Genomic DNA, 61333 nt, shown 5'->3' with positions numbered 1-61333 from the left:
CCAACTTCGATCCAGATCACCAATATTTTAAACACTGATTTCTCAACTGTGATGATCGTCAATCTGAAATAGGATTTTTTAATCACCAACTTTTTAAATATAGTATTTTTTTTAACTGATTTTTTGTACTATTCGTTTTTGCCTTGAATCTATTAAAAACAAACTCATGATGGACTTTTCGTATTCAGAAAATGACACATGTAATTATGTGCGTATGTTCTTCTTAGGACAAGCGTTTTTCTTATAACTACCCCCAAAAAAAATAAAAATAAAATAAAATCGATAGATTTGTACTCCTGTTAAAAAAAAAAAAAAAAAGTAAATCCTCACCTCATAACTAATTGAAAATTGCAAGCCAAGCATTGGAAAACTTTTGCATTGACCATCTCAATTTGAACATTATGGTTGTGAAAAAATTTAGGATTTTAAGCTCTAAAAGAGGTTTATATTATAACAAATTATCTAGACCGCCTATATTACTTTAAAAATAAATGTTCACTGATCCGCAAGATCTGTACTATTTTTAAGTTTCAAATTTAATTATTATTATTAAAAATTAATTTTAGAACCACCATAAAAAAAACATTTTGTTGTCAAAAATACTTTCCAGACTAAGATTCATGTGAGGCTCTATTTTATTTTCATAAACCTAAGCCCTATGGAAACCTCATCCAAAAAAAGAAAAAAAAAGGAGGCATTTTTTCTCTTTCTCCCAACATTTGAATGTCGTCCCCCATTAATTTGTTTGAACTTTTTAGTATCGAACCTCCCCTAGAAAAAGACATGGAAGAGGTGGCGTACGTAGACGCTCATCCGCATTCACCTTCAAACCTCCAAATCCCAATGCAAAAAGGGCATCGGCTACTAGGTAAAAAGTCCCTCTCTTTTTACCTTATGTTCCCATTGCTTTCTTTTTAGAAAACGCAATTTCAACGAAGAATCGCATCATCTGGTTCGAAACTTGGTCGGTACAATAGCTCTAAATAAGCATTAGTCCCCCTCCCCACCCAAAATCCCCTTATCTTTTTTTAAATCATTTTGCGTTGTTTCCTTAAGAGTATTATAGTGTTTAAAACCACCTACTTCTTTTATATTATGTTAGATTATTATTATTTTAAATAAAATTTCAAATTGTTAATTTGGCCAATCTGGATTCGCGATCCAAGCAATCAGGACCTCATTAGTGGGTGGGCGATCCAGCCTGGTTTTGCCCACGAGTCTTGGTTTCTAAACATTTTTTTATCAACTTAAATATCACAACATCCCTCTCTAAGATCAACTTAAACTAGTGTTAGAAAGTGCGACTCGAGCTGAATAATCAGTCTTGGCCCGAGTTGATAACTCGAACCGAGTTCAAGTAACTCTACCAATTAGTTTTGAGTACCCTAGGAACAAAAAAAATGTATATTTGAAATAAGGTTTAGCAAAACACTTCAAAATTATGTTAAAAAGTAGTTAACAAAATATAATTTAAAAAAATCAATTTGTAACTAGGATATTTTTTTAAAAATCCAAAAATATGAAAAATGTAAGCACAAGTATTTATATCCAAAACACTTTCCAATCTTTGTCAAAATAACAAAAAATAAAAATAAAAGAATAATGATGATGTAAGACTCTCTCCTACCCATGCGTGTAGGACTCCAAATGATCACCATTAAAGTTGACGCAGATCTTTATAAAAGTTATCACATAGGTGTGGGACTTGACTTTTCTACAGATCCGTGCTAAATTTAATGATGATTCTTTGGAGTCATACACACATAGATGGGTGAGGGTTCTATAGAATTATTTCTCAAAAAAAAATAATCTCAAATAAATTTCTTTTTTTTTTTATTTTAATATCCTTGAGTTGGACACACAACTCAAGACAATTCAGGCTTGACAAGGCCCGGGCCCAAATAACTCACCAAGTAAAAACTACTTGACCGATCCCTCCCTAACAAGGATCCCTCATTTTTTTTTAAAAAAAAAAGGAGGCATAAAAAGTTACATCATTTCTCTCTATTACTAGTCGTTCCAACTTCCAATAAAGAGAAGGATAGGATGAAAGAAAAGATGGTAGGGACTTTGGCATCCCAAAGTCTCTTGTGAAATCACTTCCACCATTTTTTTTCACTAAAAAAAACCACAACACCCTCCACCAGTAACCACCCCTCTAAAATACCTCCCATAAATTACCTTTTAATCCTTTTTGTTGATTTATTCGAAATCATGAAACCTTCGCAGCACCTGTCATTTTTCCTTACCAACCCTAATCCTCACGGCAATTTCATGGGCCTCTTCAACCCCTTTCACAACATATAAAATAGGAAAATTCATTTCAAATTATTAAAGAAAAAAGAGCAGTTTTCGTATTTTAAATTTTGAAACGATAATGATAGTTTTTTTAAGCGTGTGGAGGCGGTGGCCTGGACGCGGTCGAGTGTCAAAAGGGATAGGCCTAACGATACGGTTACTCAGGCCACCCATGCTTTTAGTACTCCACCCGTGTTTCAATAACTTTATTGAACCCGGGTATTTTAAAAATAAAATTTTTTTATTTTTTAATTTTTTTTAGATATGTTACTCGTAAGAATAAAGTGTGATACGTTATGTTGAGATACCTACCCCCAAACCACCGGTGCCCCAACCCGATTCCCTCTAATGACATATTACATCTTGGTGGTGCCCTAGACTGAGAGATCTAACGGAATAGCCATTTGGAATATGCCGTGCAATGCCTAAGACACAAGAATAGTGAAAATTCGTTTGGTATGGTTATCGTATCGGATCGGTCATTCTGAATAGATGGTTACGATGGTCCCAATCACAATGCTACATCTCTATATGATTTTGTTTTAGTTTTTTTTTACAAACTATTTTGACACCAAAATTTGGACTTCCACTCCGCTCTTAAAGTCGTGCCTATAAAAAATATAAAAAAACTACTTTCAATAAAATAAATTGAAAAAATATCTTTAAAAGTTTTAAGGGGTATTTTAGTTGGTATATTTTATCGAAGAATTGCTTTCAATATTTTTTTAGTTGCGTCCATTAAGATGATGGTACATATCAAATTTCATATTTATATAATTTGTATAAAAACAAAAAATAAAATATTCAAAAGCATCGTATCTAAATCAAATGGTCAATAACTCACTTTATCTATATTGGAAGGAAGCATGCATCTTCTATGAGGGAAGTATAGAAACCTTTCATGCGACGCAAATGGGAAAAGATCTTCACTTTAACGATAACTACCTCATGTTTTTATAATAATGGTAAATAAAAAATTATGAATCCTTTTTTTTATAAAATTTATAATATTTTTGTAGGCTTTTCCACGATTCTTAGACTCAGAGAGCCCAGATTCAAGCATGGGCTATGATGGGCAAGGGTGCCACAATTGCTCTCCAACATTCTTAGTTCAAATCCTAAACTGAAGCGCTCAAGAAAAAAATCCTAAACTGAAGAGCTCAATAAAAGATACCAGCAAAATTGATAATGTGTTGGATGGCCTGGCCAAACAAAACTAAAATTTGAGCAACAAAATGTCGCCAGGGCTCAGGTTTAAAGACTACCTGTTTGGGGCCCTTATTTCATTTTCTTTTTTTTTTATTTTTGCAAGCAGGTGCTTGCACAAAAACATGGGTGCCCCAATTAACCTAAAAATAGGAAAATGGAGACAAGTTGCCACGTGGCATTACGGGCCGGTAGGGCGCTCACGGTCGCCCCGTTTAAGTGCGTGGGACCCACACGGAATGGCCTTTCATCGCCGTCAGATAAGCCTAACGGCGTTAGGTTTCCGCCGACCCGTGCTAATTTTCCATTATCTTATTCGCAGCACCAATTGTGGACTGTGGACCCTACCTAGCTTAGACCTCGGACAAGTTCCGGGTCTCTCATGCGGACGTGGCGCCAGCTCTCGACGCAACCGTCTGTCCGTACGCATCATGTGAGCACGCGATAACTGGGATTGACGTGTCAACGCCACGTGGCATAGTCCCCAAAATGGACGGATTTGAGGAAGTTATGAAATAAAGTTTCTGTAGCGTGTGGGTGTATTGTATTGCCTCCACAAAGCCCGCCTTCATTGAATCCTTGACAAATTTTACCGGAAATGCCCTTAGGGTTTGGCTGAAATATCAGAAATAGCGTTGATGTTTCCTATCTTGGTGGGCGGGCCGTCGAGTATCTCAAGGAGAAGACTGATGCATTGTCTTACGGGGGATTGTTTATATGGTGCGGTTTCTCTAAGGTTGCGATCTTATACAATCCATTTAAGACGCACTTTCAAATTTTATCGCATGTAATTTTGATGCAATTTTTTTTTGGATTATTTGAAAATCTATTGTTATATCTAATTATAAATTTTTAAACTTAAAAAATGGTTAAAATCATGTAAATCTATAAATATAAAAAAATCTTGAAAATAGATGGTCTAGATAATATGTTGCAAAATGCACTACTACCAAGAGTTAAAATCTTTTTTTTTTTTTCATATTCATACATCTCGATGTCCAAATGATCAATTAGAGAGTTTTTCAACATTAAAACGATATTTTTCAATAGATGTTGAAACACATCTTTAATTCGGTTGCAACCATGTATAAACTTTTTCCTTGTTTTTATATGATATAGGCTAAAACGATGAGTTTTTTTTACCTTTTTTTTAATAGCTAAAAGTGATTACGATCTCTATATTTTTTATTAGTGAGATTGGTGGTTCACCGCACAGATTCGTATCATATCAATGAATGATAATCTGAAGCATTCTAAATAGGTCATTTAAACATATTAAAAAATTAAAATAACATGTTATACATTGGAGATAAGGGAGACCTAATAAAATAAAAAAAAATTATACACATGCGTGGCTCTAAACAATCAAATTAGGGCGCATATCAAAATTTTCATTAGAAGAGGTTGTTTTGATGTCCAAATATCCTCAAATTGATCATCTCGACCTCAAGTTGCATGAACATGAGAAGAAAAAAATAGATTTCAAGTTTTGGAAATAGTTAGTAAGTTTTGGAAATAGTTAGTAAGTTGCAGATTTAATTGTGACTTTTTCAAAAAATATGCTTTTTTTCAAAAACGATTTAATCTACGACTTTTTCAATAAATCGGTAAAAATACGTGATCTTTTCAAGAATAAGTTTAAAACGCGACATTTTCAAAATTTGAACAAGTCATTTCAATAAAACTTTTCTATTAGTATAAAGGAAAAAATTTATATAAAGTTGCAACCTTAAAATGTAGAATCACATATCCACCTCAAAACTCCATCTGAAACGACTGTATTAATGTTAAAAACTCTTTAATTGACCATCTCGACATTGAGATCTATGAATATGAAAAAAGAAAGATTTTAAGTCCTAAAAATAGTCTATCTTTCAACACATTATCTAGACCATCCATTTTCAAGATTTTTATATATTTATAGATCTACTTGATTTTAACTATTTTTGGAGTTTAAAATTTTATAATTAGATATAAAAATAGGTTTTCAGATAATCCTAAGATTTTTTTACACCAAAATCGTACATTATGATAAAATTTGGAGGTGCGCCTTAATTGGATTGTTTAAGGTTGCAACCTTATAGAAACCGCACCAAGAAGTTAACACAGGGCAATTAAAGATGGAACCCCACCCACATATATAAGATATGTGACCCAAGGTCTCAGCTATCTTGAGTTACAATGTCACAAACTAGTTCTCAACCGTCAAATCTTGATCAATTGACTTATAGTTTTTTATTTTTTATTTTTGTTCTACAAATAATTTTCAAGTAAAATTTGGGGCATGTATAGATCTGACAAGGGCACACATGATAAAAAGAATAATTCTCGTGATAAAAAATTACCAAAATACCTTGAAAATTGAAGGGGCATTTTGGATATTTATTTATTATAAAAAACATTTATTTTTTATTTTTTCCAAGTTCGCCCTAATTTTATGATGGGATGTCCAAAATTTCATTAAAAAATGTTTTGTAGAAAAAGAAAAAAAAAAAGAGAAAATTTGGCGTGACATTGTGGTATGAACAGTCGTAGCCGATTGATTTAGATCAAACAACTAAGAAGTGGGGTCATATATAATTTATATGTTGTTGGGATGGTCACATTGAAACATTTCCCATTAAGGACCATATTGCTTGGGGTTATCATCGTTATTTCCAAAAGCCCATTAAAAATAGATGGTTATAGAGAGTACATGAGACTGTCTACCAACGTCCCCTCTGCAATCTGTTGAAATTGAGGGTGATAGATGATAAGCCCTACTATTATTTTATAGAGCATATTGTTCTATGAACCTAAGAAAATGTTTTGACAGGGCTGCAGCCCTAATAAAGCCTCACCTCAAAACTCAAAAAAAATTACAGTTTGGGTACCAAAAAACTTTTGTGTTGATTACCTCAACCTTGATAGTTTTGGCACCAGAAAACCTTTAAATTGTCATCTCGATCTTGATGATTATGGTTGTATTAAAAAAGGAAAAAAAAAAAAATTGAAGCCTTAAAAATAGTGTATATATAACACATTATCTAGACCGTCAATTTTTAAATATTTACAGATGGAAAATAATTAAAATAAGTAAAGCCTCATGTCATTACTCGTCGAAAATTGTAATTTTTTCATTTGGGTAATTTAGTGGGGGAAGACATGCCCCTACCTGTTTTTCAAGCAGATTAGGAGTTAGCTTTTTGAAGGTATTAGTCACCTGTAGGGTGCTACCACGACCCCAGCCTTTTCTCGAAAAAATCTTTACATCGATCATCTTAGCTTGAACATTATGGTTGTAAAAAAGAATTAGGATTTTTTTTTGCTTTTTTGGGTAATTCAGTGGGGAAGACGGGTCCTACCATATGTGTAGTTGCCATAGCAATATTAAGCATTAATGTATAGCATTATTAGGCATTAATGTATAGCCATAGTTGTAGTCGTCATATCAGGAATCCGTTCATAGCAATATTAGGCATTAATGTAGAGCCCAATTTGGCTGCAGTATTTTTTAGTATGTCTGTTGTATATATGTTGACCTTCTCTCAATGGAAAAGTAGAACCTTATCATCATTCCATTCCCAACTCTTCGACTTAATATGGTATCAGCCTAAACCCGTTTCTGGGCCTTACCATCAACAACAAATGACCATTGATCCACCTTCCATCCACCGTCGCTCCAAACTCAACACCACCTATTTTGGATCAATCATCTCCATATTTTCTACACTTCTGATCAACCTGGTAATTCCCTTGTCTCTCAACCTCTCAATGGCGACAACTATCCCACTTGGAGCCGTGCCTATACAATGGCCCTTGAAGCCAAAAACAAACTCGAGTTCATAGATGGTTCCATTCCAAAACCCGCATCCGATTCACCTCAACTAGATCTTTGGATTTGATGCAACAACATGGTCCAATCATGGTTGATTCATTCCATTTTTTAGTATGTATGTTGTATATATATTGACATTCTCACGTAGTACATGGATATTTTTAATGCGGCATAAATCTGAAGTTCTTAGACTTATTTCACATTTTTTTACTTTGGTTAAGACTCAGTTTAACACTCAAATTCGGTAAATTAGATTCGACAATGGCACTAAATTTTTTAATAAATCAAATCTTGATTTTTTTAGTTTATTGGGTGTTGTTCCACAATCAAGTTGTATTGATACTCCACAACAAAATGGTGTTGTGAAGCCTAAACACCGTCACCTCATTAATATTGCTCGCGTACTTTGTTTTCAAGCTCACTTACATTTAGATTTTTGGGGTGAATGTGTATTGACTGTCGTATACCTCATCAACCGCCTACCCACGCGGGTACTTCATGGTAAAACCCCGCATGAAATTCTTTTGAAAAAACCACATTGTTTTACTTTCATTTAAGGGTTTTTGGATGCTTATGTTTTGGTCGCAATACATCCATCCAACATAATTTTGACAAACGTGCTTCACCCGGCATATTTATTGGATACTCTCATGGCAAAAAACGTTACAAAATTTTTGACATTCCCACTAAGAAAATCTATGTCACTTGGGATATAATCTTTTATGAACACATCTTTCCCTATGTGTTTCTCGCTTCACCCGCCACTAATTCCCTCATTATTCCCCTACCACCCGTTGACCATGAGGACCCACACATCTCTTCCACACAACAACCACCGCACCAAGCGCCACCCAACCAGAATCAGACCCATGCTATCGCTAGATTATCACCCTCTTCCCAGAACCACCCTCCTCTTTGTCCTTCTACCCGTACTAGGAAGCATCCCACTTACCTTCAAGACTACCACTGCTCCATTGCCTAGTCTCAATCTCCCTCTTCGGCTGCTGGCTCAAGTACAACCAACCTCTTCAACATTTTTTATCTTACAGTAATTTCAATCCATCACACTTATCTTTCCTCACATCTTTAGCTATAACTACAAGAACCTGCCACTTTTGCGGAAGCCATGAAATTTCAGGAATGGTGCGATGCTATGCAAGCTGAAATTGTTGCTCTCTCCAACAAAAAAACTTGGTTCCTAGTTCTATTATTCCTTGACAAGAAACCCATTGGTTGCAAATGAGTCTATAAAATCAAAAGAAACTCTGATGGTACAATTGAGCGCTACAAGGCGCGTCTTGTTGCCAAAGGCTACACATAGGTTGAAGGCATTGATTACCATGACACCTTTGCACCTGTCGCAAAGTTTGTTACAGTTTGGGTTCTACTTGCTATAGCCACAGCCCATGGATGGCCTTTACATCAACTGGATGTTCACAATGCCTTTCTCCATGGCGACCTTGATGAAGAACTTTACATGTCCCCCCGTCCTGGATATCATCGAAAGGGGGAGAACCTGGTTTGCCAGCTACATAAATCTTTATACGGCCTCAAACATGCCTCACGAAATTGGTTTTCAAATGCTCTACTTGACTTCGGTTTCTCCCATTCTCATGCTGATCATTCATTATTTTTCCTCCAACGACATGTAGGTTTAGTCTTCATTCTTGTTTATGTGGATGATATTGTCATCACTAGTTCTAATGCCTCTGTGATTCAATATGTTCGACAACTTCTTCATCAACGGTTTCATATCAAGGATCTAGGTCCCTTGAAATACTTTCTTGGTATTGAGGTAGCTCGTTCGCAGCATGGTATTTATCTTTGTCAGTGCAAATATACTTTAGACATCGTCACCGACTCTGGCATGTCTGGTTGTAAACCCATGGACCTTCCAATGGAACAAAATTTGAAACTCTCTGAATCAACAGGTGATCTTCTTCTGGATCCTTCTTTATACCGGCGTCTGGTTGGGCACCTCATTTACCTCACTATTACTCTGTCAGACATTGTGCATTCTGTAAACATTCTCAGTCAATTTATGCACCAACCTCACCTTGATGCCGCTTACTGGTTTCTCTGCTATTTAAAGGCTACTCCGGGTCAAAGCTTTTTTTCTCCTCCCAAAACTCTCTTTGCCTCTGTGCTACTGTGACTCTGACTGGGCAAGCTGTCCTATGACACGTCGCTCCACCATGGGCTATTGTAATGCCGCTCCACCACGAGCTATTGCATACTCCTCGGGTCTAGTCCTATCTCTTGCAAGACAACAAAACAATCCACTATTTTTCGTTCTTTAGCTGAAGCTGAATATCGTGTCATGAATGTCACAACATGCAAGCTTACTTTGTTATCTTTGTTATCTTTGTTACTACAAGACCTTGGCATCCCTCTATCCACTCCCACACCACTTTACTGTGATAACGAGGCAGCTCTACACATTGCTACTAACCTTGTTTTCCATGAGCGCACCAAGCACATAGAAAGCGATTGGCATGTCGGCCCATGAAGATTTCGTCCGGCCAACAACTTGCAGACACATTTACAAAATCTCTTGGCTGTGATTCCTTTCAATTTCTAAAATCTAAGTTGGGCGTTTGCAACCTACATGCTCCAACTTGATGGGGAGTCGTACCATCTTTGTAGTCGCCATATCAGGAATTTGTTCATAAGAATATTAGGCATCAATGTATAGCTTTATTAGTCATTAATGTATAGCCATATTTGTAGTCGTCATGTCAGGAATCTATTCATAGTAATATTAGGCATTAATGTACAACCCAATTTGGCTGCATTATTTTTTAGTATGTATGTTGTATATATGTTGACCTTCTCTCAATGGAAAAGTAGAACATTGTTCTCACTCTATTCCCAACACTTCGACTTAATAACAGGCCCATACCCATTTCAATAGATTAGGGAGTTACATTTTGAAGGTATTAGTCACCTATAGGGTGATACCATAACCCCAACCCCTTTTCCAAAAAAAACCTTTACATCGATCATCTTGGCTTGAACATTATGGTTGTAAAAAAGAATTAGGATTTTTTATTTTTATTTTTTTGGGTAATTCAATGAAGAAGACATGCCCCTACTGGTTTCGATAGATTGGGGAGTTACATTTTGAAGGTGTTAATTGGGGATGTCAGTGGTACGAATGGATACTACGATGTGGTAACTGAGTGTGGGGATGTTACCATTATGATCCCAGCCCTTTTCCTAAAGAAGAATTAGGGTTTTAAGCTACAAATAGTGCATATTATAACAAATTATCTAGACCATCCATTTCACCATAAAAGTAAGTGTTTATAGATTCGTAAGATTTGTACTATTTTTTGAGTTTAAAATTTTATTATCAGTGTTAGAAATTGAGTAGATATATCAGGCGGATTTCCATTACCCAAAGTGTTTTTCGGATGAGAATTTGAGATGAGGATTTATTTTGTTTTATAAAAACCCATACAAACTTATCTTTTACAGATTCGCCAAAGCACCATTTTTGGAACTACAATTACAAAACAATTTTTTTAAGTGGTAGTGAAAATTGATTTTACAACCCATGCCCAATGTGTTATTCGATGAGGTTTCGAATTGAGGCCTTACTTTTTGTCCGCAAGGCCTACTTTTTTATCCTCGAGGAGCAGCGTTGGTTCCACCTCCAGTCTTACAGAAAGCGATAATAATGGACGGCCTAGATCCTCCGAACGAGACATGCAGAGGCTGACCAGGTAACACCGGCCCCTATTAGGGATAGATTCGTAATTTCCATATTTTGGGGGCAAAATATGACATTTTTGTCAAAATACGGGTCAGATACGACGCGAGAATTCGTCGTCCACTTTTATAGAACTTTATTGATATTTAAATAAGGATTTATCACGGTCTCGAGTTTTAACCGCGCGAGTTAAAATCTAACCGCGGTTAGGAGTCGTGGATGCGGGCTTTAAAAGGGAGGCCGTCCGTCTAGTTTTCGCATTGCTTTTCGCTTCCCTCTTTCTCTCTGAACTCCTATTTGGATGGTGGAGCTGCCCGTTTTTTTTCTTTCCCATTTTGCCCCTCTTCCTCTTCTCTGATCCATCGTCTTAGTGCTACTGGTGCGGCTCTTTCTTTCTCTCTCTAAACCTCTTCCATTTTGCGGCTCCTACCATTTTAAGAGGCATTCAGCAAGTTTTCAGTTTGATTTCTCTGCAAATCACTGTTTTTGTGTTGGATTTTACAGAAAGGGAAAGCACCTGAAATATTAGGCTTTGAGTCGATTAGATTGGTACTTCAGATAACTGGTGGTGTGGATGTTGATTTTTGTGGAATTTTGATGGAGAGAGAGAGATTGGTGCTTTATTTGTGTGCATTTGATAAGCGTAGAGAGAGAGGGCCTGGTGCTTTATTTGTATGCATTTGATAGGCGTAGAGTGAGAGAGGGGTGGGTTGGAGATTTTTTTCCTTATTTTCCTGGTTTCTGATGTGCATTTGAGGCCGAAAATCAACATGCGAATCGGACTGCATAAGAAAATGATTTGCAAATTGAATAGACCGATTTTTTTTATCCTACTTTTCATGGGAAAATTATGGCGACTAAAACGAGTATCGTTCAAATGGAACAAAATGACAGCATCGATATAAATACTTGTGATAAGAGCCGATCTCAGGAGAAAATAATAGTATCTACTTTTTATGGAAAAATTAGAACAGTCATGAAACTTATCTGATTTTTTAAGTTTCTAGATTGAGATAATTGTTTTAAATCTGAGTTGGCCAGATATAAGCTTCACCATTTTTTATTTTTATTTTTAAAATTTGCAAAGGCAACAGCTTTTTATGCTTGCATGCAACCCGGAATTCAATAATTAATAATTATAATTCGTAATCAGTAAGTAAATGACAAGGCGGCCCATCCCTTTACGAAAATGATCTCGTGGATTCTTGATGGGCCCATCGAAGGGATCTCGAAGTTTGTCATTAAGTACAAAAGATTCAGGGCATTTCAGTCATTTTTCCCGCTCCTGTGCATTCTGGACGTGACAGTTTTACCCTCACGTAAAGATTTGAAAAAAGATTTTTGCGTTGATGACGTGTCCTTTCTTGCAGTCCCAGTCCTCGCCGAAATGATTTTTTAAGAGTGGAGTAGGGGCATTTTAGAAATTTTCATCTGGCATGAATATTTTTTGGGTGGATTTTGCAGGGTGAAAATGGCATCGAATGGGCCGGTTTCTCCCGTAAAGGTCGGGCTCCGCAAGATTGAAACCCACAGCAGAAAGGAGAACGGAATTTGCCATGACGATTCTGTCCCTCCCGTTAAGGCCCAAACGCTGGACGAGCTCCACTCTTTGCAGAAGAAGAGGTCCGCGCCCACCACGCCTGTTAATGGGAGCCAAGGCGGGCCGTTCGCTCCTCTGGTCTCTGACGATCAGAGGGCAAAGCTTCAGCTGCAATCCATCAGGTTTCGTTTCTATCTCTCTTTTTATTTAATCGCAGTTGGCAACGGGCCGAGCTGTATTCTCCAATAAAATTTAAGGAAAATAATAATGCAATTAGGGTTGGCAACACGCCGTGCTGTGTTCTCCTACTTCGGGTCCACCGGGCTGGATCAAATTAAATGAAAATAAGTTTGTTTGATGGCAATGGTTTTTCCTCTTTTGAACCAGAGTAATTGGGCCTCCGGATCAAAAGAAAGAGACAGAAAGTGACCCATAGCGATTGCTTTGCAGATTGCGAAACAAATATTTATTCTGAAATGGGACAATGAAAATTGATTGATGTTGGTTTGGTGTTGCAGTGCTTCATTAGCTTCTCTGACTCGAGAAACAGGGCCCAAGGTGGTTAAAGGGGACCCTGCTCGCAAGGTCGAGACCACACCAAGGTTCACTTCCCATGTGACATCCATCTTTGAGCCTGCTCGCACCACTGATAGCGCCTTGAAATTCACCCATGTCCTCCACAACCTCTCTCCTGCCGGTACGCTCTCTCCATCACAATGAACTTCGAGAAATATCCTCCTAATCTAAAAAAAACAGGAATTTTAATGGTGATGAGCTGTTTTTTTTCTTTTTTCAGAGCTGTACGAGCAAGCCATTCGATACGAGCACGGTTCATTCATAACATCAACGGGTGCGCTAGCAACTCTCTCGGGTGCCAAGACTGGCCGCTCTCCAAGGGATAAACGCGTTGTCAAGGATGAGGCCACCGAAGCCGAACTTTGGTGGGGAAAGTATGTCTCTCTCTCTCTCTTTGGACTCCAAATTTTGCTATCTATATGTGCCTCCTAGTGATTTATTTTTTGGATAGATTTTTATTTTATTTTATTTTAAATTACATATAATTTCTAAGTAGAACTATATGTAAAATAAATAAATTTTAAAAATAAAAATATATATTTTTTAATTTTTTTTTATACTTGGTTTTTAATTTTTTTTGGAGGGGCCACCATTTTACATCTGTCTTAGAGATAGATGTGTGATGCCTAATGTAGTTATGTGTCCATCTGATTCGTAAAGTACTTTTCGTCTCCAAGGACAAGGGGCTGGATGGTACACTGTCTACGATGTGGACCCTTGTAGGGAGCTTGTACCCTTAAATTGTGTGGATTGCATCTAGCATGATCCTACGGCTATAAAATCATTTTTATTTAAAACTTGGGGATACATTCATTTTTTGCATTTCACACTAAGTAAAAATAACAAAATTTTTTTTAAAAAAAATTAACCGAAATATTTTGGTTAGTTTTTGTCCCAATTTTTTTTTATATTTAGTATGCCATATAAAAATGAATATACACCGTAAATTTGAGATAAAAATAATTTTCAAATTGCTCTTGGTTGGGTAGTTTGAAAATTTGAGAATTTTGACACATTTTTAAAGAGATACCTTGATGAATTTATTTAGGGTGCGGTTTTTATAAAGCGGAGGCTCTAAACAATCAAATTTTTTCCATTTATTTATAGAAAAGTGTTTTATGCATTGGGGAGATGGAATCCTACATTTTGTGTCGTTCCTTGAAACATCAAACTATTAAAGATGGATGAAAGTGGTGGTCGCTCCAAAAAAAAAAAAGCCAAAGGTCTAAAAGTTTTCTGTAAAATATTGTCATTTTCAGTTTTTAAAATTTAGTTTTTTACATATTAATGATCTCCATGTTAGAGGTCATATATTTTTAAAAAATTAGGTACAAAATCCATCTCAAAAACAGATTATGAGAAGGGGATGTATTTCTACATTTGAGTCCGGTGACTCATAAAAAAACAAGTATGCTTTATTTATGGTAATTTAGCGAGATTGGTTTTTTTTTGTTTTATGGGCCCCTCCCTCACTCTGCCCTTTTTCTCTCTCAAGGGGATCTCCAAACATTGAGATGGACGAGCACACGTTTTTGGTGAATAGAGAAAGGGCTGTTGATTATTTGAATTCCTTGGACAAGGTGATTACCCTCTATTTTTTGACTTACCAAACCCTAATTTTGTTCATGTGTATTTGCTCATTCTTATTGTTTTTGTATATTTAGAGTAGAACATGTGTTTATTTGATTCATTCTACTGGAGTAAGACTTAGGGACTGAAACGTAGTGATTTCATCTAAACGTCTGTCCATAGAAGACACCGGGTGGCAATGGCCCAGGCGGCCCGGCCTTAAAACTTAAGGTCCTAGGCCACGAGATGTGGACTAATGGGCCGGGGCTGATTTCTATTTTTTACCTTGTCTTTTGTTTTTTTGCTAAAATTATATCCCAAAAGTCCAGGCTGGGCCCGGACGGCACAGGGCCGCCTTTGCCGCACAAGTTGAAAAAGAATATATGCTTTTGCTTTTTATTTAGGAAAACTTGAGGCAGGTGGTGAGGTAGTGATGGAATCGTTCTAGTTCTAGAGGGGAATAATAACAGTAAAGATGGAACTGTTTTCTCTGTGGAGATGGCAGATGCTTATCTTTTTGTAAAATGGGTTTTTGTCGTTGCATCCAAAAGCTGAGGCTTATCGACCTAGACTCGTCTTCTTCTTTCTTAGGATTGCACAAATATGCATCCAAAAGTGCGTGGCACACATTTCTAGGGCTTCAATACATGCCAAAACCAACCCATGGATTACTCTTTCTCTCTCTACTTTCTTATCCTTTTTTATGTACAAAATCCATACTCCAATAGCCTTCTTTCTCAAGTCCCACCAATTTCTCACCTATTTTCCTTGCTAGTTTAGAAAGCTAACCACAATGGACGGTCTAGATAGAATAGTTTGGCATGTGATCCGCTTGGGAGTTAATAGCAACCGTCAATTGTATGGTCCCCACCATCCAAACACTTGCTTATGTCATTTCTCCTACCAGCTTAGATAGCTGGCCCTTCTTTGAATGAGCCGTTCAGATTCCCTTGTCGTTTGCTTTCAAGTCGATATCGACCGTCCATTCACATATTGCTTGGTTCATTAAATTGTCGTGGCCCACCTTTGAATGAATAGACCAGATCAAATTATTTTCTTCATAGATGATCCGGATTGTCCGACATATGTCAGTTATTTCCTTTAGTGGGAAGGGATGGTGCGCACAATGACAATGCAGATTGTTTCCTTTCATGTGAAGAGGGCATGTATTGCAGAATAATCCAATTGCATTATGCAAGGCATCTGCAGCCCTCCATTTTGGAGGTGAGAGAATCTGGGATGGGTAGGTGGGTCCCAAAGACACAGCTAACCTTTGGGGCACAAGATTTGCACGGTGGGGGCGCATTTGTGTCTTATTATTATTTTGGTATGAGCAAGTGGGTCCCACAATTAATGCTTTTGGATCGACAGTCACAAATGCACAACAGCTTTTAGCATGGTATCAACCCTCAAATGGAGGTGCCTGCGGAGAACAGTTTGTACACCAGTGGTGCGGTGCATGTTGTTTGGCGCACCAAAGGGGAATCCACTATTACATTCTCTGTGTTGGACGGTGGTGATCAATTCTAGTAGGGACATTCAATGAATGTCCCTTTGGTGTTGAATAGAACCCCTGATGTCAAGAGGCTTGTTCCCCCAAAATGAGTGTGATTGGACAATTAGTGTGGCTTAAAGCTGGTACAGTCAAATTCATTAGCCTTAGGCTAGAATAATTGGCTCACACCATGCCTTGACCTTTGAAATTTCAAAGGACAGGGTTTTGGTGCATCGGCACACATATTCAAATGAAATCTCCTTCAAGAATCCCATGTAGATATGGATTTTTTGGACTAAAAGTTTTACAGGTTGATAATCTTGATCACCACAATCATAAATCTGATAAATGAATTTTGAAATTTTTTAAAAATGGACTATCTTGAATTTTATTTTTGGACCGTTTATTACTGTTCATTTTAATTCTTTGTTGATCATTAGATCTGTACTATTTTTGAGCTGAAACATCATGGGTTTAAAGCTGGAAATGCATCTAGATTGGCTTAGGATGTTTTTCATATCCTAAATCCATCTCTAAGATAGATATTTGGAAAGGGGATGCATTTGAATAGGAACTTCATCTAAACTTTTTCCAATTAAAAAATCAACAACTTTCGGGGCTAAGAGTTGAGGGATGAGTCTCAACTCATGATGGGACTCTACATCGCCCAGTAATGAAAAAGCTTATCTACCACTAAAATCAGTGTGAAACGCAAGAAGAAATGCCAAATATCATTGTTTGTTTTCATTGCTTAGGCCTCGCATGATATTGTGAAAATGTACCATAAACCATCACACTTTGGGAAAACCATACACCGCTCATCATCCAATCAAATGATAAATGGCTATAGAGATAGAGTGGAACCCACCAGAACATGGCATGACCCCAATGGAGGTCCGTTTTTCTTTCTCTACGTGGCCATCCATTTCAATGACAATGATTGCCTAGTGGACAATGATCCTCTTTTTCATTTCCCAGTGTGTTGCTTTTGTGACTTCGTATTTCTAAAGATAATTACAAGAAAGAGTCTACTAGGGACATGTGTCATTATATTTAATTGGCTTAACGCTTAGTCCTCTCGATCAATCGTAGGAAGCACGATCTAGAGAACATTTCCAAGAAGCAGCTATGTCAAGAGAGTCTTGCTTTTAGTGCCTTTTAGCCTTTTGAATTGGCAATCTATATTAATTGAGTATCTTGTAGTGCAAGATCTAGGCCATCAAGCCATGTCAAGAACTTTAGTAGCAGACCTTAGTGCTCGCAAGTAGAGGACTACAAGCGATCCATCAAACGAAAACCAATACAAAACTATAGGATGATGCTTAAATAACTGAGTAGAGGTCTTGAGATCCACTATCAGTTACATGGAAACCGGTCACATCACATGTAGGTATTCCTTGTCTATATTGTAGCAAAACAATGTCACAATATGGTGTCGCAGTAGGGATGAAAAATATGATTAGCAACAGCATGCATGTGTCAGCAATTTAATGCCAAATTCACTTACCAAGACAATCTCCCTGAACTTTGAATTAGTTAAATCTGATATACGGTTACATGTGGTGTAGAAGATAGTCGCATTTCAGATTCTTGTCTTCAGCTACTTTATTGCATTAGGCAGTTTCTTTTTATAGGCTATTTCTATCAAGAAAATCTTAAAGACTGTTTTATCTTTTCTTGGAACATTATGGGTGTGAACGTTTGTCTTAAATCAAATAGATGGTTTGACTAGTGTTTGTAACCCCTGACTTGGGCATGGAACTGGACAGGGCCTGAGCCCAAGTTAGAAGGTTTGACTCAGACAAGTATCAACAAGATTAAGCCTAGTCTCTTAGAAATAACAGAGACGTCAGAAGCTGGTGGAATACGGCTGGTTCCTGAGGTTTTTTAATGGGTTCATGCACCCTGTGAGGTGCAAATAGCTCAGGTGACTGGGTCAGATGTGCTGAGTTTTAAAACATTTGTTTCACCTCTCCCCAAACTGAAATCCAATCCATATTTCCTGAATTTTAAACAGTTAAGCTTTACCTTGTTATAAAGGGCCTTTAATTTCCATTAAGTCCGACAATTGAAGGATACATGATAGAAACATTTGAAAATTGGCAATGTTTTAAAAAATGCCTAAGTGGCCTAGACCAAAACTCCGCACACCTAGACCCATTCGGCCCCACAAGGGCGAATGTACCTGGGTGAGTGCCCAGGCGTGCCCAGGGTTGTAAGGCCTTTTTCGTGTTTTTAAACTGCCCAAAAGGGCAAGGAGTCATTTTGACCCAAGTTTATATAAAAACGTTATGGGGTTTATTTTTAACCCCCAATAAAAAAGAAAAAACCCTCAATATATAAAAACCCCCAAAGGAAAAAAACTACAGGGCGCCCGAGTTTCTGGGTGCCAGCCTAAACGCCCGCCTAGGCGCTGGCGCCAGGCAGGCCGCCTCGGGGCTGCCTAGCTGTTTTTGAAACCTTGAAAATTGGTTATCACCGTCTACTATAAGCGACAAGGTAACATTGAAATATTTCCATTCGCAAGTAGTGCTAGGTATCCAGTCTTATGAATAAACACTATACAACTCAATGGCAACAACAGATTTTTACTTTGGTCCATTCTTTTTTTGTCTATTATCATATTGTGCTTCTGTCTCCTATTAGCATCTCTGATTTGTTATCATGGTTGTCAGGTGTTTGTGAATGACCAATTCCTCAACTGGGACCCCGAGCATCAGATCAAAGTCAGGATTGTCTCAGCTAGAGCATACCATGCTTTATTCATGCACAACATGTATGGAGATAGACATTGATTTTTCTTTGATCTTTTCTAGTCCTTTTCCTATCCAAAATGGTTATGATTTTGTGAAAACAGGAAAGTTTACTGTGATCCAGAAGGCTATGGAAATCTGTAGTCCATGGGGGCCAACAGCATCCATTGTAGAAGTGGATGGTTATATGGAGAGAGAATGGTACCTGCCTTTGTGGTCATATCCTGTTCTGATGGGTATCACTCTCTTTCCATTGCCTTCCATCATTGCATTGGAAAGCCATGACCATTTTCTACATTACACTGGATAATAGTTTTATGACATCCAGATTTGGAATTAGAGTGGGTTCAATTGTACCTTCACTAATGCACAAAATTGGATCAAAAGCACTTCATGTCCTGGAGAGAAGTCTATAAGTTGACCTTTGACTTATCATTTCAAATGTTCTAAACAGGAAAAAAGAAAAGAAATGTAGTCTAACACTATATGTGGGTGGCAGGTGCATTCGACCTACCGCTGAAGAGTTAGAGAACTTTGGGACACCAGACTTTACTATATACAATGCAGGGCAGTTCCCATGCAACCGATACACCCATTACATGACTTCTTCAACTAGCATTGACCTCAACTTAGCGAGGAAAGAAATGGTGATCCTAGGTACTCAATATGCTGGCGAGATGAAGAAGGGTTTGTTCAGTGTTATGCACTACCTCATGCCTAAGAGAGGAATTCTCTCTCTTCATTCTGGCTGCAATATGGGGAAAGGAGGCGATGTTGCTCTCTTTTTTGGTTTGTCAGGTTAGTGTTTATGTTACTATTCTTGGATCCGACCTGCTATGTTCCAAAAGAATGTAGGCACTCAAAATTTTGATCTTTTTTTTTACACGATTATATTCTTTATTATGTATAGGGACTGGTAAGACCACTCTGTCTACCGACCATAACCGCTTTTTGGTTGGAGATGATGAACACTGTTGGAGTGACAATGGTGTTTCGAACATAGAAGGTGGTTGTTATGCGAAATGTATTGATCTTTCAAAAGAAAAGGAGCCCGATATTTGGAACGCCATCAAATTTGGAACCGGTATACCTCTCTCTACGCCTCACTTAGTTACACATACACATGCTTGCACCATCTCTCTCTCTCTCACACACACACACACACACACATGCTTCCACCCACAAATGATGGTTTGAATTTTATTCATGTTCATTCTTCTTCAGTAACGAAGTTGGCCTGTTCGAGGATAATCCTTATGTCCATCAAAAAAATTCTATTTTTTAAAAAGTTTTTTTTTTTTGAGGAAACAAATATCTTTGGCTTTTTGTGCAGTGCTGGAGAACATTGTGTTCGATGAGCACACTCGAGAGGTTGATTATTCTGACAAATCAGTAACAGGTAAATTCAAAAGCATCTTACAATTTCTAATTTTATTGATTTTTTACCAAAGGGAATTTCTAAAACTTCACCTTTGTATGACTCATTATGTTCACTTTTGAAAGAGAAAAGAGTAAGACTTATGGTTTGGTTTTCGCAGAGAATACCCGAGCTTCTTACCCGATAGAGTACATCCCCAATGCAAAGATCCCTTGTGTGGGACCCCACCCAAAGAATGTTATCCTTTTGGCATGCGATGCCTTTGGAGTTTTACCACCTGTTAGCAAACTCAGCCTTGCACAAACCATGTACCATTTCATCAGTGGCTACACGGCTCTGGTATAATTTGAACACTTTATTCCATCTTTATATTAGTTGCGAAATTGATACTTCTGCAGGGAAGTTGATGCTTCCACTGCATTAGTTTGTGCTATTTCTGGTTTATGATCACTATTTTTCTGCCCACTCTCTTTTTTTTTCCTATGAGCTGATGACCTGGTAGAATTTTCATACTAATTTGCTACCTGTCCAACTCAAATAGAAAAGAAAGTTAAACTGGTTTTGTATATTGGTACAATATGATTGAGCAAAACAGGTAGCTGGAACAGAGGATGGAATAAAGGAGCCAACGGCTACATTCTCTGCTTGCTTTGGGGCTGCCTTCATTATGCTTCACCCTACTAAGTATGCCGCCATGCTTGCTGAGAAGATGCAGAAGCATGGAGCCACTGGCTGGCTTGTCAACACTGGCTGGTCAGGAGGAAGGTATTCATATTTGAGCAGCTTCCATTTTTGTTGAATGACTTGAGAAGTCTAATTGTTTATACTCCTTTGTAATTCTCAATATGAAGGAAGTTAACTGAGTTTCAAATTGGGATCTAAGGTCCACTTAGAATCAATGCTGATAAAGTTTAGTGTAGGGAATTAATTTTATCTTATTATGCCCTCTCAGTTATCTCTTTTTTCCGCTATAAGAGTTACGTGCATCTCAAGGGGCATATCAAATAAGCATTTAACCCTGTTTGCCTATCTATGGAGAAAGCTTTTTTACCCAATATTTGGGTTTTGGGTTTAGAGTCTTAGACCTCAACATGACCCTGCCATCCAAAAATGGAACATGGAACCTCTCTGAGCAAACTGATGCAAAACAATTAGATTCAGTGTTTCTGTTCAGTATGTTGATTTTCATATAGGCCTCCAGAGCATTTCTATTTAATGGACCAAACTAGGAATTCACTTTTAGCCTGAGAATTGAGACCAAGCACTCTACACTCTGCCCACTGCAATTTGGGCACTGATTATATGACCCAAACAGCCAACTTTGTGATTATGTTTGCGATGCTTTCTCTCAAAAGATTCCAAGTTTTAAGTTGTCCCTATACACTAGTCTTATATAGACATTATATGCGATAACACGGTTTATATTTGGTAGGAAAGGGTCAAAAAAATCTTTAGCCGTTAGATGTGAAATCCAACAGCTTCAAGTGCGTCACAAAGTTAAAAAAATTTATTTGAATTTTGAGCCCTGTCAATGGCACAACCTAAGCTGTTTGATTTCATACCTAACAACTGAGGGTGATCTCGACCTCCTTGTACTAGAGGTAAAGGTCTTATTGTGTGCTTTCCTTGTTATATTTAGAAGGAATGTGCCTAATAAGAGTTTCTAGAATATGAATTTTCTTCGTATTAGGCTATTTCCTCGTAATTCTTGAAAGAAAATTTAGTGTCTTTGGGACATTGTAGTTATTGTATTATTGTGTTGCTTTTTTGCAGCTATGGCTCCGGGAACAGAATCAAGCTGAGCTATACGAGGAAAATTATCGATGCCATACATTCAGGCAGTCTTATCAATGCAAACTATATCAAAACTGATGTCTTTGGCCTTGAGATCCCCACTGAAATTGAAGGTGTTCCCTCTGAGATTCTTCAACCTATGAACACTGTAAGTACAACCCACATTTTCTTCTCCCCTTTTCAAATGTTCAACTTCTTTTGATTTCCTTCTCCCCTTTTAAAATGTTCAACTTCTTTTGATTTAATTGAATCATGGTTTCAAATTTTGGTGAATTTAGGTCAAGATTTTGTTTCAGCTCTGATTCATACTACTCTTGAGCATTGGTCTCTATAACCCAAGTCTTTCCAACGTTTATGCATATTTTTGTTAAATTTTCAGCCACATCTAGTGTGCCTCACATTCTTAACTAGGGCCGACCAATTAATGTCTTTGCGAGGTTACTATTGGAATATATCCAGTATACTTGAAACTTGGGCATTGTATTGAATATCTCTAGTTCTTGTGAAATTATCACAATATTGCCAATATTTTCTCAATGTCATCTTGAGAAATTGTTGTATCTTTAAAAACAAATCCAAAAATCCCAAGTAAATATCTCCCCAACAAACTGCTTAAAATTTTCTTGTTCATCTTCTAACTATTATAAAAATTTTTGGTGTGCTATTACAGTGGTCTGACAAAAATGGTTACAATGATACACTGTTGAAGCTGGCTGGTTTGTTCAAAAAGAACTTTGAGGTCTTCACTAACTACAAGATTGGAGAGGATAACAGCCTCACTGAGGAGATCTTGGCAGCAGGCCCCAACCTCTAAAATAATTAGGTGGAAAAAAGAAAATGAAAAAAGAGGGCAGCAGGTGAATAAGCACAAGGAGTTGATGTGTATAATATAGAAGAACAATTTTCTATCTAAGTTGTCATGTTAGTTTAGTGTCGAAATTTAGCTTGGTTCTAGTCAATGAAGGCCTCCTATTCTAATCGGAACTTTATTTTTTTAAAGTTCTTATTTTTGTGTCATGTTAATAAGCATGGCATTCTTTGCACGTGTAACTGGCAAATGGGCATTCTTGCAATTGTCGCAGCCTGCACTTTTATTACTACTACGCATATCATATTGAGGAAGAGAGCGTTACTTATTTCTCGGGGCATCAGATTTGGCATTTGAACATTTCTTTTATACAATTGTTAGTCTATATATATATATATATATATATATATATATATATATATATATATGAGTCGTTGACGTATGTCCATATGCGAATGGCGCAGATTGAATTTGGGTCATTATGTAGCCGATCTAACGTTCATGGTCGTTTTATAGTGTTTGAATTTTAATTTTTTTTTCTACAAATTCGAAATCAATTGAAATTTATGGTGTGTCCTTCTCATTAAGGTGCAATTAATAAAAATATAATTTTTTTGTGAAAAATAAATCGAGCAAAATACCTTTCGAAACTTTTTAAGACATTTTGGTCATTTTATTTATGTAAAATTGTTTTTTGATATTTTTCGTAGATTTGTTTATTTTTGAAGAACATAGGTCTAAAGTTTAAAGTGATTTAAATTTGTTGAAAAAAAATTAAAATTCAAACACTATCGAACATTGGTGATCGTCAGATCTTTTCAGTTTTAATCTGGGCCGTCATCTTTTATATATATATATATATATATATATATATATATATATATATATATATATATATATATATATATATGGGTGGGGTTTCTACAAGGTTGCAACCATATACAAATCCAATTACGGCGCACGTCCATTTTTTATCGGTAATTTTATTGTAAACAATTCTTAGGATTATATTACAATCTATATTTACTTTTATATAGAAATTTTTAAACTCCAAAAATGGTTAAAATCAAGTAGATTTATAAATATAAGAAAATCTGGAAAATGGACGATCTAGATAATGTGTTGCAAGATGTACTCATTTTTGGGATTCAAAAACTTTTTTATTTTTATTTTCCATATTTTTACATCTCAATGTTGAGATAGAGAGTTTTTAAACATTAAAACAACCTTTCCGATAGATTTTCGAGGTACGTATATAATTCTACATTTTAAGGTTACAATTTTATATAAACTTTTTCAAATATATATATATATATATATATATATATATATATATATATATATATATATATATATATATATATATATATAACCTACAGATGGCAAATCTCATAAGAAATCTTACCAGTAAAATTGTACCTTCATCTTCCAAACTTAGAGTTAAAAATAAAGAACAGATAATCATAAATGATATTGAGGAAAATATACAAAATTGGAATATCCCCAAGGTACCAATATATGATGTTTATAACAAAGGATCATTCAAACTTAAGATGGGTTATGCCATCAAGACTGTAGAAGAAAGTCTATCAGTCACGTAAAATCAAGAAGGCTTTCACCTACTCTCTAAAAAAATAATAGAAAAACATAGAGAAAATAATTACAAATACTTACACATTGGCCTCATTCAAATAGCCGTAAAACCTTTGACCCGACCAGGGTTGAACACTTCTGTGCTTGTATGCCTAAGAGATACAAGACACAATATATTCACAGACTCTCTACTAGGCATGGTGGAATCCAGCCTCTGTAGCGGGCCAATTTATTTTAACTGTTTTCCTAATTTTTCTGTTTCTTTAAATGATCCCAATATCTTAGATATAGGGATTTGGCTTTCAGTGAAAGTTGATTCATATGGTAAGCTGATACTATGTTTTTTCCTATCCCAAAAAGCATTAGGATGTTCGCTACATATTGAGGTTTCTATTTGCTTTTGTATTGATTGAATCTTTTGTTGGATTGAAGGCATTTGCAATTGCTCTTCAATCCCAACATATACATCATCTCATCCTACAACTTCTAATACTGAACCAAGTATAGAAGAATTACATGACTTTCAAGTTTGTACATTACAACTTGAAGAAGAAGATCCTACTCAATATTCAGAAGAATATATAGCAGCCTATTTAGCCGCCAAGCTAGAAAGGAAACAAAGAAAAATAAATAAAGCTTTTATTAAAAAAGATTATTTATCGGAAGAAAATAAAAATATTCGAGAATGGTATTTACAAAGGTTTCAACCACCTAGATTAATGGAATTATTACATAAAAAATATAATAAGTTCTTACACAAAGAAAGATTAAATATAGGATTTTTTCATTGGCTAAAAGACCTATGCTTAGAGAAGAATATTACTATTCCCTCGTTTGATAAAATTCAAAAAATTCAAACCATAGAAGAGAAAACATATATAAGTACTGATGGTACTACAACAGCTAGTATTCATCCACCAGAGAAAAGTATTATACTTAAAGCAGGCATTCCAAAGAAAAATGAGCCTGTACACTCCCCATCCTTCTATGATATATCTTTGAATAATTGAAGTGCAAGTGAAAGTGGTGATTCGTCGTTGGCGTCAGTGTGGCCCCCCCTGCAAAAATTCTCGGGTTAGAAATCGGGTAAAGAATTAGAAGACCCGGGAATGGGAGAGACAGTAGGTATTTCCTTGGATACGATTCTTTCTATTCTTTCAGTTTGCTTTCCAAGGGATTGTAGATATAGGTTTGTATAATTATTTTGTTCTACAATATGGGGTATGTACTCTTGTTTTTTATTGATCTCCTTAGGTATGGCTTTATATGGTGTAGCCACTATATTATAGAAGGATGGGGAGTGTACAGGCTCATTTTTCTTTGGAATGCCTGCTTTAAGTATAATACTTTTCTCTGGTGGATGAATACTAGCAGTTGTAGTACCATCAGTACTTATATATGTTTTCTCTTCTATGGTTTGAATTTTTTGAATTTTATCAAACGAGGGAATAGTAATATTCTTCTCTAAGCATAGGTCTTTTAACCAATGAAAAAATCCTATATTTAATCTTTCTTTGTGTAAGAACTTATTATATTTTTTATGTAATAATTCCATTAATCTAGGTGGTTGAAACCTTTGTAAATACCATTCTCGAATATTTTTATTTTCTTCCGATAAATAATCTTTTTTAATAAAAGCTTTATTTATTTTTCTTTGTTTCCTTTCTAGCTTGGCGGCTAAATAGGCTGCTATATATTCTTCTGAATATTGAGTAAGATCTTCTTCTTCAAGTTGTAATGTACAAATTTGAAAGTCATGTAATTCTTCTATACTTGGTTCATTATTAGAAGTTGTAGGATGAGATGATGTATATGTTGGGATTACAATATTATCTCTGGTTCTATGTGTTCCTTGAAATTGTATATTAGATGAACTTATTTGATTATTAGATGAAGATGGATGACTATGACTTGGAGGAGGAGGTAATATAATAACATTTGGGTTATGAGAAATTGATTTTCTACTTGGTATATTTTGCTTATTATTTCTCTTCCTGTTTACATCAATATCATCCTGTATTCGTGAATTTGTATTTTAGAATTGTATTTCTACATTTCCATCTGTATGTTCTATTATATGATTGGGAATATGTTGTTGAGGAATTTCTCGTGGCTGATTGACATTTTGTAATGCCCATGATTGAGGTAGAATTATATCTGACCATTTTATAGTTTTTGGGACTATCATATTAGAGTTTTCTATATTTGTTTGGAACAAAATTGTTTGATCTTTTTGATCAAGTTTCAAGGTATTGGGACTTAATGTATTCATAACTTTATAGTATATTCTATAGACTATAGCAAGATTTTGTGATCCATGGACCATATTGAAACCATGTGTTTTAAGATTTATTGTTAATATATCTAAGATATTGGGATCATTTAAAGAAACAGAAAAATTAGGAAAACAGTTAAAATAAATTGGCCCGCTACAGAGGCTGGATTCCACCATGCCTAGTAGAGAGTCTGTGAATATATTGTGTCTTGTATCTCTTAGGCATACAAGCACGGAAGTGTTCAACCCTGGTCGGGTCAAAGGTTTTACGGCTATTTGAATGAGGCCAATGTGTAAGTATTTGTAATTATTTTCTCTATGTTTTTCTATTACTTTTTTAGAGAGTAGGTGAAAGTCTTCTTGATTTTGCGTGACTGATAGACTTTCTTCTACAGTCTTGATGGCATAACCCATCTTAAGTTTGAATGATCCTTTGTTATAAACATCATGTATTGGTACCTTGGGGATATTCCAATTTTGTATATTTTTCTCAATATCATTTATGATTATTTGTTCTTTATTTTTAACTCTAAGTTTGGAAGATGAAGGTACAGTTTTACTAGTAAGATTTCTTATGAGATTTGCCATCCGTAGGTTGCGGATAATGACAATCTGGACATTCAGTGGCCTTAGCTTTTTTCCCTAAGCGGCTCTCCTGGCCTTGGCGGTACTTTTTGCATCGGCGTTCACTTGTCTCTTGTCTTAACTCTCAGACCAACTTTCTTGGTGGTCAATCTCACTTAATTTCTTACAGTAAAATGTCTCTTTATCTTACTTATGAGGTAGGGAGAACAGTTGTACAAATTCTACAGTTATAACTGTTTGCACAGTTCCACTGTGGAATAGTTCTTACTGCTGTAATTTGTCAGACAGTGTATCACTGTATGGCTCTGATACCACTTTGCGCCAGGATCTACAGCACTGTCTTTTAATTAGGTTTTATCTTTATTTTTTGATTGATTGCTTTTTAGGTTCAAGTCTATTGAGGTTCAAGACTATTGCGGATAACAATGATCAGGATGTAACAATGTTATAACAAATATGTAAACAGCAAGCTGTTATATTGGATTAATGATTGTAAAATTCTGTAATAATTTAAACAGAATAATATGATTCCTATGAAAGGAATTATTGAAATATCAAGTACGATCCATTGAGCGTAACTAGTGTTACCTATTTTAATATTGAATAAAATTTTAAACTGCATGGAATTTTTACAGAAAATCACACTAGCATCTTATTATTATTCACAGAGAATTTTACAGGGAAATATCACAGAAAAGATAAAAGCAGGAAAGAAGTAAACAATAAGCAGAAAAGCTTAAACGAGAAAGAAAGCACAAGACTTACTAGGTACATATACAGTAACTGGAAAAGAGTTTCCAGTGGTGAGGACAGTAAGAAGGCAAGTTATTGATATTGCAATCACACATTATTAAGAGTGAGGTGAGAGAGAACCTAGTTCAGCTATGAGGGCAATGATAGCTGTGAATAGGAACAGTTGCAGGGTTCAGGTGCAGGTGTAGAGCAGAGGTGCAGGTGTAGAGCAGAGGTACAGGTGCAGAGCAGAGGTACAGGTGCAGAGCAGAGGTACAGGTGCAGAGCAGAGGTACAGGTGCAGAGCAGAGGTACAGGTGCAGACCAGAGGTACAGGTGCAGAACAGAGGTACAGGTGCAGAGCAGACATACAGGTGCAGAGCAGAGGTGCAGGGCAGAGGTATAGGTGCAGAGCAAGGGTACAGATGCAGAGCAGGGGTACAGATGGCCTGAGGTTGTTGGTAGAAGTCTGAGGTTACAAGAAGTCTGAGGTTGTTGGTAGAAGTTTGAGGTTACAGGGGGTCTGAGGTTGTTGGTAGAAGTCTGAGGTTACAGGAGGTCTGAGGTTGTTGGTAGAAGTCTGTTTAAAGGGTTCAGGGACTTCAGAGAGACTCAGAGGCTTGCGGGTAAAGTTTGAGAGGTTTTCTTGATGAAGGCTTTAGGTAAAGGTCGAGAGGTTGGTGAAGGCTTCAGGTAAAGGTCGAAAGGTTGGTGAAGGCTTCAGGTAAAGGTCGAGAGAGGACTTCGGGGTTTTTAGAAAGAGAGGTGAGGAGTTTAGCTCTAGAAGAGAAGAGGAGTGAGGCCCTGCCTCGAATGAAGGAAGGGCTTCCTTCTTATAGGAGTCGAAGGGAATCCCTTTGGCTTTACAGCTGGCCAACATTATTAGAAGAGGACAAAGGAGGTGGATGCCATTGTCGGCAGAGGAAAACAGCTGGCAACCATTTAGAAGAGGACAGAAGAGGAAAAGAGAGGTGACATATGTGGACAAGAGAGAGAGAATCGTCGGTGCATGTGGACAAAGGAGAGGGGCCCAGATGTCGGCAGATACGACAAGAGGAGGTGTCGGTGGAATACGACAAAAGTGCTAGTGGACAAAACATATGAAAATAGGGAGATGCTCTTTGCAAAATAAAAAAAATAAAAAAGTAAAATATCTAGGCTCTTTTGGCCTTATTACAATGAGTGTTTGTCTTTGGTGGTAGGACCCTTATTTGTCCCATATACTATCTTTCTTCTGAACGGTGATGATGATTTTTCATGGTCTCTGGCTGAACTCATCCGGATCGTCTTCTTCTGGATCTGTTTCGTCTGGATCTGTTTCTTCTGGATCCTTTTGACTGAGCTGGAGATACCTATTGGTGTGTAGTGGAGAGGACTGAACTGTTTCTTCGGAAGATGTAGGTTTTCTTCCTGCTTCAGCAAATATCTCTTTCATTTGTTTTTCAAGTTCGTCCTTGGAAGCATGAGGGTTGGTTTGAAGCATATTTCTCAAATAGGTAGGAAAGTCGAATGAAGTGTTTGGAGTATTTGGGTTTTCCTGGTATATAGGAGCTTTGGGAGGTATTCTTTTTGGAGTGGCTTTGGTGAGATCCATTTGGAAGATATCCCACCATTTGACAGAGATGGTCTTTCCCAAACGAGGGATGTAGGTATAATCATTGGAAGTATTGGGTGAGATGGTATAATCCCATTTCATAATCCAAGGGATTTGGTATAAAGCCATGAAGTAAAGGTGAGTGTCAACTGTATTATTGGTATTATTGTATTGTATAAATTATTCCTGCAACTCCTTGAAAGCAGGAGGTAAAATCATAGCAGTTGATGCCCACACAAAAAACCAGTTTTGAAACCAAGTGGGGAACCTTTCGAAAATTGGTAGCCGGAACTGTAAATACCAGCTATGAGTATTGTTGGGGTTTTGATAATAGAAAAATTTATGCCAAGCTTCTATGTACTCATCGTATTTGAAATATTTGTAAGAAAATTCAGAATTTTGTAATTTCTTCCCTTGTGCGGGATTAGAACCCCACTCAGTATAAGGAAGGAGCTTTTTTATCTGTACCTTTGAATAGGCTATGATTCTGGTATTTTGTTAAAAATAATGGACAACAGAGATGGATCCTGTTTCCATTAGAATTGCTTCATAGTATTCTCTGGTCTTAACCCCATTGATAGGATTAAGATGATTTAATAGGTATAATGGTGCAAGCTTGCTTGGATCCATGTGAACCTGATGGTCCTCAATGGAAATGTCTATTAAAAAGGCCCTTTCAATGTATTCAGGTCTGGAAGTATTGGTAGGAAGAGTGGACTTGGATTGGGCAGGTGAAAAAGTAGGAGTTGAAGTACGAGCTTCTGGGTATGTAATTTGATGAACTGGTGATTGAGATGGTGAACGAATATTCAGGGGTGAGGGTTCCCCTTCATATGGAACTAAAGAGTTCATGGGTTGTTTTCCCCGGCGAGTATTGCCTCGGGAGCCCATATTTAAGGATGAAAGATCCTTATCAGAGAGATTATCTTTGAATAATTGAAGTGCAAGTGAAAGTGGTGATTCGTCGTTGGCGTCAGTGTGGCCCCCCCTGCAAAAATTCTCGGGTTAGAAAATCGGGTAAAGAATTAGAAGACCCGGGAAGATGTTCAATGGAGAAATCAAAGGCAGAAAGTATTGCCTGCCATCGGGCAAATATTTGTTTGGAAATCAAATTTTTAACATCTTTTTGCAGAATATCTTTGGCTGCTTTGCAGTCTGTTCGTATAAGAAAAGGTTGATTTAAAATATCACTTTGGAATTTTGTGACACAATGAACAATGGCTAATAATTCTTTTTTAACCATTGAGTAATTTAATTGGGTGGAATTCCAAGCCTTTGAAGTATATCGTATTAATTGTTCTTTGGAATCTAACTTGTTGTTTTAATATACCACCAAGTCCTTTATCGGAGGCATCACATTCAATTATTTTGAAAGCAGTGGGATGAGGAAGAGAAAGGCATTCAAGGGTTTTTACCTTACTCTTTATTACCTTTATTGCTTGAGTATGGATGTCAGACCAAGGAGGAGGATTCTTCTTGAGTCTATCATATAATGGTTTGGAATCGAAAGCAAGGTTAGGATAGAATTCACTTACGTAATTGAGGCATCCTAAAAACCTTTGTAATTCAGTTTTATCAAGAATCTCATCAGGAAATTTATCAGCAAAAGCTATAGATCTATCTATTGGAATGATAGTGCCATGGTGTATCATATGTCCTAAAAACCTAATATTGGTTTTGAAAAGTGTAATCTTTTTGGCAGAAACCACTAAGCCTGCTTGGCTAACAGCATGGATAAATGTATTTATGTGTTTAATGTGTTGATCAATTGATTCGGAGAATATTAAGACATCATCAATATAAACTATCATAAAAGGGTAGTAAGAGTTGAAAACATCATTCATTATTTTTTGAAATTCTGATGGTGCATTCTTTAATCCAAAAGGCATTACATTCCATTCGTATTGTCCAAAAGGAACATTGAATGCTGTCTTGTATTTATCTTGTTCCTGGATCTGGATTTTCCAGTATCCAGATTTCATATCAAATTTTGAAAATATACAAGCTTGAGCAACACTGTCTAATAAATCTTTTTTATTAGGAATTGGATATCTGATCCATTGTAACACTTTATTTAATGGTTTATAATTTATTACTAATCTAGGAACTCCTCTTTCTTTTTCAGCATTTTTGTTAACATAAAAAGCTGCACAGCTCCAAGGTGAAGAGCTTGGTCTAATGAGTTTTCTTTGTAGGAGTTCTGCTATTTCTTTTTTACACAGTTCCAATAAAACAGTATTCATTTGTATTGGCCTAACTTTCGTAGGGATTTGGCTTTCAGTGAAAGTTGATTCATATGGTAAGCTGATACTATGTTTTTTCCTATCCCAAAAAGCATTAGGATGTTCGCTACATATTGAGGTTTCTATTTGCTTTTGTATTGATTGAATCTTTTGTTGGATTGAAGGCATTTGCAATTGCTCTTCAATTACTTTGTATTTAATTTCTTGTTTAAGAGTGCAAAGAAATTTTTCTTTGCCTTGTAATTGGCTTTTGACATTATTTAATTCTTTTAATTTTGGTTTATGTATGAAATTGAAATGTATTGGAATATTTTGAATTGTAGATGAAATTCCTTTTTCATCAATAGTGAGAGGATAAAGCAATGTTAGGAATGGGACTCCTAGAATTACTGATTGGCTTAATCCTTTAACCATGATAAAGGGTGTATCAATACATTGGTGATTATTACATACAGAGGCGTTGGATAATTTATATTTAATAAATAACCTACTACCATCTGCTGTATTTAATATTTGAGTAGTTTTGTCAAAATATTTTGAAGGTACAAGTCCTTCGTTTATGCAATTGAGATCAGCTCCTGAATCTATAAGGGCTGATGTTTCAAAACTATAATTTTTAGCAACAATGATTTTGACTTGGACAAACCATTTTTGTATAACTATTTTATTTATCAAATTAACTGAAGGAATTGGTATTGTTGGTATTTCACTAGTCTCTATGGGACCAGTGGTTTCTATTGGGTTATCTGTTATCAAATCATTGAATTCTATTTCATCTGTCTCAGAATCTTGTTGAGACATTTGTTGTAATTCTAATATTTGAATTCTTCCTTTTAATTGTACTATTTCGGATTTTATTTCTTTAATCTCTTTTTTAAGATCATAGATTGTAGGTTTTTTTTGAGAAGTGTGTTGATCACTTACTCTTTTGATAATGGCAGAGAAGTTATATTCATCTGGATTTTTGATAATAGGTGATTTTGATTTATTTTTGGTAATATTGATAAATGGGGTAATGATAGCTCTCTTCTCCTCAGGATCAGTTATTTTATCTATAATGTCCAGTATAAAATTATCTTCCTGAGTGAGTGTGTGAACATTATGCTGAGGTAAAGGACAACTACAATCTTCTGATGATTCTGTAGTAGTCTCAGTATTAGTAGAAGAACTATCTGAACCTATAAGATCATGATCATTACTATCTATTTCTTCAGTATAAGAACCACTAGAAGTAGAGGAGGAAGAATCATATGATATTATACTTTTTAATTTTGCTTTAGTTGAGTCATCTAAATTTAATGAATCTATTTTCTTTTTTAATTTACATTGGTATTTATAATGTCCTATTTTACCACACTTATAGCATACTGGGAGTTTTCTCTTTTTCTTTGTATTTGGAGAAAATTTATTGATTAATTTTCGCTTTGATTTTTTATAGTATTCTTTGTCCTTATTTTTCTTTTTGGTTTTAATATATTTTTCTTTTTTGTATTTTTTCTTTTTCTTTTTGACGTAGTCAGGCATATTTTTTCTATCTAAGTAATAGCCAAATTGCTCACAGAAATCTCCAAGTTCTTTTTTCTTGGTGAGCTTTTGTTTATCTATTTGCCTTTTTAATTTCATATCAGTACAGAGGGCTAAGCCTTCTGCACATATTTCTGCGGAGAGTTCTCCGAGTGTATATGATGAATATACTATTATTCCATTGTGTTTTTTGCGAAGTCTTTCTTTGACTTTTTCTGCAAATAGATATGGAAGACCAGCTATGAATTTTTCTTTCCAATGGTCTAGCTGGCAATCTTCACGTATTAAAAGCCTTGAAAAGAATACATCTTTATACCATTTATAATGAGAAAGAGTAGGACAGCGTAGATTAGATAGCAAGTCTTCTGATCTTGCTGCCAGTAATGAAGTACTGCCTACAAAATGTAAGGTGATTGTGTATATCAAGGTATTAACAGCATCACTTTCTGTATAGATGACTTCTTGGTTTTGTTCATTTCTTCCAGTCCATTGTCTAGTATTGTTTAAAATCCTTTGTTTGGTGTCATCATCCACATAAAAATCCCACCATCCTCTTAACCATCCTGTGAATCCATTTACTATTGCTTTGGCAACTTCTTGATCATGGTTGCCTGCCATTTTATTTGCAGAGGCATACATGGTCATATGTCTCATGACATCTAATATTTTTAATTCAGATAAACCATCTATTTGCCAATTGACTATAGATCTTCCAGAATAAGATACTGCCTGTTGTATTGAATCTTCTTCCATCTGAATGTCAACAGGAGTAGGTCTCTTATGGTAGGGTAAGGCTGTTATGGGTTTCCAGTATTTCCCATAAGCTATTTTATTGATGGTATCCATTAGAGGTGTAGTATCCATAAATGCTTTTTCCTGATTTTGGATTGTATCCTCTATTATGGGTTCTTCCTCTGTGAGCACCATTGTTTCATGCTCAGGTAGGATAGCTTTTCCTTTGTCAGATGACTCAGGTATTTGAGAAGTAATCGTAGGTGGAGGAATATTGATTTGAGATGAAGGTACTCCTTTCAGATCTAGTTGGGATAGTTTGGAGATTAATTGATCCATAAGGGATTTATTATTTTCTCCAATGTGGAATTTATTCTTATTTAACTCAGGAGGAGGTTTAAATAATACTGATTTAGGAATGGGAGAGACAGTAGGTATTTCCTTGGATACGATTCTTTCTATTCTTTCAGTTTGCTTTCCAAGGGATTGTAGATATAGGTTTGTATAATTATTTTGTTCTACAATATGGGGTATGTACTCTTGTTTTTTATTGATCTCCTTAGGTATGGCTTTATATGGTGTAGCCACTATATCATAGAAGGATGGGGAGTGTACAGGCTCATTTTTCTTTGGAATGCCTGCTTTAAGTATAATACTTTTCTCTGGTGGATGAATACTAGCAGTTGTAGTACCATCAGTACTTATATATGTTTTCTCTTCTATGGTTTGAATTTTTTGAATTTTATCAAACGAGGGAATAGTAATATTCTTCTCTAAGCATAGGTCTTTTAGCCAATGAAAAAATCCTATATTTAATCTTTCTTTGTGTAAGAACTTATTATATTTTTTATGTAATAATTCCATTAATCTAGGTGGTTGAAACCTTTGTAAATACCATTCTCGAATATTTTTATTTTCTTCCGATAAATAATCTTTTTTAATAAAAGCTTTATTTATTTTTCTTTGTTTCCTTTCTAGCTTGGCGGCTAAATAGGCTGCTATATATTCTTCTGAATATTGAGTAGGATCTTCTTCTTCAAGTTGTAATGTACAAACTTGAAAGTCATGTAATTCTTCTATACTTGGTTCAGTATTAGAAGTTGTAGGATGAGATGATGTATATGTTGGGATTACAATATTATCTCTGGTTCTATGTGTTCCTTGAAATTGTATATTAGATGAACTTATTTGATTATTAGATGAAGATGGATGGCTATGACTTGGAGGAGGAGGTAATATAATAACATTTGGGTTATGAGAAATTGATTTTCTACTTGGTATATTTTGCTTATTATTTCTCTTCCTGTTTACATCAATATCATCCTGTATTCGTGAATTTGTATTTTGGAATTGTATTTCTACATTTCCATCTGTATGTTCTATTATATGATTGGGAATATGTTGTTGAGGAATTTCTCGTGGCTGATTGACATTTTGTAATGCCCATGATTGAGGTAGAATTATATCTGACTATTTTATAGTTTTTGGGACTATCATATTAGATTTTTCTATATTTGTTTGGAACAAAATTGTTTGATCTTTTTGATCAAGTTTCAAGGTATTGGGACTTAATGTATTCATAACTTTATAGTATATTCTATAGACTATAGCAAGATTTTGTGATCCATGGACCATATTGAAACCATGTGTTTTAAGATTTATTGTTAATATATCTAAGATATTGGGATCATTTAAAGAAACAGAAAAATTAGGAAAACAGTTAAAATAAATTGGCCCGCTACAGAGGCTGGATTCCACCATGCCTAGTAGAGAGTCTGTGAATATATTGTGTCTTGTATCTCTTAGGCATACAAGCACAGAAGTGTTCAACCCTGGTCGGGTCAAAGGTTTTACGGCTATTTGAATGAGGCCAATGTGTAAGTATTTGTAATTATTTTCTCTATGTTTTTCTATTACTTTTTTAGAGAGTAGGTGAAAGTCTTCTTGATTTTGCGTGACTGATAGACTTTCTTCTACAGTCTTGATGGCATAACCCATCTTAAGTTTGAATGATCCTTTGTTATAAACATCATGTATTGGTACCTTGGGGATATTCCAATTTTGTATATTTTTCTCAATATCATTTATGATTATTTGTTCTTTATTTTTAACTCTAAGTTTGGAAGATGAAGGTACAGTTTTACTAGTAAGATTTCTTATGAGATTTGCCATCCGTAGGTTGCGGATAATGACAATCTGGACATTCAGTGGCCTTAGCTTTTTTCCCTAAGCGGCTCTCCTGGCCTTGGCGGTACTTTTCGCATCGGCGTTCACTTGTCTCTTGTCTTAACTCTCGGACCAACTTTCTTGGTGGTCAATCTCACTTAATTTCTTACAGTAAAATGTCTCTTTATCTTACTTATGAGGTAGGGAGAACAGTTGTACAAATTCTACAGTTATAACTGTTTGCACAGTTCCACTGTGGAATAGTTTTTACTGTTGTAATTTGTCAGACAGTGTATCACTGTATGGCTTTAATACCACTTTGCGCCAGGATCTACAGCACTGTCTTTTAATTAGGTTTTATCTTTATTTTTTGATTGATTGCTTTTTAGGTTCAAGTCTATTGAGGTTCAAGACTATTGCGGATAACAATGATCAGGATGTAACAATGTTATAACAAATATGTAAACAGCAAGCTGTTATATTGGATTAATGATTGTAAAATTCTGTAATAATTTAAACAGAATAATATGATTCCTATGAAAGGAATTATTGAAATATCAAGTACGATCCATTGAGCGTAACTAGTGTTACCTATTTTAATATTGAATAAAATTTTAAACTGCATGGAATTTTTACAGAAAATCACACTAGCATCCTATTATTATTCACAGAGAATTTTACAGGGAAATATTACAGAAAAGATAAAAGCAGGAAAGAAGTAAACAATAAGCAGAAAAGCTTAAACGAGAAAGAAAGCACAAGACTTACTAGGTACATATACAGTAACTGGAAAAGAGTTTCCAGTGGTGAGGACAGTAAGAAGGCAAGTTATTGATATTGCAATCACACATTATTAAGAGTGAGGTGAGAGAGAACCTGGTTCAGCTATGAGGGCAATGATAGCTGTAAATAGGAACAGTTGCAGGGTTCAGGTGCAGGTGTAGAGCAGAGGTGCAGGTGTAGAGCAGAGGTGCAGGTGCAGAGCAGAGGTACAGGTGCAGAGCAGAGGTACAGGTGCAGAGCAGAGGTACAGGTGCAGAGCAGAGGTGCAGGGCAGAGGTACAGGTGCAGAGCAGGGGTACAGATGCAGAGCAGGGGTACAGGTGGCCTGAGGTTGTTGGTAGAAGTCTGAGGTTACAGGAGGTCTGAGGTTGTTGGTAGAAGTCTGCGGTTACATGAGGTCTGAGGTTGTTGGTATAAGTCTGTTTAAAGGCTTCAGGGACTTCAGAGAGACTTAGAGGCTTGCGGGTAAAGGTTGAGAGGTTTTCTTGGTGAAGGCTTTAGGTAAAGGTCGAGAGGTTGGTGAAGGCTTCAGGTAAAGGTCGAGAGGTTGGTGAAGGCTTCAGGTAAAGGTCGAGAGAGGACTTCGGGGTTTTTAGAAAGAGAGGAGAGGAGTTTAGCTCTAGAAGAGAAGAGGAGTGAGGCTCTGCCTCGAATGAAGGAAGGGCTTCCTTCTTATAGGAGTTGAAGGGAATCCCTTTGGCTTTACAGCTGGCCAACATTATTAGAAGAGGACAAAGGAGGTGGATGCCATTGTCGGCAGAGGAAAACAGCTGGCAACCATTTAGAAGAGGACAGAAGAGGAAAAGAGAGGTGACATATGTGGACAAAAGAGAGAGAATCGTCGGTGCATGTGGACAAAGGAGAGGGGCCCAGATGTCGGCAGATACGACAAGAGGAGGTGTCGATGGAATACGACAAAAGTGCTAGTGGACAAAACATATGAAAATAGGGAGATGCTCTTTGCAAAATAAAAAAAATAAAAGAGTAAAATATCTAGGCTCTTTTGGCCTTATTACAATGAGTGTTTGTCTTTGGTGGTAGGACCCTTATTTGTCCCATATACTATCTTTCTTCTGAACGGTGATGATGATTTTTCATGGTCTCTGGCTGAACTCATCCGGATCGTCTTCTTCTGGATCTGTTTCGTCTGGATCTGTTTCTTCTGGATCCTTTTGACTGAGCTGGAGATACCTATTGGTGTGTAGTGGAGAGGACTGAACTGTTTCTTCGGAAGATGTAGGTTTTCTTCCTGCTTCAGCAAATATCTCTTTCATTTGTTTTTCAAGTTCGTCCTTGGAAGCATGAGGGTTGGTTTGAAGCATATTTCTCAAATAGGTAAGAAAGTCGAATAAAGTGTTTGGAGTATTTGGGTTTTCCTGGTATATAGGAGCTTTGGGAGGTATTCTTTTTGGAGTGGCTTTGGTGAGATCCATTTGGAAGATATCCCACCATTTGACAGCGATGGTCTTTCCCAAACGAGGGATGTAGGTATAATCATTGGAAGTATTGGGTGAGATGGTATAATCCCATTTCATAATCCAAGGGATTTGGTATAAAGCCATGAAGTAAAGGTGAGTGTCAACTGTATTATTGGTATTATTGTATTGTATAAATTGTTCCTGCAACTCCTTGAAAGCAGGAGGTAAAATCATAGCAGTTGATGCCCACACAAAAAACCAGTTTTGAAACCAAGTGGGGAACCTTTCGAAAATTGGTAGCCGGAACTGTAAATACCAGCTATGAGTATTGTTGGGGTTTTGATAATAGAAAAATTTATGCCAAGCTTCTATGTACTCATCGTATTTGAAATATTTGTAAGAAAATTCAGAATTTTGTAATTTCTTCCCTTGTGCGGGATTAGAACCCCACTCAGTATAAGGAAGGAGCTTTTTTATCTGTACCTTTGAATAGGCTATGATTCTGGTATTTTGTTAAAAATAATGGACAACAGAGATGGATCCTGTTTCCATTAGAATTGCTTCATAGTATTCTCTGGTCTTAACCCCATTGATAGGATTAAGATGATTTAATAGGTATAATGGTGCAAGCTTGCTTGGATCCATGTGAACCTGATGGTCCTCAATGGAAATGTCTATTAAAAAGGCCCTTTCAATGTATTCAGATCTGGAAGTATTGGTAGGAAGAGTGGACTTGGATTGGGCAAGTGAAAAAGTAGGAGTTGAAGTACGAGCTTCTGGGTATGTAATTTGAGGAACTGGTGATTGAGATGGTGAACGAATATTCAGGGATGAGGGTTCCCCTTCATATGGAACTAAAGAGTTCATGGGTTGTTTTCCCCGGCGAGTATTGCCTCGGGAGCCCATATTTAAGGATGAAAGATCCTTATCAGAGAGATTATCTTTGAATAATTGAAGTGCAAGTGAAAGTGGTGATTCGTCGTTGGCGTCAGTGTGGCCCCCCCTGCAAAAATTCTCGGGTTAGAAAATCAGGTAAAGAATTAAAAGACCCGGGAAGATGTTCAATGGAGAAATCAAAGGCAGAAAGTATTGCCTGCCATCGGGCAAATATTTGTTTGGAAATCAAATTTTTAACATCTTTTTGCAGAATATCTTTGGCTGCTTTGCAGTCTGTTCGTATAAGAAAAGGTTGGTTTAAAATATCACTTTGGAATTTTGTGACACAATGAACAATGGCTAATAATTCTTTTTTAACCATTGAGTAATTTAATTGGGTGGAATTCCAAGCCTTTGAAGTATATCGTATTAATTGTTCTTTGGAATCTACTTGTTGTTTTAATATACCACCAAGTCCTTTATCGGAGGCATCACATTCAATTATTTTGAAAGCAGTGGGATGAGGAAGAGAAAGGCATTCAAGGGTTTTTACCTTACTCTTTATTACCTTTATTGCTTGAGTATGGATGTCAGACCAAGGAGGAGGATTCTTCTTGAGTCTATCATATAATGGTTTGGAATCGAAAGCAAGGTTAGGATAGAAATCACTTACGTAATTGAGGCATCCTAAAAACCTTTGTAATTCAGTTTTATCAAGAATCTTATCAGGAAATTTATCAGCAAAGGCTATAGATCTATCTATTGGAATGATAGTGCCATGGTGTATCATATGTCCTAAAAACCTAATATTGGTTTTGAAAAGTGTAATCTTTTTGGCAGAAACCACTAAGCCTTCTTGGCTAACAGCATGGATAAATGTATTTATGTGTTTAATGTGTTGATCAATTGATTCAGAGAATATTAAGACATCATCAATATAAACTATCATAAAAGGGTAGTAAGAGTTGAAAACATCATTCATTATTTTTTGAAATTCTGATGGTGCATTCTTTAATCCAAAAGGCATTACATTCCATTCGTATTGTCCAAAAGGAACATTGAATGCTGTCTTGTATTTATCTTGTTCCTGGATCTGGATTTGCCAGTATCCAGATTTCATATCAAATTTTGAAAATATACAAGCTTGAGCAACTCTGTCTAATAAATCTTTTTTATTAGGAATTGGATATCTGATCCATTGTAACACTTTATTTAATGGTTTATAATTTATTACTAAGCTAGGAACTCCTCTTTCTTTTTCAGCATTTTTGTTAACATAAAAAGCTGCACAGCTCCAAGGTGAAGAGCTTGGTCTAATGAGTTTTCTTTGTAGGAGTTCTGCTATTTCTTTTTTACACAGTTCCAATAAAACAGTATTCATTTGTATTGGCCTAACTTTCGTAGGGATTTGGCTTTCAGTGAAAGTTGATTCATATGGTAAGCTGATACTATGTTTTTTCCTATCCCAAAAAGTATTAGGATGTTCGCTACATATTGAGGTTTCTATTTGCTTTTGTATTGATTGAATCTTTTGTTGGACTGAAGGCATTTGCAATTGCTCTTCAATTACTTTGTATTTAATTTCTTGTTTAAGAGTGCAAAGAAATTTTTCTTTGCCTTGTAATTGGCTTTTGACATTATTTAATTCTTTTAATTTTGGTTTATGTATGAAATTGAAATGTATTGGAATATTTTGAATTGTAGATGAAATTCCTTTTTCATCAATAGTGAGAGGATAAAACAATGTTAGGAATGGGACTCCTAGAATTACTGATTGGCTTAATCCTTTAACCATGATAAAGGGTGTATCAATACATTGGTGATTATTACATACAGAGGCGTTGGATAATTTATATTTAATAAATAACCTACTACCATCTGCTGTATTTAATATTTGAGTAGTTTTGTCAAAATATTTTGAAGGTACAAATCCTTCGTTTATGCAATTGAGATCAGCTCCTGAATCTATAAGGGCTGATGTTTCAAAACTATAATTTTTAGCAACAATGATTTTGACTTGGACAAACCATTTTTGTATAACTATTTTATTTATCAAATTAACTGAAGGAATTGGTATTGTTGGTATTTCACTAGTCTCTATGGGACCAGTGGTTTCTATTGGGTTATCTGTTATCAAATCATTGAATTCTATTTCATCTGTCTCAGAATCTTGTTGAGACATTTGTTGTAATTCTAATATTTGAATTCTTCCTTTTAATTGTACTATTTCGGATTTTATTTCTTTAATCTCTTTTTTCAGATCAGAGATTGTAGGTTCTTTTTGAGAAGTGTGTTGATCACTTACTCTTTTGATAATGGCAGAGAAGTTATATTCATCTGGATTTTTGATAATAGGTGATTTTGATTTATTTTTGGTAATATTGATAAATTGGGCAATGATAGCTCTCTTCTCCTCAGGATCAGTTATTTTATCTATAATGTCCAGTATAAAATTATCTTCCTGAGTGAGTGTGTGAACATTATGCTGAGGTAAAGGACAACTACAATCTTCTGATGATTCTGTAGTAGTCTCAGTATTAGTAGAAGAACTATCTGAACCTATAAGATCAAGATCATTACTATCTATTTCTTCAGTATAAGAACCACTAGAATTAGAGGAGGAAGAATCATATGATATTATACTTTTTAATTTTGCTTTAGTTGAGTCATCTAAATTTAATGAATCTATTTTCTTTTTTAATTTACATTGGTGTTTATAATGTCCTATTTTACCACACTTATAGCATACTGGGAGTTTTCTCTTTTTCTTTGTATTTGGAGAAAATTTATTGATTAATTTTCGCTTTGATTTTTTATAGTATTCTTTGTCCTTATTTTTCTTTTTGGTTTTAATATATTTTTCTTTTTTGTATTTTTTCTTTTTCTTTTTGATGTAGTCAGGCATATTTTTTCTATCTAAGTAATAGCCAAATTGCTCACAGAAATCTCCAAGTTCTTTTTTCTTGGTGAGCTTTTGTTTATCTATTTGCCTTTTTAATTTCATATCAGTACAGAGGGCTAAGCCTTCTGCACATATTTCTGCGGAGAGTTCTCCGAGTGTATATGATGAATATACTATTATTCCATTGTGTTTTTTGCGAAGTCTTTCTTTGACTTTTTCTGCAAATAGATATGGAAGACCAGCTATGAATTTTTCTTTCCAATGGTCTAGCTGGCAATCTTCACGTATTAAAAGCCTTGAAAAGAATACATCTTTATACCATTTATAATGAGAAAGAGTAGGACAGCGTAGATTAGATAGCAAGTCTTCTGATCTTGCTGCCAGTAATGAAGTACTGCCTACAAAATGTAAGGTGATTGTGTATATCAAGGTATTAACAGCATCACTTTCTGTATAGATGACTTCTTGGTTTTGTTCATTTCTTCCAGTCCATTGTCTAGTATTGTTTAAAATCCTTTGTTTGGTGTCATCATCCACATAAAAATCCCACCATCATCTTAACCATCCTGTGAATCCATTTACTATTGCTTTGGCAACTTCTTGATCATGGTTGCCTGCCATTTTATTTGCAGAGGCATACATGGTCATATGTCTCATGACATCTAATATTTTTAATTCAGATAAACCATCTATTTGCCAATTGACTATAGATCTTCCAGAATAAGATACTGCCTGTTGTATTGAATCTTCTTCCATCTGAATGTCAACAGGAGTAGGTCTCTTATGGTAGGGTAAGGCTGTTATGGGTTTCCAGTATTTCCCATAAGCTATTTTATTGATGGTATCCATTAGAGGTGTAGTATCCATAAATGCTTTTTCCTGATTTTGGATTGTATCCTCTATTATGGGTTCTTCCTCTGTGAGCACCATTGTTTCATGCTCAGGTAGGATAGCTTTTCCTTTGTCAGATGACTCAGGTATTTGAGAAGTAATCGTAGGTGGAGGAATATTGATTTGAGATGAAGGTACTCCTTTCAGATCTAGTTGGGATAGTTTGGAGATTAATTGATCCATAAGGGATTTATTATTTTCTCCAATGTGGAATTTATTCTTATTTAACTCAGGAGGAGGTTTAAATAATACTGATTTAGGAATGGGAGAGACAGTAGGTATTTCCTTGGATACGATTCTTTCTATTCTTTCAGTTTGCTTTCCAAGGGATTGTAGATATAGGTTTGTATAATTATTTTGTTCTACAATATGGGGTATGTACTCTTGTTTTTTATTGATCTCCTTAGGTATGGCTTTATATGGTGTAGCCACTATATCATAGAAGGATGGGGAGTGTACAGGCTCATTTTTCTTTGGAATGCCTGCTTTAAGTATAATACTTTTCTCTGGTGGATGAATACTAGCAGTTGTAGTACCATCAGTACTTATATATGTTTTCTCTTCTATGGTTTGAATTTTTTGAATTTTATCAAACGAGGGAATAGTAATATTCTTCTCTAAGCATAGGTCTTTTAGCCAATGAAAAAATCCTATATTTAATCTTTTTTTGTGTAAGAACTTATTATATTTTTTATGTAATAATTCCATTAATCTAGGTGGTTGAAACCTTTGTAAATACCATTCTCGAATATTTTTATTTTCTTCCGATAAATAATCTTTTTTAATAAAAGCTTTATTTATTTTTCTTTGTTTCCTTTCTAGCTTGGCGGCTAAATAGGCTGCTATATATTCTTCTGAATATTGAGTAGGATCTTCTTCTTCAAGTTGTAATGTACAAACTTGAAAGTCATGTAATTCTTCTATACTTGGTTCAGTATTAGAAGTTGTAGGATGAGATGATGTATATGTTGGGATTACAATATTATCTCTGGTTCTATGTGTTCCTTGAAATTGTATATTAGATGAACTTATTTGATTATTAGATGAAGATGGATGGCTATGACTTGGAGGAGGAGGTAATATAATAACATTTGGGTTATGAGAAATTGATTTTCTACTTGGTATATTTTGCTTATTATTTCTCTTCCTGTTTACATCAATATCATCCTGTATTCGTGAATTTGTATTTTGGAATTGTATTTCTACATTTCCATCTGTATGTTCTATAATATGATTGGGAATATGTTGTTGAGGAATTTCTCGTGGCTGATTGACATTTTGTAATGCCCATGATTGAGGTAGAATTATATCTGACCATTTTATAGTTTTTGGGACTATCATATTAGATTTTTCTATATTTGTTTGGAACAAAATTGTTTGATCTTTTTGATCAAGTTTCAAGGTATTGGGACTTAATGTATTCATAACTTTATAGTATATTCTATAGACTATAGCAAGATTTTGTGATCCATGGATCATATTGAAACCATGTGTTTTAAGATTTATTGTTAATATATCTAAGATATTGGGATCATTTAAAGAAACAGAAAAATTAGGAAAACAGTTAAAATAAATTGGCCCGCTACAGAGGCTGGATTCCACCATGCCTAGTAGAGAGTCTGTGAATATATTGTGTCTTGTATCTCTTAGGCATACAAGCACAGAAGTGTTCAACCCTGGTCGGGTCAAAGGTTTTACGGCTATTTGAATGAGGCCAATGTGTAAGTATTTGTAATTATTTTCTCTATGTTTTTCTATTACTTTTTTAGAGAGTAGGTGAAAGTCTTCTTGATTTTGCGTGACTGATAGACTTTTTTCTACAGTCTTGATGGCATAACCCATCTTAAGTTTGAATGATCCTTTGTTATAAACATCATGTATTGGTACCTTGGGGATATTCCAATTTTGTTTATTTTCCTCAATATCATTTATGATTATCTGTTCTTTATTTTTAACTCTAAGTTTGGAAGATGAAGGTACAGTTTTACTAGTAAGATTTCTTATGAGATTTGCCATCCGTAGGTTGCGGATAATGACAATCTGGACATTCAGTGGCCTTAGCTTTTTTCCCTAAGCGGCTCTCCTGGCCTTGGCGGTACTTTTCGCATTGGCGTTCACTTGTCTCTTGTCTTAACTCTAGGACCAACTTTCTTGGTGGTCAATCTCACTTAATTTCTTACAGTAAAATGTCTCTTTATCTTACTTATAAGGTAGGGAGAACAGTTGTACAAATTCTACAGTTATAACTGTTTGCACAGTTCCACTGTGGAATAGTTCTTACTGTTGTAATTTGTCAGACAGTGTATCACTGTATGGCTCTGATACCACTTTGCGCCAGGATCTACAGCACTGTCTTTTAATTAGGTTTTATCTTTATTTTTTGATTGATTGCTTTTTAGGTTCAAGTCTATTGAGGTTCCAGACTATTGCGGATAACAATGATCAGGATGTAAGAATGTTATAACAAATATGTAAACAGCAAGCTGTTATATTGGATTAATGATTGTAAAATTCTGTAATAATTTAAACAGAATAATATGATTCCTATGAAAGGAATTATTGAAATATCAAGTACGATCCATTGAGCGTAACTAGTGTTACCTATTTTAATATTGAATAAAATTTTAAACTGCATGGAAGTTTTACAGAAAATCACACTAGCATCTTATTATGATTCACAGAGAATTTTACAGGGAAATATTACAGAAAAGATAAAAGCAGGAAAGAAGTAAACAATAAGCAGAAAAGCTTAAACGAGAAAGAAAGCACAAGACTTACTGGGTACATATACAGTAACTGGAAAAGAGTTTCCAGTGGTGAGGACAGTAAGAAGGCAAGTTATTGATATTGCAATCACACATTATTAAGAGTGAGGTGAGAGAGAACCTGGTTCAACTATGAGGGCAATGATAGCTGTGAATAGGAACAGTTGCAGGGTTCAGGTGCAGGTGTAGAGCAGAGGTGCAGGTGTAGAGCAGAGGTGCAGGTGCAGAGCAGAGGTACAGGTGCAGAGCAGAGGTACAGGTGTAGAGCAGAGGTGCAGGGCAGAGGTGCAGGGCAGAGGTACAGGTGCAGAGCAGGGGTACAGATGCAGAGCAGGGGTACAGATGGCCTGAGGTTGTTGGTAGAAGTCTGAGGTTACAGGAGGTCTGAGGTTGTTGGTAGAAGTCTGATGTTACAGGAGGTCTGAGGTTGTTGGTAGAAGTCTGTTTAAAGGCTTCAGGGACTTCAGAGAGACTCAGAGGCTTGCGGGTAAAGGTTGAGAGAGGACTTCGGGGTTTTTAGAAAGAGAGGAGAGGAGTTTAGCTCTAGAGGAGAAGAGGAGTGAGGCCCTGCCTCGAATGAAGGAAGGGCTTTCTTCTTATAGGAGTCGAAGGGAATCCCTTTGGCTTTACAGCTGGCCAACATTATTAGAAGAGGATAAAGGAGGTGGATGCCATTGTCGGCAGAGGAAAACAGCTGGCAACCATTTAGAAGAGGACAGAAGAGGAAAAGAGAGGTGACATATGTGGACAAAAGAGAGAGAATCGTCGGTGCATGTGGACAAAGGAGAGGGGCCTAGATGTCGGCAGATACGACAAGAGGAGGTGTCGGTGGAATACGACAAAAGTGCTAGTGGACAAAACATATGAGCATAGGGAGATGCTCTTTGCAAAATAAAAAAAATAAAAGAGTAAAATATCTAGGCTCTTTTGGCCTTATTACAATGAGTGTTTGTCTTTGGTGGTAGGACCCTTATTTTTCCCATATACTATCTTTCTTCTGAACGGTGATGATGATTTTTCATGGTCTCTGGCTGAACTCATCCGGATCGTCTTCTTCTGGATCTGTTTCGTCTGGATCTGTTTCTTCTGGATCCTTTTGACTGAGCTGGAGATACCTATTGGTGTGTAGTGGAGAGGACTGAACTGTTTCTTCGGAAGATGTAGGTTTTCTTCCTGCTTCAGCAAATATCTCTTTCATTTGTTTTTCAAGTTCGTCCTTGGAAGCATGAGGGTTGGTTTGAAGCATATTTCTCAAATAGGTAGGAAAGTCGAATGAAGTGTTTGGAGTATTTGGGTTTTCCTGGTATATAAGAGCTTTGGGAGGTATTCTTTTTGGAGTGGCTTTGGTGAGATCCATTTGGAAGATATCCCACCATTTGACAGAGATGGTCTTTCCCAAACGAGGGATGTAGGTATAATCATTGGAAGTATTGGGTGAGATGGTATAATCCCATTTCATAATCCAAGGGATTTGGTATAAAGCCATGAAGTAAAGGTGAGTGTCAACTGTATTATTGGTATTATTGTATTGTATAAATTGTTCCTGCAACTCCTTGAAAGCAGGAGGTAAAATCATAGCAGTTGATCCCCACACAAAAAACCAGTTTTGAAACCAAGTGGGGAACCTTTCGAAAATTGGTAGCCGGAACTGTAAATACCAGCTATGAGTATTGTTGGGGTTTTGATAATAGAAAAATTTATGCCAAGCTTCTATGTACTCATCGTATTTGAAATATTTGTAAGAAAATTCAGAATTTTGTAATTTCTTCCCTTGTGCGGGATTAGAACCCCACTCAGTATAAGGTAGGAGCTTTTTTATCTGTACCTTTGAATAGGCTATGATTATGGTATTTTGTTGGAAATAATGGACAACAGAGATGGATCCTGTTTCCATTAGAATTGCTTCATAGTATTCTCTGGTCTTAACCCCATTGATAGGATTAATATGATTTAATAGGTATAATGGTGCAAGCTTGCTTGGATCCATGTGAACCTGATGGTCCTCAATGGAAATGTCTATTAAAAAGGCCCTTTCAATGTATTCAGATCTGGGAGTATTGGTAGGAAGAGTGGACTTGGATTGGGCAGGTGAAAAAGTAGGAGTTGAAGTACGAGCTTCTGGGTATGTAATTTGATGAACTGGTGATTGAGATGGTGAAAGAATATTCAGGGGTGAGGGTTCCCCTTCATATGGAACTAAAGAGTTCATGGGTTGTCTTCCCCGGCGAGTATTGCCTCGGGAGCCCATATTTAAGGATGAAAGATCCTTATCAGAGAGATTATCTTTGAATAATTGAAGTGCAAGTGAAAGTGGTGATTCGTCGTTGACGTCAGTATGGCCCCCCCTGCAAAAATTCTCGGGTTAGAAAATCGAGTAAAGAATCACCACTTTCACTTGCACTTCAATTATTCAAAGAGAATCTCTCTGATAAGGATCTTTCATCCTTAAATATGGGCTCCCGAGGCAATACTCGCCGGGGAAAACAACCCATGAACTCTTTAGTTCCATATGAAGGGGAACCCTCACCCCTGAATATTCGTTCACCATCTGAATCACCAGTTCATCAAATTACATACCCAGAAGCTCGTACTTCAACTCCTACTTTTTCACCTGCCCAATCCAAGTCCACTCTTCCTACCAATACTCTCAGATCTGAATACATTGAAAGGGCCTTTTTAATAGACATTTCCATTGAGGACCAACAGGTTCACATGGATCTAAGCAAGCTTGCACCATTATACCTATTAAATCATCTTAATCCTATCAATGGGGTTAAGACCAGAGAATACTATGAAGCAATTATAATGGAAAAAGGATCCATCTCTGTTGTCTATTATTTCCAACAAAATACCAGAATCATAGCCTATTCAAAGGTACAGATAAAAAAGCTCATTCCTTATACTGAGTGGGGTTCTAATCCCGCACAAGGGAAGAAATTACAAAATTCTGAATTTTCTTACAAATATTTAAAATACGCTGAGTACATAGAAGCTTGGCATAAATTTTTCTATTATCAAAACCCCAACAATACTCATAGCTGGTATTTACAGTTCCGGCTACCAATTTTCGAAAGGTTCCCCACTTGGTTTCAAAACTGGTTTTTTGTGTGGGGATCAACTGCTATGATTTTACCTCCTGCTTTCAAGGAGTTGCAGGAACAATTTATACAATACAATAATACCAATAATACAGTTGACACTCACCTTTACTTCATGGCTTTATACCAAATCCCTTGGATTATGAAATGGGATTATACCATCTCACCCAATACTTCCAATGATTATACCTACATCCCTCGTTTGGGAAAGACCATCTCTGTCAAATGGTGGGAAATCTTCCACATGGATCTCACCATAGCCACTCCAAAAAGAATACCTCCCAAAGCTCCTATATACCAGGAAAACCCAAATACTCCAAACACTTCATTCGACTTTCCTACCTATTTGAGAAATATGCTTCAAACCAACCCTCATGCTTCCAAGGACGAACTTGAAAAACAAATGAAAGAGATATTTGCTGAAGCAGGAAGAAAACCTACATCTTCCGAAGAAACAGTTCAGTCCTCTCCACTACACACCAATAGGTATCTCCAGCTCAGTCAAAAGGATCCAGAAGAAACAGATCCAGACGAAACAGATCCAGAAGAAGACGATCCGGATGAGTTCAGCCAGAGACCATGAAAAATCATCATCACCGTTCAGAAGAAAGATAATATATGAAACAAATAATAATTCTTCTATACTTGGTTCAGTATTAGAAGTTGTAGGATGAGATGATGTATATGTTGGGATTACAATATTATCTCTGGTTCTATGTGTTCCTTGAAATTGTATATTAGATGAACTTATTTGATTATTAGATGAAGATGGATGACTATGACTTGGAGGAGGAGGTAATATAATAACATTTGGGTTATGAGAAATTGATTTTCTACTTGGTATATTTTGCTTATTATTTCTCTTCCTGTTTACATCAATATCATCCTGTATTCGTGAATTTGTATTTTGGAATTGTATTTCTACATTTCCATCTGTATGTTCTATTATATGATTGGGAATATGTTGTTGAGGAATATTTATTACTAATCTAGGAACTCCTCTTTTTTTTTCAGCATTTTTGTTAACATAAAAAGCTGCACAGCTCCAAGGTGAAGAGCTTGGTCTAATGAGTTTTCTTTGTAGGAGTTCTGCTATTTCTTTTTTACACAGTTCCAATAAAACAGTATTCATTTGTATTGGCCTAGCTTTCGTAGGGATTTGGCTTTCAGTGAAAGTTGATTCATATGGTAAGCTGATACTATGTTTTTTCCTATCCCAAAAAGCATTAGGATGTTCGCTACATATTGAGGTTTCTATTTGCTTTTGTATTGATTGAATCTTTTGTTGGATTGAAGGCATTTGCAATTGCTCTTCAATTACTTTGTATTTAATTTCTTGTTTAAGAGTGCAAAGAAATTTTGTTTGGAACAAAATTGTTTGATCTTTTTGATCAAGTTTCAAGGTATTGGGACTTAATGTATTCATAACTTTATAGTATATTCTATAGACTATAGCAAGATTTTGTGATCCATGGACCATATTGAAACCATGTGTTTTAAGATTTATTGTTAATATATCTAAGATATTGGGATCATTTAAAGAAACAGAAAAATTAGGAAAACAGTTAAAATAAATTGGCCCGCTACAGAGGCTGGATTCCACCATGCCTAGTAGAGAGTCTGTGAATATATTGTATCTTGTATCTCTTAGGTATACAAGCACAGAAGTGTTCAACCCTGGTCGGGTCAAAGGTTTTATGGCTATTTGAATGAGGCCAATGTGTAAGTATTTATAATTATTTTTTCTATGTTTTTCTATTATTTTTTTTGAGAGTAGGTGAAAGTCTTCTTGATTTTGCGTGACTGATAGACTTTTTTCTACAGTCTTGATGGCATAACCCATCTTAAGTTTGAATGATCCTTTGTTATAAACATCATGTATTGGTACCTTGGGGATATTCCAATTTTGTATATTTTTCTCAATATCATTTATGATTATCTGTTCTTTATTTTTAACTCTAAGTTTGGAAGATGAAGGTACAATTTTACTAGTAAGATTTCTTATGAGATTTGCCATCCGTAGGTTGCGGATAATGACAATCTGGACATTCAGTGGCCTTAGCTTTTTTCCCTAAGCGGCTCTCCTGGCCTTGGCGGTACTTTTCGCATCGGCGTTCACTTGTCTCTTGTCTTAACTCTCGGACCAACTTTCTTGGTGGTCAATCTCACTTAATTTCTTACAGTAAAATGTCTCTTTATCTTACTTATGAGGTAGGGAGAACAGTTGTACAAATTCTACAGTTATAACTGTTTGCACAGTTCCACTGTGGAATAGTTTTTACTGTTGTAATTTGTCAGACAGTGTATCACTGTATGGCTTTGATACCACTTTGGGCCAGGATCTGGATACTGGCAAATCCAGATCTAGGAACAAGATAAATACAAGACAGCATTCAATGTTCCTTTTGGACAATACGAATGGAATGTAGAAGAAATAGATAGTAATGATCTTGATCTTATAGGTTCAGATAGTTCTTCTACTAATACTGAGACTACTAGAAAGGACTTGGTGGTATATTAAAACAACAAGTAGATTCCAAAGAACAATTAATACGATATTTTGGCAGAAACCACTAAGCCTGCTTGGCTAATAGCATGGATAAATGCATTTATGTGTTTAATGTGTTGATCAATTGTATATATATATGGGTGTCGTTTCTATACGGTTGCAACCTTAAACAATCCAATTAAGGCACACATTCAAATTTTCTCATAACATGTAATGTTGGCAAAAAAATTCTTTTTATTATCTAAAAATCTATTTTTATATCTAATTATAAAATTTTAAACTCCAAAAATAGTTAAAATCAAGTAGATCTATAAACATATGAAAATGGACATTCTAGATAATGTATTGCAATATGTATTATTTTTGGGCCTCAATTTTTTTTTTTTATATTAATACATTTCAATGTTGAGATGTCAATTAGAGGTTTTTTCAACATTAAAACAACATTTTTTGATGGATTTTTGAAGTGCATATGTAATTCTACATTTTTAAATTGCAACCTTATATATATATATATATATATATATATATATATATATATATATATATATATATATATATATATATATATATAGGATAATCTAAACTAGACAACCCTTCATATTATAAAGGTTAAAGATAGAGAAAGTTGTGAAGGGTGTTTTTATTAATTTGTAATTTTTTTTTTTTTTAAAAGTTACTTTTTGTGATTCCTTAGAGGCAATTTTGTAAATATTATTACATGACAATAAGTACTTTTGTCATCTTCATAAAAAGTAAAATTGAAATTTTTATTAAAAGACAATGGCACTCTATAACTAAAATGTCAGAACGCTAATTTCCAAAATACCATTGTATTTTTGTAAAAATTTCAAATTTGCCATTGCTTAATAGTTAATTGACTATTAAAATATAATCATCTTTTTATATATACACTCATCATTACCCCTTATAACTTTAACTTTTGTATATATGCCACTTTAATAGCTGAGCAGTTATAATGAATAGTAATATAGGTGGAATCCCAACTGTCAGATCTTCATCATGTGGTTTAGAATACATATCACTATATGAATTTTAATATATTTTTTAAAATTAGGATCATAATGAAATTTTAGATGTGTGTACTAAAAATTAGGGCGCACAATTTAAAAATATATAAAAATATTTCCAAAATTATAAAATGACCACAATGAAAGATGACGGGGGTAATTTGGTTATTTTAAATTATTGAAAATAAATATATTCTTTTATATTTTATATAGTATTATGTATATATACCCAAAATTTCATATTAATCAGATTTATAGAAAACAAATTAAAATAAAAATAATGATATGTATTTTGATCCACTCGATGAAGATAAAACGGTTGGGATTTCACCTGTATTACTATTTATTATAGCTACGCAACTATTGTAAAGTTATATATTTATGGGTTTTGTTAGGCTACACCACATGTGGTGTGTACCTTTAAAGTTCTCAATATTTTTGGACACTTAAATACCCTTGAAATATAATACAAAAATTTTCAAATAGGGGTATTTTTGGTCATTTAGAAGGGTAGAATAGATATTTATATATAAAAAAAGTGACATTCTATTAGTAGTTATTAAACAATTAATGCATCTTGTGGGTATTGTCACATACCACGTCGGTGATGTCTTTACCCACTATTGTTAAAAAATGCTTTTGTTTCTATTACAAATTTCTACTTATCCGTGACTAATTACTTAAAATACCCTAAGACAAAATGTTACTAAACTATAGGATAAAGGTATTTAAGTATCCAAAAATATTGAAGACTTTAAGAGTATACACTATGTGGTGTAACCTAACTAAACCCTTCTTTGTTTTAGTGGGGTTTGAGGCCTTCGAAGGAAGTAAGGCGGTCAAAATTGATATATATTAGAGGTAATCCCTTCCATCCCTAAGAAGTATAAAATCTTTTAGATTCCACCATCTGAAAATGGATAATTTCTTTTCAATAATAAGACATTATTGTTTTTAGGCACATATAATGTCCAATTGATATTTTTTTCCCTTGAGGTTAGTCTATAGATTGAAGGGTTAAATCCCAAATTTTTGAGCCCTAAAAATAGTGTTATGTTGGGTTCCACCCAAGGCAGTAAGTAGACAGTATGCTCTTGTGAGAGTACGAACCTTTCTAAAATTTTGAACCTCGACAAAGTTGTAAATTGTGTTGTCTTGGTCTTCACAAGCCTCATACGAGGGAAAAGGTTTATAGAAGGTTGCAACTTTTATACCTCACTTCATTGAAGTAAGGTGCACCCGTCAAAAATTCTCAAGAGGTTGTTCTGGCATTGGAGAACCTCCAATTGATTATCTCAACTTTGATATGTGTATATATAAAAAAAAGAGAAAAGAATTTCAAGTCTTCAAAATAAGGATGTTGTAAGAAGTTATTTGGACAGTCTATTTTAAATATTTTTAAGTGCTCATCGATCTGCTAAATCTCTACCATTTCTAAAATTTTTAATTTCATAACTGGAAATAAAGATAGATTTTCAAACCATCATAAAATTTCCAACACCAAAACTACATCTAAAAAACAAATTTTAGAGGTGTGCTTTACTTTTATATTATAAAGAAAGCACCTTATACAAACCTCACCCCTATTTAAGACTAATATCAACCAATAAGATTTCATAGAAGAAAAGTTGACCATCATGCATCCTTAATGAAGCTCATCAACAATAAAGTTAATTGTATGGCCTGAATGGGCTAATAATTCTCTCAAAGGTTTAAGAAGCTTGAATTCACTGGAAGTGCGGGTTTTGGATTGCTGGAAATTACAGAGTTTCGGAGGGAAAACCTAACGTTTTTAGGGTTTTGGAAGCTAGAGTTTGGAGTAGGGGTCGCAATGGATCCGACTAGACCCGGGACCCGATATGTAGACTCGACTTTGGGTCCAGGCATGGGTCCAAATTTTGGACCCGAATGCTATTCAGGTCTAGGTCCAGCCGGATTTAACTCGCAGCAGACCTATACCCGTAGTCATACGATATATGATGGCAATCACGTGGACTTTTGGCACGCACTAAATGCTCATATTGTCACATTATTCGTAACATTTACAATATTATTGGTAGAAAAAAAAGAAGTTTATAGTCACAGGGTGTATGACGGTAAAAAAAAGGCAAAAAGGGAAAAAAAAAAGAAAAAAAAAACTCATAGTTATCCTAAGGGTCCGGGTATAGGTCCAAATTTTGGATTATTACGATCCAAGTCCGGATCCAGCCGGACCTGACCCTTAACCGACCCATTGCCACCCCTAGTCAGGGCACACGGTTCTAGGGTTTCCACATCTAGAACTAGTCCCAAAAGGGTCTATTCATAGAGAAAAAAATGCCTAAATTGCACCATTAACATTCTGGATCAAATCTGGACCATCAATGGTCTAGGGATGCCATCTGCCTCGTTAAACCTCCGAAGCTCTGGAATTGGCTATAGTACGTGACTTTCCTTGTCTAATGATTTTCTTTGATAGATATTTTCCATTTACTGGATTAGTTATTTTCACATATTCTCCCCTCTTGAATTCAAGACCTGGCTATTTCAGGTTATAGTCTTCTAAAATTAGGTTTTAAGAGGCTTTAGAGATCGCCTATGGGTCTAGACTACAATTAGGAAGTCCTAGGATCACTGGGCTAGTATGGTTCATGGTTTAGGTTCTTTGGAATTCCCTTGCCAGAATTAAAGATTTCAATTTCATGGAGTTTGAGAGGCATAGGCTCATTCTTTTTGTAGCGTCATTAGGGCTATCAATCAGGTTGGGTCGACCCGCAGACCTGACAGGTCAATTTCTCTCTAGTACGACTACAGGTCCGGCTTTGGGACCCAACAATCCAGTCCTAGTCCAAAACTATCCACAAAAGAGTCTAGTTGGGGCAAGTGTCCTAATCAAAATCTAGTTGGGCATGACCCAATACATATATTTTCTATATATAGTGCATAAGTTTAGGATGAGGTTTATCACCTCAAATCTTCCGGGAAAATATTATTGGCAACAAAAATTTCTATAATGGCTTTAAAATCAATTTTCAACACCGACAATGAAATTCAAACAAAAAAAATAGTACAATTCTAACGAATTTATGAACACTTATTTCTATGGCAAAATATAAAGTCTAGATAATTCTCACAATATACATTATTTTTAGAGCTTGCATTTTTTTTTTTTTGTTTCACAACTATAATGTTCAAGCCAAGAAATTGATTCAAAAGTTTTTTTAATGCTTGAATTGAAATTTTTGATGAGTTATGATGTGAGGCTTTACTTCTTTTGATATGATTGCAGCCCTAAGAAACCAGTTTCTTACATTTTATGAGGAAATACATACAATGAGACCATTTAATTTTTATACAAGGAGGTTACGATTATTATTAACTATTAAATGTGAAATCGGGCAGTTGAGGATTTGTCATTGATTAGGCACGATGTCAAAAATAATATTTTTCGAATATTTTGATACACTTATTCTATCACATCCAAGGGTTAAAGATGGTTGTGACCTCTTTGTACTAAAAAGTAATAATATACAATCCCATTATATTATGCATATATTTCCATTGTAAAATATTAAATATTTTTAGATTTTTAATATTTTGTCCCAAACTTGACCAACCCGATAAAAAGGTCTAGATGGGCCTATGATTTGTTGTTTCGTCTAGGTCGAGCGTGGCCTTGACCCGACCCATTCAGTTTACCTTGTAGATAACATGTAATCATCCATGAAGCACATCAACACTACAACATCTTCCAAAGTTGATCCTGACGAGCACTCAAAATGAAACCGCAGTTATCCTGAAAAAATGTTCACCATAATTTGATGAGTTTGGCTACTCAGTAAGTGATCATCATAATCCTAAAAATAATCATGATTGAAAGATATATATATTTTAAAAAAGGAGATCTATTAACATAAATGTATTAACAATTTCACTTTTAAAAAAAATGCATAATTAAGTATAATTCGAATAGTTTGAAATGCGTATAACATTTTAACAGCAATGCATAATTCAAAGGATTTCAAAAATTACCTTACTGGTGTCCCAAGTAGGTCACCTAAATACCCAATCAGCGTCCTGATGGGTTCACTTAATCCCTATCGGCGTCCCAGAAAGGTCCACTCAATCCTTGCAGGTCCACTTATACCTCACCGGCGTACCGGATGAGTCAACTTAAGCCCTACTAGCGTCTCAGATAAGTCCACTTATACTTCACCGGCGAACCGGATGGGTCCACTTGCATACTTAAAGTATTTCTAAATCTCTTTAAATATTCGAAAGCAGCAATATAATGTACTCAACATATCACTGAAATTATTAATATGAATTTCATTGAAACCATTAATAACAATCGCTTTCAATAACATTTCTAAAATAACCAGTCAAATATTTTGGGCTCAAAAGAAGAAAGGTAGCAGTTCGTAAAGACATTCTAGCATAATTACCAATCTGTTATGGATAGAAAAACTCTTATAGAAATTTACGAATAAAGAATTATCACAATTTATGATATGTCAATTCGGAAATGACCATTTCACAGACAATGCTATAATCAAATGCAAATATCAGTTTTCAAATAATAAGGCAGTCATTTGCACATGAAATTTACAATGTCTAAATATTCAAAAACAGTAGAAAGAAATCTCACAATTTTACTAGAAGCAAAAATATCACATTTATTTTTAATAATTTTACAGTATCTAAAATTTTCTAACAATGGACAAGAAAAATAAATAAATTTATTTCTAAGAATTTACAACATTTAAAATATTTTACAATAGATAAAATGTCACCATTTTTACAAAAAAGATTATTCTTCGAAATAATGAGGTCGCTTGCTCATAAAATTTATCGCGCCTAAAATTAATGATAATAAGCAAAAGTAATTATTTCATTTTATTTTAAAAAAAGAATGGATTATTTTTCGAGACAATGAAGCCACTTACTTAAAATATTTGAGAGGGAGCTTCCGATAAAAATTCGGCTAGAGAGAGGAGCTCACTGCCTTTCGACTAGAGAGCGAAAGATCTCAAAAGTTTTTTTTTTTTCTAGGGTGGGAGTTCTCACCTTTTTGAATTTAAATTCTTATAACATATTATTATATTATTTTATTAGGCTCCACCTCATACCTGAGGTGTTACCATAATATGATGCGAGAAATGATTAAGGCCCACGTCAACTAAGAACGTGGTAAAAGAAAGGAAAAAGCTTAAACCAAAAGCTTTTGAAGATAGTGATGGTCCCTAAGGACCATCATGCTCATATGGACCATCACTTATTAAAACTTTCTTTTCTCACTTCCTTTTTGGTTTTTTTTTTTTTTTTTTTGAAATTTTAAGATTATTACATTATCACTTCAATTACATGGCACATATTAGCCCTCAACTAAAAGGGATATGGCATACGCCTTAAGTAAAGTTCAACACATTTATCATACTAAAGGATCTCTATAGGATCCCTAGTCAGTCGCACACAATTTAAGCACAGTTAGACAATAAAAGTTCAAATTCTATTATATGTGCCAAAATATAGTGTTACTATAACAGTGAGAGGAAACAAGGTCCAACAACATTTTAAATTTCACAATCAAAACACATTCTAGTTCTCCGAAGTTGAGGCCTTAACTCCTTCTCAGTCGAGTACAAAGGCCCAACCTTGAGTCTTGGGTTTGGGTTCTTTCTTCAATGTCGGGCAGTCTCTAACCAGGTGACCCGACTTGCCACAGTTGCAACATGCTTTTGTCTTTACCCAGCACTCGGAAGCCACATGGCCCTGCTTCCCACAAGAGGTATAAAGCATGAGCTGGCTCTGCTTGACGTCGCCCTGGGAGGTGTTTTGGGTCTTGTCATTGCTCCGACTTTCTTTTTCTCATGGACCCCCAGGGGGCAGAGGCCTTGTGCTTTACTTATCTTTCTTCAGTCAATATTCATCACAGTCTTTTTCCACCTTCCTAGCCCAGTCCACCAATTGAGAAAACGCCTTAAGATTGGCTAACAAAATTCTTCCGATGATAACGGGCTGCAAACCTCTCTCAAACTTGCTTGCCTTGCTCGCCTCCGTGTCGATGATATGCGGCGCGTATCGGGATAACTTAGAAAATTTGGCTACATACTGATCAACGATTAGATTCCCTTGTTGTAACTCTATGAATTCAACCTCCTTCCTTTCATTTATTGATTCAGGAAATATTTTTCATTGAAGGTAGCTAAAAATCCTTCCCAAGTAGGTACTATCTAATCCTCTTCCTGGCCTGTTGGACCGAACACCACCAATTTCAACTTCCCCTTCTAACATGAAGGCACCTAGTCTCAACTTCTGCTCATCAGAGCACTATAGGACTCAAAAGATCTTTTCAACTTGCATTAGACATCTTTCTGCTTTCTCTACACTTTCCTGCCTTAAAAAAGTTGGGGGTGCTAGTCTCTTAAACCTCTCTATCAGGTTACTATCATTATGTTCAGGGGTAGGGGTGGATGGGGCCAGCATTGACTCTTTCATCATTTGGGTCATGGCTCCCAGAATTCTAAAAAATTCACCAAGGGCCTTGGTGTTCCCATAGCTAGAGCTTGCATGGTCGGCAGAAGCCCTCAACATCTCCATCTTATCACAGGAGCACCCAGTCACTAATCTGTCCTAAAACTATTCTAAGGACACTTCTAAAACTCCCTAAGTCAATGATCCTATCCTGGCTGCCCTGATGCCATAACTGTCACAACCCCGCCCCCGACCCCCATTCCGTAATTTACGGAGGATGACAGGGTGCGGTTCCGTAATCTCGATGTAGAATACGTCACTCAGGTCAGAGTGAACTCAATGCTTTAATAATGTGGTAAATGGAGCAAAGGATATAAATGAACTAAAACAGTCATTCAACAGGCAGAAGAACATGGAGAATCCCATACACCAAAAATCCACTATATAAAATTTATTCCAAAATATTACACTTCAATGGGGACATCTGGGCCCAAAATTACACATATCCACGATGAACAAAAACTCAAGGCTAACAAGTTCTAAGCACCTTCTCCAAGAATATGGCTTCAACTCCCAGCCGTAAAACAAAAACTCCAGGCCCTTGAACCTGCCGCTATCGACATACAAGGAGGGAAAAAATACTGGAATGAGTTATAAAGCCCAGTAAATAGATCTAGGTACAAAGCATCATTAATAAGTCTATCACAGTATAAATATCAGATAAATCAGGAATCTCATCAGTGTATCAATTACAGGCATCATTTAAGGTATCAAAATTCTCATTCGATCGATACAATAATTATCCTTCACATTCACAATGCAAAAAACATATATCATATGGAGTAACTGTCCAGAAAACCTTTCCTTAATGTACGCCATCATGATATATAACAATCATGCACTTCCCATTATCATTCATTCATCTATAACCGAACACGGTTCATATTTTACGTTCTTGTCATAACAGAGTATACTCTTTAGTTATCATAGAGCACATTTTCATTTCATAGTAAACAGATGGTTAGGTCATGCAATACGCCCAAAGCGTACCCATCACTAGCATCAATCACACAAGCAAGCCGTGCGAAACTCTCAAAGCAGGCACCCACTCACATCAATCTTGGTCATACAATACGCACAAAGCATACACCTCACTTGCATCAAGCACACAGGCAGGCCCTCCTATACTCTCAAAGCAGGCACCCCTAACATCAATGTTCAGTCATGCGATATGCCCAAAGCACGCCAAAGAATACTCATAACATCATCATTTCAGTCGTACTACCAATGGGTGACCCATTGCATAGTGCTCAATATTACAATATCATAACAGAACAATACCCACTACCAATGGGTGGCCCAGGGTGTATTGGTCATTATCATAGTATTTCAACAGAGCAGTTAAATATCAATTTTTTCTCGTACCTAGTCAGTACCTTATGATAGGCAATTCCAACCTCATTATGCAAGATTTGAGTCTTGTTCAGAAACATACAATTGTCATGAAGCACGATGACACTTAAAATGAAACATCCATCATAATAGGACTATCAAGTGTCACTTACACTTTTCAATTAGCATTTATGACACTTGTCACATTAGCATTACAACATTTATCACGTAACACTTATCGTCGAGCTATCACATGGCATTTGTACTCATTGGTCATCACTTATTACATGGTCACATAATATTGTTCACATAACATCATGACCCTTAACATGTAGCATTCCTCATATGAAATTATCACATTACATTTATGATTATCACTTGTAACACTTGTCGCTCAGGTCGATCAGTGACCAATTCATTTAAAAGAGTGTACAATTTCACTACATTCACCACCAAGGTATTTTCATGGCAAAAAGGCATCATTATCAAACCGTGGAGGGTTCCAGTGTGGCTTCAAAACCAATTTCGAAATAGACTTACTCATTATTTGTATAAATGTGATTTGAACACAATTGGGCAGGGTTTTAGCATAAAACATATTATTTATCAAGGTAGACACAAAGCTTAAAAGCTTGATTACGAGTGGCAGTGACGTACCCCTCTTCTTGGGGGCATAACTCCTAATTTAGAAAGAATTTCAAAATGATATAAACATGCAACCTAAAGTTTTAACATGAATCTTTAAAATGGTAGTGGTTTGAAGATATTTGGACAACATTTGATAGGTCAAAAGTTCGGCACAAAGTGAGTAACAGTTGCTGG

At 35.7% G+C, this 61333-nt stretch overlaps 1 protein-coding gene and 2 long non-coding RNA genes across 6 annotated transcripts; all 3 read left to right on the top strand.

The window, feature by feature from the left end:
• The first annotated feature begins 11295 nt into the window (after window positions 1-11295).
• Window positions 11296-23277, top strand: LOC18442417 (phosphoenolpyruvate carboxykinase (ATP) 1-like). Of its 4 annotated transcripts, none has more exons than XM_088854938.1 (13): window positions 11296-11415; window positions 12501-12758; window positions 13095-13273; window positions 13373-13526; window positions 14648-14732; window positions 18892-18992; window positions 19469-19767; window positions 19880-20053; window positions 20303-20368; window positions 20508-20686; window positions 20943-21112; window positions 22121-22289; window positions 22812-23277. In XM_088854938.1, the coding sequence occupies exons 2-13, from the start codon at window positions 12508-12510 to the stop codon at window positions 22953-22955; spliced, it is 1971 nt and encodes a 656-aa protein (XP_088711064.1). In that variant the 5' UTR covers window positions 11296-11415; window positions 12501-12507; the 3' UTR covers window positions 22956-23277. The 4 variants fall into 4 exon arrangements, 3 of the variants coding, with proteins under 3 accessions (XP_088711064.1, XP_088711065.1, XP_088711066.1); XM_088854939.1 differs by having other exon boundaries at window positions 11296-11585; XM_088854940.1 differs by having other exon boundaries at window positions 11296-11741.
• A 4132-nt stretch (window positions 23278-27409) lies between these two features.
• Window positions 27410-28025, top strand: LOC148779228 (uncharacterized). Its single transcript, XR_016047600.1, has 2 exons — window positions 27410-27484; window positions 27789-28025. It is a non-coding gene; the product is annotated as an uncharacterized LOC148779228 (long non-coding RNA).
• An 8384-nt stretch (window positions 28026-36409) lies between these two features.
• On the top strand, window positions 36410-37019 carry LOC148779227 (uncharacterized). Its single transcript, XR_016047250.1, has 2 exons — window positions 36410-36537; window positions 36799-37019. It is a non-coding gene; the product is annotated as an uncharacterized LOC148779227 (long non-coding RNA).
• The last annotated feature ends 24314 nt before the right edge of the window (window positions 37020-61333 follow it).

The sequence above is a fragment of the Amborella trichopoda genome, chromosome 13 (genome assembly GCF_054954075.1).
Source record: "Amborella trichopoda isolate Santa Cruz 75 chromosome 13, AtrichopodaSantaCruz75HAP2 v2.0, whole genome shotgun sequence".
In the NCBI taxonomy this organism is placed as follows: Eukaryota; Viridiplantae; Streptophyta; class Magnoliopsida; order Amborellales; family Amborellaceae; genus Amborella; species Amborella trichopoda.
The sequence above is the reverse complement of the archived record's forward strand: the minus strand, read 5'-3'. Positions and strand labels throughout refer to the sequence as shown.

Coding starts and splice junctions, on each gene's coding strand:
- LOC18442417 (XM_088854938.1), top strand. CDS start 12,508: ATGGCATCGAATGGGCCGGTTTCTCCCGTAAAGGTCGGGCTCCGCAAG. Junction 13,527..14,647: donor GCCGAACTTTGGTGGGGAAA/GTATGTCTCTCT, acceptor TTCTCTCTCAAG/GGGATCTCCAAACATTGAGA. Junction 18,993..19,468: donor GCTTTATTCATGCACAACAT/GTATGGAGATAG, acceptor TGTGGGTGGCAG/GTGCATTCGACCTACCGCTG.